Source organism: Prinia subflava, chromosome 1 (assembly GCF_021018805.1).
Source record: "Prinia subflava isolate CZ2003 ecotype Zambia chromosome 1, Cam_Psub_1.2, whole genome shotgun sequence".
Taxonomy (NCBI): domain Eukaryota; kingdom Metazoa; phylum Chordata; class Aves; order Passeriformes; family Cisticolidae; genus Prinia; species Prinia subflava.
This window is the reverse complement of record NC_086247.1, coordinates 23,470,500-23,529,445: the sequence shown is the minus strand read 5'-3', so window position 1 is coordinate 23,529,445 and position 58,946 is coordinate 23,470,500. Positions and strand designations below refer to the sequence as shown.

Sequence of the window (58,946 nt, the reverse complement as noted above, 5' to 3'; positions counted from 1 at the left end):
TCTCCACTGCCTCATGTTACGCTCTCCATGAGACAGAGCCCAGAAGCTTTCTCTCCCTGGAGTAGCTGTGTGCACCTGTGGTTTCCATGGCTGACTTTAATTCTGGGCAGTAAGACAAAATCACTGCAGCAGAAATGACTAAACCATTTGTGCAATTTTAGAAAGGTACGTTAAAATCAAGCCTGGTTTTAATTTCATCATTAAAACCTCTTTCTGAAACACATACAGTTCTGAAACACTGTCATTTTCATCTGTTTCAGCATTGTTAGCACATGGATAAATGCTTCTCCTTTCTTTTTTTCTTTCCTTTTTTTTCCTTTTTCTCTCCAAGTTGGCCCATTTTATGACAATCTGAGCTGTAGTCCGAAGTGCTGGCTGCATTCCAGGGGCTGTCCCAGCTGTGAGGAAAGGCTGGAGGAAGGCTGTTGGGCTTGCTGATGTTTTGGCCTCAGAATGGCAGTTCTTACATTCAGTGGTTGCAGTTCAGAGTCCTCACTTCACCAGATCAACTTTGCTTAAGAAAAACTAAATTTCACTATGATTCTTTGGCAATAGAGCTGACAGTGTCCTGAAGATATTTGTGTTGGTTTTGACATTATCTAAGGAGTTTATTTATTTGTATTTATTTCTTGTCTATGTTGTTTCCTATTGAAGCCAAGAGCCATCTCCACTATCTTTACTGAGATGTCCTCTTGGATTAACACTGGATCAGCCTCCGTGGATTCTGCTTCAGTTTTGCAGGAACAGACAAGTTCCTTTGGAAAACATCTACACTTAAGTGTGTTTGCATCTCTTTAAATGATAGGGTAGGATCTGTGGCCACAAGTATCTGTACTTTTTTCGTCACACAGGTTTTGTGTAATTGGATGTTGAAAATAACACAGTTGTGTTAGTGGGTATCCACAAGGCGAGCTTGGCTCTGTTTCTGCTCTGTAAGGAGCGTCCTAAGTTCTGGCAATGGGAGTGACATGAAGGAGAAGCCTGAATTTCCATCACCAAAATCCTGTCTTAATGTATTATAATTACAAGGGTTCATGGGGGGGGGAATACTGTGAATAAAATCTAGTTTATATCTTCACAGGCTGTAAGGGAAACTGCATGTTTTTAAGAGAGAGGAGAGGAGAGGAGAGGAGAGGAGAGGAGAGGAGAGGAGAGGAGAGGAGAGGAGAGGAGAGGAGAGGAGAGGAGAGGAGAGGAGAGGAGAGGAGAGGAGAGGAGAGGAGAGGAGAGGAGAGGAGAGGAGAGGAGAGGAGAGGAGAGGAGAGGAGAGGAGAGGAGAGGAGAGGAGAGGAGAGGAGAGGAGAGGAGAGGAGAGGAGAGGAGAGGAGAGGGATAGTGTGTAGTAAGTAGTATGTCCTGTAATGTAGGCTAAAAATGGGAACTTAATTTTGAGAGGATTTAATTTGCTTGTTGAAAGTTGTGTGAGGATGCGACACAGTTCGGAAGAGGAGATGCTGTGGCTCCATACAGAGCTAAGCTTGTCCTAAACTGAACAATTGCATGGTCTGGCTAGCTCACTAAGTGTTTAAAATTAATGAGCCTTCTAGTGCCTTTGTGGAGGAAGGAATTAGGGCACAAAGAGTAACCATAGCATACTCAGAGCTTGCTGCAGCAGATTAACCAGGCATGGATCTGGATGGAGACTTTCATTGTTGTTACTGGTAAACCATTCTGTAAAACTATTTAGTTTTGCTTTTTGCCTTCCCAGTCTGAAATCTTGCATTGTGCCACATTTTAAAAGCTATCGTCCCTTCACCTTGAGGGGGCAAAAAATAAAGGTTGACATCTTGTTATAATGGGATGTGATCTCCCAACAATTACCTCTCTTTAAAACTGGTGACTCCTCGGGTGGCACAGGTGCAGGTCTAGCAGTTGGTGGTCACCTTTGACTGTTGCCCGCAATATTTGAATAAAGACGAGTGAAATGAATTCTGACTTTCTTGAGCAGTGCTTCACTTCCAGCCTAGGTAAGTCATCACTGAAGTTACAACACAGCTGACAACAAACACCCCTGCCTTCCTAACAACCTTCTGGTAAAACTAGCAAGGCTGTTCGAAGCAGGAAGGGGGAGCATTTCTCATGGAACACCACCGAACACAGTTTGACCAGCTGGATGTGGAGACTCCACAAAAGGCTGTTCCTGAGCTGTTACCATCACTATGAAGGGAGATACTGTTGTTCTTGTTTATTAACAGGAAGATGCTGCTGGGAACTCATGCTTGGAGCAATCAGAAAACAAGTACTGTTTGATGAGTAGTGATTGACACTGGAGTGACCTGGCTCTTATTCCCACTTCCACTGATCACAGACTAACCAGAGCAATGAGTTCCATGCCCAGATGGTTTTATGCATGTTTAGTGGGACTGATGTGTCAGTACATTCAGAAGGAACATTTCAGTCTTGCTCTAAACAGCAGCACACACTGTTCTTGTCCCAAAAATATTGCATCTTTCCTGAAGGAGCAGCAACCTGAATGTGCACATCCGAGATGCTGTGCTTCCGAGACAAACCCAGCTTACAACAGAGAATCATGTCTGCTGGGTGACTACTCTTCTGATTCAAGTGTCCCAAGGTCCACTCTCCTTTAGGCAATAGGGTTTTATTCCTGATTCTTTTATGGTTGTTCTTGTAGCTTGGCTGGGTGGGTTTTTTCATACAGGCTCAGAAGAGCAGGAGATTGCCCACTTTCCCCCACATCACTCCCCCAGGAAGTGTAGTTTATCTTGTGTCTGCTCAGCTTGCAGAAGAGCCAGAGGGAGCAGCTGCGTGCATGTGGTGTTTTGACCCCGGCTGAATGTGGTGGTTTGACCCCGGCTGAATGCCAGGCACCCACCCAAGCTGCTCTATCACTCCTCTCTGCAACTGGACAGCGGAGAGAAAATACAATGAAAAGTTCACTAGCTGAAACAGCCAGGGAGAGATCACTCACAGATAATCCTCACGAGCAATGTGAAATAGGGGAAGATGAGGAATTTGCACCTCGGCGTTGGGCGCTTTGCCGCGGGCGGGCTCCCCTCTCGACCACGCGGGGCGGGCTCGCTCGGTCCCCGCCCACGGCCGTGCGTGGCCGCGGGCCGGGCCGGGGCTGCCCGAGCCGTGGTGCCCGCGGCGGGCGCGGCGCAGAGCCGGGCTGCGCTCCGCTCGGCGGGATGTGCCGGGCGCGGCGGGGCGGCTGCGGGCTGCTCCCGCTGCTGCTGCTGCTGCTGCCGCTGCTCGGCGGGGCGGCGGGGCCGGGCTGCGGTGGCTGCCCCCGCCTGCTGCGCTTCTCCGGGCAGGTGCCCGAGAACAGCCCGGCGGGGACGCCGGTGCGGGGCTTGCGGGTGCCGCTGCGGAGGCTGCTGGGCCCCGGGGAGCCGGCCGGGGAGTGGGCGCTGGAAGGCGACGGCGCCTCCCGCTTCTCCCTCCAGCGGCGGCCGGGCGGCGGCCGGGGGTTGCTGCTGCTCCGCACCGCCGAGCCCCTGGACCGGGAGACGCGGCCCGAGTACGGGCTCCGGCTGCGGCGGCGGGCGGCACGGTCCCCCAGGGAGGCGCTGCTGCGGGTGCGGGTCCTGGACCGCAACGACCACCGGCCGCGGCTGCCGCCGGCGCGGCCGCTGGAAGTGGACGAGCTGGTGCCGCTGGGCACGGAGGTGGCCCGCCTCCGCGCCTCGGACGGCGACGAGGGCGCCAACGCGCGCCTCACCTACCGGCCCTGGCCGCCGGGCGCCGGCAGCCGCCGGCTCTTCGTGGTGCCCCGCAGCGGGCAGGTGCTGACCGTGGGCTCGCTGCTGGGGCTGCGCCGGCTGCGCCTCTGCGTGGCGGCTCTGGACCACGGGCGGCCGCGGCCGCTGCGCAGCCCCGCGCGGTGCCTGCGCCTGGCCGTGCGCGGGCGGGGGGCGGCGGGCGGCGCGGGGCGGCCGCGGGAGCCGCGCTCGCTGCAGCCGGGGCCCGGCGCCCGGCGCTACACTGCCCGCCTGCCCTCCGGGGCGAGGGTGGGCGACACCGTCTTCACCGTCCCGAGGAGCCGAGACCGGGCGGCGGGCGGCTGGTTCGAGCTGGCCTCTCCCGGCGCCGTCCCCGTGGGGCTCGACAGGACGTCGGGGCGGCTCTACCTGCGGCGGGAGCTGCGAGCGGGCGGCCGGGCGGAGGTGCTGGTCAAGGTGCACCGCGGCGGCGGAGGAGGTACCGGGCCGGGACGGGCCGGGCAGGCGGGATGCGGTCGGTTCTCCCCGTAGCGCCGCCCCGGGTGGGTCGGGATGGCAGCGAAAGGGACGGCTGGGCATGAAGGGTTACCCCGAAGGAGGGGGATGCTGACCAGGCTCGGCCGTGCCGGGCTGTTGCCATTCGAGAAGATGCCTCCGCGGCGATGCTGCCCTCCGCGGGGTGCGATAGCTGCCCGCAGGCGGCTGCGGGAGCTGCCCCCTCGGCTGCGGGAGCTGCCCCCTCGGCTGTGGGAGCTCGGTGGGTGGCATGGGAATGTGCCGGCTCTTCCCCGGTACACCCTGCAGAGCTTCTGCCTCTTGCCTTTGAAGGAGCACTAGGGAATGGTGTTTTGGTTATGTTGTCTTGGAAGGAATTCTTGTCACAGTAGGTTCACTTTTGTAGGACCGGAGGTGTCTGCTCAGGGATTAACAAGCAATTAGAGCCCGGTAAAGAAGGGGCTGCGCCACAAGAAGTAGCGTGTCTCATAGTAGGGGCAGTTAGCAGGGAGCCTCTCCTGTCGCTCTGGTGCTGCTGGAAGGAGCTGGGAAGGAGGAGGTGACTCTGTCCTGGATGCGGGCACTCGCAGCCCCGCAGCTGCAGCCCCCTGTGCTGGGGATCCCTCTCCGCTCCCTGAACCGCGCCCAGCGATGCCGGGAGACAGCTACAGCTGGCACAGCAGCTCTGGAAGGGAAATGAGTCCTTACAAAATAGATGTCAACGAGCCTAGCACAAGAAAAAGGAAAAAAAAAACAAACTGAATCAGGGGTCCTAGGAGGTGCTGTAAAGAACTAAATGGAGATATTGTAGTTATATCCATATGTCAAGAGCTCATACAGTGCTGTGTATGCTTTTCCTAATAAGACAGCAAAGAGAATGGCTAGATTTGATAAACTTCTTAAACATTGTGGTGTGTTATGACTGCAAGAGCCATCCTTTCCATGTGTTACTTTCATCCATAAGTTTTAGAATGTGTTTGTAAGTGTAGCTCAGGTCGTTAGTAACACAACTGGTTATCATTTGCTTGGGTTTGTTTTGTATTGTTTACTTGCCTTTCTTATATGCAACTTTACTAAACAGGGAATATTTACCATTTTTATATCAATTAATTTTACAGCCTAGTGCTCAGGAAATGTGAAACCAACAGCTGTGAGAAAAAGAAACATGTTGAAGCATGCTGGGGGCTGGGATCTTTACCAGACTGCTGTGTGCAGTCTGTGAGTGCAGAGCTGCCTGCCTGAGAAACTTATTCGTGCAGGAGTGGGATGTGTGCAGGAGTGGGATGTGTTGTACAAGTGACAAACATTTAACATTAGAAAAACTCTGCACGGTATTTCCAGCTGCTGACTTTAAACAAAGCACCTGATGTTTAAAGTAGAAATTCTCATTTGAGCTAAAGATGGAGTTGGAAAGGGGACACACAGCTTAATTGTCTTGCTTATTTGTAATGAAAGCAAATAACCTTGTGAACATTGTTCAGCATATGATTGTGTTGTCCTCTCCAATCTGGTGGTGTTTTTACCACTGTCTGTGCACTAATAATGTATTGACAAGAGAGGAGCCTCAGGGAGAAAGGAATTCAATGATCAAGTGGGACAAGGTCATTTAGACACTCCTTTAAGCTACTTTAAAAATCAAAACTCTCTCATAACTTTGTACTGCAACAAACTTGGGATCTTTTTCTGTCCGCTTATTTTACAAAAATATGGTGAAATGGTGAGAGGATTCAAGCATCCTTTTTTTTTTACCTGAGGAGACTTGGTGAACTGTCAAAAGTCAAACGAATTAACTTTGGTCTGCTCCTCATTTCTCTTCACATCTCTTACTAAATGTAATTAACAATTGCTCACAAAGCAATCAATATTATGGAACATGTGCCAAACTTTTAATTGAAAAATAAAGCTATCAGACCTTTATTAATTGCCATCTTTTATGTAAATGTCATGAATGGACTTAGGCATTTTGCAGGTGCCACTTCTCCAGGGAAGCATATGTCTTGGGGGTTTGGATGCATTTGCCTTTTTTTTTTTCCAAGAAAATAAAAGCTTTTTAAAAAATAAGCTTTAAAAAATAAAACAGTAGGTCAGATAGTAACTTGGAGCACTGTTTCCTGCAATAGTAGTCCTAGGAAGACAAGGTATTTCTGTGCACAGTTGGAATACTGAAATAAACTGAGCACAGTGTACAGTAACCTTGTGAATCTTCCCAGTTGCTCATCAGCACACGCAGCAGTGATAGGGAGGGGGCTGCCATCTGTTTTGTGGGCATCTTGTAGCAGGCACCGTGAAAACACAGCTGTTCTCCCACTGAGTACACACTTGGTACATGGACTGTGTGTCACAAAGATGTTTGCACAGCTTCTGTGGCTGGTCTTATCTACCTACACCGAGCAGTTTACATCTTCTTTAGAAATCTGGCAGCCTCTGTCTGTCTGTCAAAGCCTTGTTGTTCTGGCCATGTATAGTTATGAAACAGACCTGGAGTTCAGATAAGACTCTCATACAAAGGTACGAACTGCAGACCCAACATTTGTCATCCAGGTTCTCTTTTGGGACATTTCACATCCTGGAAATACTGACTGCACCATCAGAACAGTGGGGCCTGAGCAGGAAAAGGCTGGGAGTAGTGAGGAAGAGTTGAAGCTCTCTTTCTCTTCCAAGTCTGCTTCTGTTTATGCACACCTACAAGTACCTACACAGGTTCTCATAGCTGTTATCTACCTACACCAGGTGGGATGTGCACTTGCAGTTTTCTCTTCTGTGCCCTCGTCTGCCCTCTCTGATGCTGGCAATAGGTACTGGTGCACACTCTGTAGTACTTTGAAATTTAGGACTTTGTCTATCATGCTTCAAAAAGCAATTTCTAGAAGCAAACTCTAGAATGCTTTTAGCTCTCTATTTGGTTTGGGGGCTTTTTTTGTTGTTGTTTTGGTTTGGGTTTTGTTTGTTTGGTTTGGTTTTTTGTTTCTTTAAACTTAAGAGCCTGTCACAAAGGGCTTACAGGGTGCACACTGCCTTGGCTTGGAACAGTGAGACCCAGTGGGAGATGTCCATGTTGCTGCACACACTCACACTGCAGATACACTCCACATGCTAACTGGAAACAACTGTAAGAAGTCCCTCCATGATCTACAAAGGGTAATTTTGTTTGGCAACAGTAGGAACTCAAAAAAAGTTTGACAAGACAAATCTTTCCCTCCCATGTGTCTTCAGTGCACTGAAGGGTTAGAGGGTTGATGATAGCAACCCTTTAACTCTGGGATGCCTCAAGACATCAAAGAGGGTAAACACTAGCAGGTAGTTTCAGACAGTGGCAAGGCTGTTCAGCATTTTCCTGGTTTTGGGGGTGAGATGGATATCTCATTCCCTGTTCTCTTTCAGGTGGGATAACAACTGTTAACTACTGTAAGTGAATTCCAAGGAGATAGATCTTAAATCTGACTGAGGAGGCTGTGGCATAAGGCAGTTCCTTCAGTGCAGTGTCTTATGGTACAATATGATCAGTGTTGAACTCTTACAACTCACTGGAAACAAACTGCATTTAAAAAAGACATCAGTCAGACCTTGACATGCCTGTAAATACAACCTAGACTGCACATGGAAAGAATATGTGGTTTGAGTCCCTTCTACTTTCTTAAGAAACTTCCATCAGGATGCCTACTGGGAAGGGAAACCTTTCAATCCATGCAATACAGCTTTTGTAAAAACTAACAAGTAATTCATATATGTTGGTGGCCCTGATTTCAAATCAAGACACATCTTAGGTTTGGAGGGTTTTTTTCCTTTTCTTTGTTAACAGAGCCATAAATGGGCCACTGCTTCCTGGAACCCCCTGACATTTTTAGAAAATAAATATCGCTCCAGAAACAGAAATTTAACCTGATCAGATATTGAGGTCATATTATATATTATATGCCTTTTTTTTTTTTTTTTTTTTTTTTTTTTTTTTTTTTTTTTTTGAGGGGGTGGGTGTTTCCTCCTGGTATCAGACTGATTAAAATCACCTGTGGATGCCATCAGTGTGCCTCCAAATTCGGGTACTGACAGAAAAAGCTTGCTTCACTTAACCTGTGAAACCACTTTAATGGCCAGGGATCATTGGATGAAAGAGCAAGCTCAGGGATGAAGGTTATTACATTACCCTGTCTGTACCTACCTTTGGAAAAAAAAATTAATGTGAACATATATAATGATCCAGAGGAAATCAATAAGTTTTGAGAATGTCTGATAAAGTCAGACATTCTGAGATGCCTACAAAAGGCTTAAAACTGAAGAGGTAAAGGTAAAGCTTATGTTACAAGTATTCTCGGTAAATTACATAATCTATTTAAACAATGAGAGAACCTCTATTCTAACAAAGGTGAGAGAAAAGCAGTGGGAGACCTTAAAAATAGAACATTCCGCCCTTTTTTCTTAAGATTAGCATCTTGATTCCTTTATACAGACTATGATTTACTCTTTCTGACTTTTCATTACATTTCAACAGCAGGAAGGCATTTAAAAGTCTGGTTTTAGACCCAGATCAAAGCTGCACCATGCCAGAAACATCCCTGCATGCCCCTGGTGTTGTCTCACGCTCCAGGAGCACTGTGCAGTGTGCAGCAGGGTTTGATTTTTGTTTACTGGCAGGAGCCAGCTGACCTGGGGCTGCCTTTACACACCTGCATTACACATGGGAGGCCCAAAATTTAATGTGCCATGTTTGCAGAGGCAGTCTATTCGTACTCACAGCAGACGTGCACAAAGCCTTCTCTTCTGGGACTATGACTGAAGCGGAATTGAACTTGTTCCCTGCTCCTGCATCTCCAGTGGGTTTGGAAAGCTGTGTCTTCCCCAGAGAGCAGTGGCTTCACAGCTGGTGTTTTGGGGCAGGCATTAGGGGTTCCCTGCTACAGCAGTCACACCTTGGGTAGTGCAGAACTCAACAGTACTGCACTTTGAGCACTGAGGTTGGCTGGCTAGTGGAAACTGCCCAAAAGTCAAGAAAAACTAAAGCAGAAAGTTTGAGAAATACCTTTAAAAACCTGACCCAAGGAAACAGCCTAAAGAAAAGGACCTAGAGTTCTGCTCCTGCCATGAATGTTGCTGATGGAATGGCCTAAAAGCAGAGCTTGATGACAACAAAGTAAGGAGCCATTAGTTCCTGTGGGTGGCTGAGCTTTTGCCTGACTAAGCAAACCCTATGTATGGCATAGATGCTGATTTGTGTGAGAGAAGTAGCAAAGTGTCAAGGGCCATGTCTGTGGAAGAGGATCTGTTTAGAAATTTAGTCTATAAGGAGAACTGGAAGGTGATCTAGGAATTTTACCTTTTCATCTCTTAGGAGACAGCAGAGTAGCCAGGACACGGCTCCTTTGGAGGCTGCTGCTCCAAACACACCTCTCAGTGCTGCTGGGTCTGAGCTGCTTCTCACTGCTGCATCCAGTGATGTTAAAGTGTTAAAGTTAACATTGCTACAAGGTTTTTTGGCATCTGTTTCCATACACATTTTCTGTTCTAAAGTGATTGTATTTTGCTGGTGACATTAACTCTTCAAGAATTTGGAAAGAAATTAATGCACTTTACATTATGCCTATGGTCCTGAAGATGACAAGGGGGTTTCAGTAAGGATTTCTCAGGTGTAGATTTCCTGGCTGTGGTTCAATTGCAGGGGGAAAACGGCATAGCTGAACCAATATGATTTCACCAGAAGCCGTTTATTGTTTATACTACATGCCAGTTATAGATTCGAGGTCTGTGGTCCACGTGGGCACACATCTCTGGGTTGGCTAAGTCCCTTGTTCATGGGACAGGAGCATCTCTTTCAAGACATCTAATTGGTCAGAGTCCATCATCATGTTGTGCCTCCTTTATCTAGGCTTAGCATTCTTGGTAGTCAGCTTCTCAGGCTCTTTTCTTATTTTTAGCCCTGTTTTTCTCAGTAACCTTGACGAATTCCTGAGGGCTCTAATAACAAGACTGCAGGTGGTTTGATAAGATTACTCAGAAACTGTTTGGCTGGTGCATCAGAACGGCCTGTTACACGGATGCATTGCTGCATTCAATAATGAGCCAAAGCTCCTCATGTCTCCCCCTACGGCTGAGGACTCGTGGTGGCCTGACAGCACAAGGAGAGGCTTTCTAGGCATCCCACCTTGGTGTCTTATTTCAGTCTGGCTACTTCAGAAACTTCACATACCACACCCTCTCTTTTCAATTCAAATTATTCTTTTTGCCTGAGGGGACAGAAACATAACATAAACTACCATTTTAATGCACTTTTTTTAGCTCTTAATTTCCAACATTAGTCCCCTCAAACCTGTATCAGTCAATGCAGCTCTAATCCTAATCTTAGGAAAAGAGATTCTGTTCTCTTATGTTTCTTCTTGTGGTAAGGGAGGAAACTAAATGATCAAAGGAGTGAAATTGATATAGGCTTGCAAGAATAGACACTTGTAGTTTCAAACCCCTTTTCAGATCTTTCTTTGCTTTCATATTATTGTCCAAGGAAGGTGTGGATGTATCTGCTCTGATCTGCTGAAGAGTGTTTAGCCCTCCAGGACACAAACTTAGTATCTCTTCGTTCCCCCCTGTCCTTGCATTTGCTACATCCTAACATTTTTACTTAGGATGCTCTCAACTGGTGATTGATTGACATCCCTTTGGTTTACATGGTTTTTTTTAGATGTAAGCAGGAGGTAAAGCTGGAGCCTTGGGGATACACCAGCATTTCCAGGAGAATCAGCACTCCTTAATAGCCTCTTCCAGACTGAACATACCAAGACTCTTTCCAGTGTGTGGTGCAGAGGCCAGAGCATCCTGTTGGCAGTCTGGTTTCACAGGGTGTAGAGCCTGGTTTCCTGATTATTTCCTTCCTCGCAGTGCATGATTCATATTGACAAAATGGGAAAACTGCAACAGCACTGGGTGTTGTTGCATTTTGATTTAATAGGATGCTGTGGTTGTGTCAGGAACAAAATAAAACACTATTGATTTCAGAGGCTTGATCTGTTAATGCCTTTGCAGCTATGACAGTCGAAAACCCAATGCATTCCTGGGGAACAACTCTACTTTGTCATGGCTGATTTTGTTTCTCTGTCTTGTTTCAAGACAGTGTGATAATTTTACACAGTATCTGATTGCCATGTGTCTGTAAAACCTTAAAATCCTTTAGTTTCTCATACCTGGTGTGTGTGCAAAGGGGAGCGACCAGAACAAAAGTGTCTGTACTCATAGTGCTGCTTCTGAACAGCTCTTTCTGTATGACAGGGGAAATCAGTGCTGTTTGACTGACCTCCTGTTAGTGTCCAGACCATGTTCAACACTGGTTTTTTAGGAGTTTGGACTTGAATTGATAAAATCTGCTCTTTGTAACTATGCGGTTTTTGTTTTGTTTTGGTTTTTTTTTTTTTTATGCCTTGCTAGAATTAGAGCTCTGATCCATATAGATATAATGTGGACTGTTTTGTCAGCATGCCTGCAAGTTGCTTCAATTTAAATTTTGTTTACTTACATGGAGAAAACAGCTTCAAGTCTGAAAATCTGAAATAAATGCTGAGGGTCTGAAGGAGTGAGCCAGGTCTTAGCTGCAGAAAGATATCCACCCTATAGCTGAAGTTTATTACCCCTGCTGCTGTACTACAGCCCTCCATGTCTGGCTTCCTCCCATGTTTTTCTTTTCATGCCATTCACTCCTTTTCTCACTTCTTACCCTTAAGCAAAGAGCAAAGATAAAACACAAAGTCCAAAGAATGTTTATGTTAGAAGTTCCTTCAAGCTGCAGGGAAATGAGTGACATGTGGGCATGCATGCCTCAAAAATCGATGAGATGCAAAAGCTGAAGGGCAGGGAGATTAATGTGTGATGGAAAGGATTTAATAGTCTTGCTGGTTCCAAGGCCCTGCCTAGAGGCAGGTTTTGTCACAACAAAGCAATTGCCTGCAGGTATTTGTCTAGTCAGGTCTTAAAGATCTCAGTGATGGAGGCTGTCTCACCTCTCTAGCCACCATCAAGGGCTCCATTGTCCTTATTATTAAAAAACATGCTGAGGGATCCCATACCCAACTTCTAATGCCAGTCTTTTCCTTCGGAATGAGAGCTAGTTATTTTTTGGTTTGCAGGTTATGGAACAGCTGACTGACTTCATACCTCATTCCTTGAGCCTCTTATATCACTGTTTGCATGTCTCTTGCAGTCTCCTGAAAATCTCCACGTCTTTTCACCTCTCTTGAAGGACATTCTTTATGGTTATGCTCTTGGCTTTTCTCTGGACACTTGCCAGGTGGTTCATGTCTTTCTTGACATCCAGCCCCTAGAACTTTAGTTCACTGGATTGCCCAGGGAGAGTTTTGAGTCTTCCTCCTTGGAGATATTCAAAAGCCTTGTGGACATTTTCCTGAACAGCCAGCTCTGGGTAGCCTGGCTTGAGCAGAGCAGTTGGACCAGATGATCTCCAGAGGTCCTGCCACCCTCACCCATCCCATAAGTCTGTGATCTGAGGCTTTGCTAAGTGTCACAATTTTACTAATGTTGAGTGAGGGCTGAGCATGAGCCAGTGTGTGCCCAGGTGGCCAAGAAGGCCAATGGCATCCTGGCCTGGATCAGCAATAGTGTGATCAGCAGGAGCAGGGCAGGGATTGTCCCCCTGTGCTGGGCACTGCTGAGGCCACACCTCGAGTGCTGTGTCCAGTTCTGGGCCCTCAGTTCAGGAAGGACATTGAGGAGCTGGAGCGTGTCCAGAGAAGGGCAATGGAGCTGCTGAAGGGTCTGGAGCACAAGTCCTGTGAGAAGCCGCTGAGGGAGCTGGGGGTGTTTAGCCTGGAGAAAAGGAGGCACAGGGGTGAGCTTATCACTCTCTACAACTGCCTGAAAGAAGGCTGTAGCCAGGAGTGGCTTGGTCTCCCCTCCCAAGTAACAAAAGGACAAGAGGGAATGGCCCCAAGTTGTGCCAGGGGCAGGTTAGATTTGATATTAGGGAAAAAATTCTTCACAGAAAGGGTTGCCAAGGATTAGAACAGGCTGTTCAGGGAAGTGCCTTAGTCACCATCCCTGGAGGTATCTAAAAGACATTTGGATGTGGCTGTAGGGACATGGTTTCTTGAAATTGTAGCATTCTTAACTCATTAAAAATTATCAAGTCCGACTGTCAACCTTACACCAGCACCATGTCCGCTATTAAATCATGTCCTCAAGTGCCATGTCCACATGCTTTTTCAACATTTCCAGGGATGCTGAATCCCAGGTTTAGTTGTGAAGTTGGCAGTACCAGGGTGATGGTTGGACTTGATGGTCTTGGAGTCTTTTCCAACCTAAATTCTTCTATGTTTCTATTTAAATAGACCTTTCATAGAGAGGGAAGGTGAGGTGTTTGTAAAAGTCCAGAAAATTATGGTTTATTTGAACAACACAAATGTTTTCCCTGACGTGCTGTCCTGAACTCAATGAAATTTGTTCCCTTGTCCGTTTTTTCAGAAACATAAATCTCTGTTTTACTGCTGACTTTTGGTGGGTTTTACAATACCTACAGCAGGATTAGGACCTCATTATTGATTGGTACTTAACAACTGGATCACCTACATGGAGCAATATTGAGAATAATCTGTATAATTATAATTTTTAAAATAATTCTCCAGGTTTCACTAAATGGGAAAAATACTTGACTAAATATTCAGTCTCTGCAGAAATTATAACTGCCTGAATTAGAGCAATAAATGAACAAAAATATCTTTAAATGTCCATGCCTACAAGTTTTCATCCCTTTACTAGCAAAATAACACTATCTGTGACTGGCTGAATTAGAACATGTATTTCTCAACCCTCCTTCTTGGCTATAGATAAAATAGTGACTGCTCCAGCTGCTTTTATGAGCTACTCGTGCTGTGGGTTGTGCCTTGTCTGACATAGCAATACAGAGGAAAAAAATGTGAACCAATGTTCTCCTGTATGCAGTGCTGGTACATGAGAAAACCAGAAACCATGTAATCTAAGAAGAACTAAGGAAACCATGTCTTAAATGATTTTAAATAATTTAAAACCCCACAAAACTTCAGTTTTTTCCTTCCTGGGAATAATCACCTCTGGGAATTTTGTCTAGCATGTATTTTTACTGCGGGGTAAGGATGCTTGTAAGTACAGGTTTGGTGTGTCAGGGAATGTCTGAGTGTGGGTAGCCTTTTATTTAGGATCACATCCTTGAGACATACACTTAAAATTGTTGGGAATTTCTGGCTTACTTCTTGCCTTTGGTGCTGGTTTTGTCCATGTGCTCCTGTCTTCTTCCATCCTGTGTGAAATGGCCTTCTTGAAAGAAGAGATGAAGGGTTTACTGTATGAGACACACATACACCTGGGTGGGCATTTCATTTTATTGTGGTGTAGCCCTTAACAGACCTCCAACCTCAGTGCAGTTTGTTGAAATATGTGATCATATTTTAACAGGCAGAAAACGTGCATTTCTCCAATTCACCTTTCTGCATACCCCTCTTTCTACATTTAGTTTCTCTTTTTATTCAGATTCATTCTCTACATTTAATAATACAGTCATTTTAATTTGAAGTCAAATCTTAAAGCCGCTTTTAGAACACAAATACGATTAGGAAAATTTCTTCAAGAGGCCTATATATATCTATGACAGAAAGTCATCTGTTAGTGACTTGCTGTGAATTAAAAAGGCTTGAATATAGGTGTCCCTAGAGGTAAAAATACTGTGATTAAATCTCTGCATGTCCTTTGCAATGGAAGCTTCCTTCTCAGCTTGTTTACGGATACTAAGGGATAAAATCTTAACATTCCTGGCTGAAGTTTGTGACCAAGCTAGAAATCCACGTGTCTTTTGCAGATGATGACTGGTACCTCTGCCATGTGACACTCCTTGCCCCAGAAGAGGAACTCCTGTCCTGGGGCATGTACCCGTACCCGTACCTGGCCCGCGTCGATCCCGACGCGCGCAAAGGCACTCTCATCTACCAGCTGGTCGCACGCTACAGCAGCCGTGGAAACACCACTGCTGGCATCACTTACACACTCATTGCAGGTAGGGATAGCCTGAAAAAAGTTCTGTTCAGCTGTAGATGTTTCTTGCCAAGTTCCCATTTTATAATTTCATTGGTAGATTTTTTCCTTGGGGAATCCTTAAAGATACAGCAAGTACAGTAAGTAGAAGCTGGAAGTGCTATAAGTAAGTTATGTGGATGGGAATTGTTATAAATGCCAAGCCAATTACAATTAATAAAATAAAATTTTATTAATTAAAGAATTACAGGACAAAAATTTGGGCAAACCAGCAATCAGAAGCACAGTGCCGATGGCCGGGATCGACACTGGGTGAACCTTGGCCTCTATCACACCGTAACTGCCCTTGTTCACAAATTGGCCCTTTTAGTGGTCCCCTTTCATACAGTTTATTTGGCTGGTGGCAGAGGATTTCCCCACAGTTCTTTTGTCTTTGGGTTGGTTTCTTCATATCCATCTCTGCTGTCCGGTCTGCTGAATAGGGCTCTCGAGGAAAGATAAATGTTAACTTCGTTCCTCCGGTGTATGAATGAGAGGTGAAATCCTGAATGGGAGGTGTTCTCCCGTATCTCCCGCGATGGCTGGGCACTTCACAGTTCCACCACCCCGGAGGACTGATTCCAGTCTTATTTACCCTTTATTCTGGTGTTAATAGTGTGCTTCCCAATTCCCGGCAGGGTATTGTCTTTCCCGGAATTGTGGCTTCTGGGTGTTGCCCATCTTGAAATTAGTCGGTTTCATGCCCGACCTGCTTGTGTATTTCATTTTACAACACATTTTTACATTTTATATATACCAAAACACGAATTAATACACAACATTTATTACAGAATCTTTCTTGTTGCCATTTTCTTTGCTTATTTTGAAATTGATGGCAGCTTTATTGTTGGCTTAAGGCTCCATTTCTTACTCATTTTTGTCTCTTTTTCACTGCACTGGTCAACAAAACAGTGTGAGTGAAAGAAAACGTGAACAACTAGAGAGGTAAAAAGAAGTTCATACAAGGACATAGGTGGATGAGTTGAGGATGGTTTACCTTGAAATGGTGAAGGTGTAAATGTTCTTGCTGTGGGGTACGTCTCAGACCGGCTTTGTGCGTGTCTCGGTAGGGGGTGAGGAACGATTCCGAGTGGATAAGGACACTGGCATTATCATGACTACTGGTTTGCCTCTGGATTGGAACAAGGAGTACGTGGTTACTGTGGAAGCCTCTGATGAGTTCGGCAACAAAAGCCCCTACGCCTCCGTTTCCATCCTGGCAGGCTCCCGGCCCCCACAGTTCACTAACATGTCCTACAGCGTGTTTGTCCCCGAAAATACTCCAGCAGGAGAAAAGTAAGTTGTACTTGCTTAGGTGACTCCCTCCCTGCAGTCTGAGAGGTGCTTCACAGAGCACAGCAGAGTGAAACTTTTGTGGTTTTGCTTTCCAGGGCTATGCAAATGCATTTGTCTATTACACTTTAAAAATAATGTGTTTTCTAAAAGAAACTGCACCTCTTCTGATGTTTCAGGGTCTCCAGTGTGACGTGAATCTCCATGTGTCAGACGTAGTCTGGGCCCTGGAATTTTTTAAATGATTTTGGGGTCTCTAGTGCATTGCATCATGAATTAAAACAGCCAAACTACTGGCTATACATCTCCTGGTGATTTAAACAAATGCTTGAAAAATAGTCTTTAAATTAACCAGATCTGGAGTTTTTGTGTCCCATTTGACTTGTATTTAAATTTCTAGAAAGAAAGACTCTTGAGATAACAGAACCGGTGTGAAGTACAGACAGATAAAGCTCAATCTCCAAGGGCTCTGCTGTTGCATGAGGAGTAGCTAAGCCAAGCCACAGTGGGGAGAAGCTTTCAAGCTGGCGCTGGGTTTATTGTCACTATTCAGCTACTTGAGATCAGAATGGGCTTTAGGGTCTCTAAGGAGCAGATGGAACAGTGCCATGAGGCCTCTAAGGAGCAGGAAACCTCAAAATAAACTGATGACCTAGGAAGAATTGCTGGAGATGTGCCACTAATCCTTAAGAGAGACTGAATGAGAAGGAGGAGGGAACTTTCTCTACTTCCCAGGAGCTTTCAGTGAGATGAGCTAAAAGTGTATTTTTCTGGTGAAAGACTGGTGTGAGAGGTGGAGCTTCAAAACATAAGTCACAATGGGGAGGCAAATATTCCTTTGATGTGCCGCCAAGGTGGACAGCAGGATCTGGAAAGCCCTGTGCTCCATAGGCTTCCCATCCATGTCTGAACCTGTTTCTTTTCTGAATATACAGAGAACTACAGAGAAACTCATAAGTATAGCAAGTCACTTATTTCTGAATAACTGAACAACTGGGGCTAAACCAGAACTGCTGTCAAGTATTTAAAAGGCTACAATAGGGAAGAAAAATATGTTTTAGTGTTAATGGGGGTTAAAATTGGTTGTTATTTGAGCACTATTATGTCACTGAGTAAGTTTGGTGAGAGAAGTTGGATGGGCTCCCTTTAGCAAAAGGAGTTTCCAGTCTGAATACAAAGCTGAGCCAAGCATTGACAGAGAGTGAGCAAGACTCCTCATCCTATCCTCCTCCTCTAGGTGCTGAGGAGACATCCTTAGTTATTGTTTCGAAGCAAAGAATTGTTCTCTCATTCTTTGCAGAGTAGCAGTTGTGGAGGCTGTTTCTTTCCAGAGCCAGCCTCTTTCCTACACTCTCCTGATGAACCCCTCTGGGCTCTTCCGGGTGAGGCAAGAGAGTGGAGAGCTCAGCCTGACCCACCCCGTGGACTACGAGAGCGAGCACCACCTCTACCACCTGCTACTGAAAGCCATGGAGGTTGAGAGCACTCTCAGCAGTGTGACTGAGGTACACGAATCTCTTCACGTCCCACCTACGGTCTGCAATCCCTTGCTCTGGCACCACTTACACAGATAGATAGCCCAGGACACTCATGAGGATGCTGGGCAGAGAGGAGGCCTTGTAGTACAGGCAGAAACTTGGGCTCTGTGTTCACATCTAGGCTCTATAAATACCCCTTGTTTTTACTTTTTGGCTTTGCCTCCCATCTTGGGAGCGGAGGAGAAAATACTTCTCTGTGATAAAGGAGTAGTGTGAGAAGAATAACATCAGAGGTGTAAGGATGGTCAAGCTGCAAAAGCACCGACTGCCACTGCAGTGTCCAGAAAGAGGTGCTCTTTCAGTAGTGTAGGAGCTAAAATCCATTCTCAATGTGTCCCTTTTCCTCAGGTCGTGGTCCATATCACTGATGAAAATGACTGTTCTCCCGAATTCCAGCGCTCCATTTACAGCAGAGACAACGTTCCCGAAACCATTCCTGTTGGCACGTCTCTTCTGCAAGGTGGGGACCATCCAGTCACCTTTCATTTCAGTCTTGCCACACACCTGCTAGTTTGTTACCTTTTAGTGTTCCAGCCATGAGGAAATGCTCTCTTCCACGGGCACTGCCTTTGTAGGATGTGGATGGCAGCTTTCCTGGCACTCTGTGGATGCCTTTTAGGTATCCTGGAAGTAGAGTTGTGAGTGTCCTCAGGTGAGGATCACTGTACTGTGCCCAAGGAGAGATCCTGTGGTATCCAAGGACAGTTAAAACAGCTGATAGGAAGTGGCTTCATTTCCTTTAAATGTTGTAGCTGTCTTTTCACTCATCTTGGTAATCTTTCTGTGTCCCAGAAGCAGCTGCAGTTAGTTTGTCTTTTCTTAATATGTTAAGAAAAAACAGAGCTTTTTTAAATGGGCAGCTAGTTTTGTCAAATAGGCACTAATGCTGTATAACTGACTTGCAAACTGTTAAAGGAAAAATATTTTGAAAGCCTGTGAACTTTTATTTATGATTGTGGCTTACCAGTCATCATCCCATGTTTGTTGTTTTTAACATGGCCGCTTGTCACTTGCATATAAACCCTGAGTCACAGATGACATTTTTAGAGGCTAAAATAGTTTCCTGATCAAAGACCTCAGGGGGTATGAACCCTGAGAAATGAGTGTGTGCCAAAGCAAGACTTAGCAAAAAGACAAAAATGGAAACTTCCCAAAGCTGGAGCTGAACTCTGCAGGTTGCAGAGGTGATAAGAAGCTTAGCTTCCCTTGTGTAAGGGTGCTACAGGGCCTGCTTTCTCTAAACACTTGCTAAGAGAGTTCAGAGCTTGTCATACTTAATTTTTAGATTTAATTGCTCTTGGGAAGAAAGAAATTGGTCAGAACAACCAAATCCTAAAATTCCTAAGCATGTGATTTTCCTTAAAGAGATGAATGTTCTTCTGTCCGGAGGACTTTTAAAGCTCATCAAAATTCCCCTTTTGGGGGAAAAAATGTATGCCTCATGTCAAAAGCAAGCAGAATGTCAAAGCTGTTCAGTTGCATCCCATGGTGTTGTCTTGCCACATAGAGTACATTTCAAGAGAAAGAGCCATTTAGAAAAGAAAATGTGAGGTGGAAGTACAGAGATAGTCAGTGGAAAAGGGTGTGTGAAGACTCACTTGCTGTGGAAGGGCTGAGCAGGGTTGTTGGTGGCTGCTAGGAAGCTGTACCTTGTGCAGAACAAGACCTGTGCCACTAACTCTGACTGCCAAAGCAAGTGTCTCAGGAAAAATTGGCAAAGCAAGTATCTCAGGAAAAAAAAGACAAACAGCTCTTACCCTTGTTGTTGTTCTTTGAGAGGTGGGATGTTGCAGCCTCAGAACGACCCACAGACAATAATAAATGCAAATATGAGACAGCTTTTACCGTTCTGGGCATGCCTGCAGCTGTTGATGGCAATGAAAAAGGTAGTGTGATATATGCTTCTGTTAAAACTGTGGAGATGTGAATGTAGGTTCAGCTATCAGCCGCTTCTATTTTAGCACACTCAAAGTCTGAAGCACGGAGGGTGCTCTCAGCAGGGCCCTCAGCCCTCACCTGCATCACTGTTCCAGCAGAGCAAGGCTTGGAGCTGTAGCTGGCAGCTCAGGCAGCTTCTGAGCCAGAGTTAGCTTGCACTGAACACGTGCAAAGTCAGCACAGAGCTGCTTGTGGCTGGCATGTGATCCTTAAGATATCCTTTGCAATGGACACCGGTTTCCAGGATGGAAGGAAAGGGAGGGGAATAGAATTCCCAGTTGCTATTGGGAGGTAAGGCATGTTTCTGTCATGTACGAGTAAGCGCCACAGTCCCTATTTGCCAGAAAACATCTGGGGGAAAAGAAGCATACAGTTAGCACATAGAATGTATTTTTGTGAATGGTTACAATGGCTCACTAATGACTGTAGATTAAATAAGAATTTTTCAAATCAAATAAGTTTTTCACGTTCTGCATGCCTTTCTAAAAACAATACTTAACCACTATATTTGACAGATTTAAATCACTGTCATTTTAGTCTTTGTTGAGTTTTTAATATATTTTGTCTGCCAGTGCAATAAGAGAGTGATTAACTCTAAAGCCCTTGATTTTGTAGTCCATAACACACACAAATATTTATTCACAGCAGGATCTGGAGAGATTTTAAACCAAATGTTACAACCACTCCAAATATCCTTGTAAACAAAGATGAGTAACTTTACACAGGCAGATGTAGTTGAAATTTTTTGCAACTAAGTAGAACAGCTCTTCAGTGTACTTTTGAAATAATTCTCTTCTCCTTTCCTATTTTGAGTTAATATTCTGATAGAGATGGGTTGTTTCTGCCCCCCCCTCTGTGGATGATGCTGCAGCTGTTTGCTGGGGTGTCCCCACACTACAATCACTGTTCTGCTTCCAGAAGGCTGTGTGCTACCACGGTGGCTGCATCTGGATCCTATTGGTAGAATAAGGGGTTTGTTTATTACCAGTGTGGGTATGATGTGAAGCCTCATTGTTAGGCTAGAAAAATTGCAAGGTAATTGGAGGGGTGAACTTCCACTCTTAAAAATCACTTTGGATGCTATGCTGTGAGTTCCAATCTTTGTTGTGCTGGTTTGCTGCTTCTGAGCAGATGGGACACTCAGCATACTGAATAAACACTTAATGGGGAGGAATGTTTAATCACTCTTTGTACCTTGAAGCACCAGGTAATTAAAAAGTTGGGCGCTAATTAAATTTGAACATGTCATTCCTGAAAAGAGTGAGGAACCAGTTTATGACTGATAATGTTCAACCCACATGCATACTGATTGTGTGCTAATTACCAGTGTTGACAGCTATGTGTACAAAGCATTTGTACAGTGCTGGATTCACACTCTTGCAAACTCAGCTGGCTTCGATCACTCAGGCTGGGTTGTAGCAGAGGGAAGGGTTGTTTGGATTTTTCACTCCCAGCCTCCTGCTAAGTTCCCAGACTCTAACCACAAGAAAACCCCACACAACAAAAAAACCCTAAACAAACAATAACAACAAACCCAACACTTTTATGGATGAAACAGATTCAGGTGATGCTTATTCTCAAAAACTAACAAAACTCAGAGCTGGCTTGTTGGGAAACCACATAACCAAATTTCCTTTGCAGTATGACTGTTCTGTTAAATGTGTTCTCCAATAGTGCTTGCAACAGACTGCGACTCTGGCTCCAACTCTGAGATCTCTTACTTCATCCAGAGCACTGATTTTTCCATCACGCGTCACGGGGTCATCAATTCTAACCAGAGGCTGAACTTTGAGCGAGCAAACCACATGTACGAGTTTGTGGTGATAGCTGTCGATAAAGGACACCCCCCTCGCACGGGGACGGCGTCGGTGCGCATCCGAATGGCCAACGTCAATGACGAGGCTCCCGTCTTCTCCCAGGCTGTGTAAGGCACCCTCAGCTCCTGCTTTGCTTTTAAACACGCTGTTCATACACGTAACCTGAATAGCACTTGGCTCAATGGTCACTTGTTGTCTTGTGCAACTGCGAGTACCAGTGAAATTGCAGGGTATTTTCTATATAGAAAGGCTTTAGGAGTTGGACTTTCATTTCTAGATCGTGTGTTAAAAAATACATAATTTTTGATACCAGTACATTGACTTTATAGGGAGAAAACAGAATGAATCAAAGACCTATCTATACAGAAAATGATTTTCACTGCGTTGACTCCTAGGTCTCAAAGCAAATGTCCAGGTGACAAATAAATATGGTAGTTAGCAAACATTAAAACTTAATTTTAGCATCAACAGATTGTATTGTAAGCTAATTTCATGAGCCTCTCCTTGTTTAAGATTCCTTTTTCTTTCCTGTCCATAATTAATACAATTTCTATTCTTTGCACAATTTTGAAGGATAAACACATTTAAAATACAAAACATACATATGTTTATTTGCCAAATTAAATATTTGTTTTACATTCATCTCTGTAGTATCTGGGGCTTTCCATTAATATATAGGGGCATAAGAAACACTGCATGGCAGACACTAGTCCTTTTTCTCAACTCTAAGAGATATATGATCCTGTTTTACAGTACGATGTAGAACGGTACATATTGTGCATATCCTCCAAAGGATCCTTCAAAATTATGTACACCAAAAGTACTAGGATTACAATCCTTAAATAAGTACCCTATGTTGAACAAAGAAAACCTAAGTCATATCTTAAACCAATTTAAGATTGCCTGGTTTCATGCCCAAAGCTTTAAAAAACCATTCATAATGAATTAATAATCTTGCTGGTGGTTAACATGGTGATGGTTGTTCTGATACTTCGCGTGCTGCCCCTGCTCCCTGATGTCGATCAGGTACAGGACTTTCCTTTCGGAAGATGCGGGTCCCGGCACCTTGGTGGCTGCTGTTCGGGCAGAGGACCCTGATGGAGATGGGCTACTTTATCTGATTACAGGAGGCAATGAGGAGGGCAACTTTGAGCTGGATAGCCAGAAAGGTAAGGAAAGAGCTTCAAGAACACTGTTATCTACTGACTAATCTCTACTGACTCTGCTCTGCCCATATGTCAAAAACCATAAGAAAGCACCGTATTTATATAATCCCCAAATGGGCATGCTTTGTATTGGGATTAGTTCTTTGATATGATGGTTGCTCTTCAACTGTCAGCCAAAACTTGGGATCCTGTTCCAAGGCTGTGCAGACTAAGATGACAGGTTCCTGTGCTTTGCAACCACAACATAAACTGAGCCAGCAATACCATGATGGAGGAATGTGATGCTCACTTGGTTTTGTGTGTTTAAACAGTAAATTAACATGACACTTTATGCTTCCAAATTCAGGTATCATTAAACTCCGCAGAAACCCACCACCCAGTCTGAAAGGGCCACAGTACACCCTGAATGTCACTGCAATAGATGACAATGCCTCAGGGGGACCCACTCCTCTCAGCAGTTTTGCTGAGGTTATTGTTGGAGTTAATGACATTAACAACAACAAGCCTGTCTTTAGAGAGGTAAGATGTCTTTCTGCAGATATTCTTTTCCCATCTCAGCTATGACTGGAGTAATAGAGTCTCCACAGCTACTGGTGATTGCTGGTGGGCTGAAGGGTCCATGTGTGCAGAGCAGGATGAACTTGTAAGTGAACAGCTGTCAGCTTTCTTCATAGAGGAAGTGTAAAGTCTTCATTCTCCTTTTTGCTTCCTCTCCCTTAGAGATTGATTTCTTTGTGTGTGTAAGTAATAGTAGTGATTTTATTCCAAGTTTTTCTCAGACCTGCTGGAAAAAATATTGACCCTGTGCAGCAAATTCATGTGACTGTGTGTAATATTTTGGGTCGGGTGTTTGGGTGTATTTTTAGTGCGCTTACTACAGTGACAGCACCTGGGTTCTGGAGAATCAGCCTCCGGGCACGCATGTGCTACGGGTAGAAGCCTATGATGCAGACCTCGGCATCAATGGAGAGGTGAAGTACGGGCTCATGCACCGAGACGGAGCTTCCCCAGGCTTCAGCATTGACCCAGACACAGGTCAGTGGCCTCAGGTTATGGAGAAAGAATGGAAATGATGATGTATTGTAACAAAAATGCCGCTGTATCAGTATGTCTGTGTGGGCTCATGCTTAACAATGTAACTGTTATGTCATGCTATGTCATGTTATGTTTATGTTATGTTTATGTTGTGTTTATGTTGTGTTTGTGTTGTGTTTGTGTTGTGTTTGTGTTATGTTTATGTTATGTTATGTTTATGTTGTGTTGTGTTGTGTTGTGTTACATTGTGTTATATGTTGTGTTATATGTTATGTTATATGTTATGTTACGGTTATGGTTGTGGTTATGGTTATGTTATGGTTATGTTATGGTTATGTTATGTGTTGCGTTGTGTTGCGTTGCGTTACATTATGTTATGGTTGTAGTGATTCAAATCATAGTAGCATAGAATGGTTTGGGTTGTAAGAGACCTGAAAGATCATTTATTTCCAACACCCCTGCTATGGGAAGGGACACCTTCCACTAAACCAGGTTTCCCAATGCCCCATCCAACTTGGCCTTGAGCACTTCCAGGGATGGGGCTTCCACAGCTTCCCTGGGCAACCTGTGTTGGGCAGTGTCTCACCACCTTCACAGTAAAGAATTTCTTCCTGATCTAAACCTGTTCTCCCTCAGTTTAAAGCCATTACCCCTCATCCTATCACTACATGCCCACAGACCCTCTCCTGCTCTTGTATAGGCCACCTTAAAGTACTGGAAGGTGCTGTAAGGCCACCCTGGAAATTTATCTTCTCCAGGCTGAAAAATCCCAACTCAGTCTGTCTTCAAAGGAGAAGTGTTCCAACCCTCTGATCATCTTCATGTCGCTCCTCTGGATTCCAACAGATCCACATCCTTCTTAAATCAAATAAGGAAACAAACTCCAGTTCAACAAGAAGATAAAAATGTGTTTTGTATCACCTTCCTATTTGGATCAATGGTAGCTATTATAATGCAGAGCAGAAAGCATGATTTTTACAGGTTCAGTTATTTCTTCCCTATGATGGGAACCACATAGGTGGAATCACTATGTGGCCACAGTTTATTTCTCATCTCATGCACAAATAGGAGATCCAGTGCACTGCAGGCAAACCCCTCATATCAGAATAGGACAACGATGTCTTAATATATGATTTATTTCAAATGAAGATGTTATGTAGTTGTTGATGTTTCTATAGTCCAGATAAGAAAATGGGATATTATTATGTCCAGGTCTATGCAGGAGACTGGAAGAGACTATTACAGAGCTGAAGAACTCTGAGCATGGTAGAGAAATAGGTCTAGAAGTGGCCTCAAGAAGGCCAGTTCAAAATCTGCTAACCAGAAGAAAATAGCTGAGGTATGGATAGACTTGATTAGTAGGGAGGAAAACCTGATGATTTGGAGAAAATGGTTTGATTTATCCACACTATGATTTTACCCAATTTTAATCTGTTCAATGAGGCAGCCTTCAACTCCTGTAGCAGAGGTCACTTTGGTCATATCACTTGTGTCTTCTGTGGTGTGACTCTTCCTCAAAGAGCTTCCTCAAAGAGCTGATTCAGTTACCTGGGCTACCACTGGAGTAAACCTAGAGGCCCTTCAATGAGAAGGAGAAAGTCCTTCTGTGCTCCATGAGCCGTGAAATAACAAGATACTCAGACTGAGCTTTTTATCAGGGCAGTAGAAAAAGGTGACATGTGAGGAGAGGAGAGACATGAGAGCTGGAGCTGGTCTAGTCCAAGACAGGCATTGAAGGGTCGGTGAGGATCAAGCTTCACGGTTGTGTTGCACGCGATCAGAGCTTCCTTCGGCGCAGGACACGTGCAGATTCCTCTCTCCAAATTCAGTCCCGAGGCTGTGGCAGGTAGAACAGGAGGTGTCTGTGTTTGCAGGAGTCATCACCACCACGCAGAGCTTCGACCGGGAGAAGCAGAGGGAGTACACTCTGTCTGTCACTGCCACTGACCAGGCGCAGGAGCCGCTGATCGGCGTGTGCCAGGTCACTGTCCTCATCGCCGACGTCAACGACAACGACCCCAAGTTTGAGAACAGCCGCTATCAGTGTGAGTGTTACTTAACTACCTGTCTCAGCACTGCCACACAAATTCTGCTAGAAGGTTGTTCCTTCTAACAGTGGCCAGTTTGTTAGGTGACCGACCTTGCTTTGTTGCCCACTTAAGCCAGCCACTGTTTAACCCATCATCAGTGGAAATCTGCAGAATTAACTAGCCCTCTTTAGTCATTGCAGTTCTCTTAAAAACATTGACATACTTCACTCTTACAGATGAAGCAGATCTGATCCCTTCTCTGCACCTTTTCTCTGCCCAGATTTTTCACACTGAATTTTTACTTGATGTCCCAAAACAAAGCATGACATCCTAGCTGGGAAATCATCAACCCTGACTGGAAGTACAATTGTCATCTGTGTTCCTGTAGCACAGCACCTCTGTTTGAATAGACTGAAGTGGCATTTATGTCTTGTCAAACAGCACAAAATCCGTGGTTTCTAGGCTGCCTTTGGCTGGAAGCCAATGCCTGCTGTATCTGTCCTGCTGAGCTAGCTTTTCACATTTGCCCTGGTGTCATTCCCTTTTTCATCCCCACATGATATGCTTTACATCAGTGTTTTATTTAATTTGACTTGATGCTTCTCCAGTAGAATTCTGCATTTCATTAGACTTGGACTGTCTACATGTAATGTCATCCACAAGTCATGTGCATAATCTCTAGTTGTTGGACTGGAACAGGTCCTTCCTTGCACAATTACATGAAAATGAAAAAAAAAGAAGTTCCTGATGCATCTGCCAACAACTTCATTTTGGAGTTTTTTGCCACTTGTGTGGAAATGTCATGGAGGGCAAAGCAGTAACCAATGCCTTATTAAAATGGAGATGGCTTATAAGAAAATCGTCTTTAACATCATAGATGCCAGCATTTTAGAAAGATTCAAAAATAAATTGGATATTTATATTTTAGGACTTTAATAAGAAATTATCTACTGGGAAATAAGCTAAATATGCATCCACACTTCAGAGTTATGTACAAGGACAGAAGGAAAATTGTGTTGCACCTTTTAAGGTATCTTGTTGGGACTAATTCTAAGTGCCAAATTCATTAAAATGTGTAGATTTGGAATAGCCATTTCTACATTCTTACCAGCGTCTTCTACAAACCTGGCCAAAGCAGCACTGAGAAGCTGAGTAGGAATGATCTTTCTGGAGAGAAATATTTTGAGCAGAGCAGAGTAGGTCCCTGAGGTAAAGGTAACGTTTGTGCAAAAATGAACCTTTCTATTCTACCATCACACATGTTCTTCAGGTGAAACTGCCCAGGATTTTTCTTTTTCAAGAGCTGTGAAGCTGAGAGGTTGCATTTGTAATTTTGGCAGCTTCTGAAGAACCAGCAAATTTTTTTCTTTTTTCATTAACAGAGGGTACCAGCAAAGGTTCTGAAGCACAAGCAGCTTTTTGAGATGGCAAAACTGCAGATAATGAGGTCCTGTTATGCCTAGCACTTTCCCAGCATCTCTACATAAGTAATCAATGCTTGAACGTCACAGAATTAAAAATAGCTTCTTCCCAAACCAGATCAAATGCCATTAGTCATAGGTTTCTATTCATCCTGGAAACTGCTGGTTCTTTACTCTCAGCACTAGCATGTTGGTCAAATTCCTGATTTAGCCATGCACTTATGATCCGTCTGCAAAACAGGCATTAAAGAAATGCTTAACTGTAGTAGGGATGGTACAGTAAACATTAAAGTTTTGTTAGCAGCAAGCAAAGCACATGAAATTTATAATTACCAAATTAAAGAGAGTACCACCCTTCCAAGTAACTTTGCCTTTTTTCTTACAATGCAATTTAACAGAATTTGACTGTTAAAGACATCATAAATACACAGACATGCACACACACATACATACACAAAAGCATAAACACAAAAAAGGAGTCCTTTATAGTGATTTACAGCAGTTAATTCAATTTTCATTAATCTATCTTAGTGCTGGTAAATCTCTTGTAAGACTGGCTTTGTCTCTTACTGACATACCAAAGACAAGAATCCCAGGATAATTAAAAGGCACAGGCATGAGTGAAACCAATCAAATCTCAAATTATTGTTCATGGAGCAAGTGGTTGCAGTTGTTTAAAGTTGTACTGTCCACTACTACAGACTGTAGACATTAAAGGAGAAGACCAAAACAGAGAACATGACTACTCCATAAATAGTGTGCAGTTCTGATTATCTCACCTCAAAAATGCTAAACGAGACACATAAAAGGGGGATCAAAGATATGAAATAGTTTCTGAACAAGACATGAATTAACAGACTGACTGGATTGCCTAAACCCATCTGCAACAACCTTCCCACTGCCAGTTTTAACACACTGAGCTGATGGAGTCTTAGTACAAGGAAACAGCTCAAAAACACTATCAGGCAAGCACACATAGCTACTTGAAGGAGGAATTAGGACTGGGTGGCTGAGGATAGAGGGAAGAGCTGGACCAAAAATCAGTGTAATGTAAGGACGAGTGTGGAAGAAAGACAGCTGGCAGGGATGTGAGAGCTTCATATAGAACTGTGCCTCATAGAGTGGAGGGGAGCAGGAAATGACTGCTCATGATTTCACATCATTTTGTTGGTGTCCCTTCCAGAAATCAGGCTTTAGGAAGACAAAATCAATTACTCTTCTGTGCAGTGGGCTCTTCAAATGCGTGACTTTGCCACCAGAATTTTAGATGACAATTATCTGAGCAAGTTTGAAGAAAGATTGGTCTCTCTAGAACTGTTGGCAGAAAAACGTGACCTCTGACAAAGGTGGATTTCTGGGAACAGGGAGTGAAACCTAAGGTGATCATTGCCCTTGCCCTGGGCAGCTTCTCCAAAACACTGAGGGGGTTGGAGGCATCTTTGCTGTGACCTGAGTCTTTATGCTTTGCAATTACCTAGTGCCTCTCATGGGCAGTGCTGCTGGCCCCACTCATTCAAGGTTAATTCAACTCACACAGAATTCCCTGTGATGCCAGCCTGCTTTTATCATCAGCTCAGCATCAGCTGTGATCCGAAGTGGGCATGCAAGCCATTGTGGGGTTTGCCAGCACCACTGTGGAGAGGCATAAGTGCTGGCAGCAGCAGTGTCGGTAAATCTGCATCACCAGCAGCTCACTTAACAACCCAGCGTGGCAGGGGAGAGGGAAGGAGAAGCCAAAAGAGGACTACAGACACATTTGGGGACAATATTTTATAACCTGCCTCAGTACAGAAGTGTTTGACCTCCCACGAAGGGAACAATGATGTCGTACAGGGGTATTTCTTTACCAATACAGCCTGCTAAACCAGAGCAGACCTGCTGATAATACTTTTGTCTTTCCAAAGACTTCCTTAGGGAAGACACTCCGGTGGGGACGAGTTTCCTCCGAGTTGCAGCTCATGACAGTGACCAGGGTGTGAATGCTGCTGTCACATACTCAGTGTTAGAGCATCAGCTGGAATACTTCCAGATCAACCCCAGCACAGGCTGGGTGTATGTGAATTGCCCGCTACCCAAGGTAATGTGAGACTCCAACCCCTTAAATCCACTGCAGAGGGTTAATTGCCATCTCTTGGTTTGTACAGAATGGTTTTCAAGTATCCTGTGTCTGTGTCTGGCAGGCAGCGCGCGTTAGCCGCTATATTGTGGCGACCGACGGCGGGAACAGAAGCAGCACCGTGGAGCTGACGGTGACGGTCACCAGTGCCCTGAGCCAGCCCCCCCGGTGGGAGCAGAGCATGTACTGGGTAACCATCCCCGAAAACACCACTCGTGACACCAGGATCGTGGTATGTTAAAAGCATGGTTACTTCCCTCCCTCTTCATTTCCAGTTTTTCCTCTGTTATGCTCCAAGTCAGAAGTACATGGATTCCTGTTCTGCAGCCTTACTGCATTGCACTATTCCCTTATAGTGCCTTCACTGCTGTGCACCCATTAAAGTTTGTAAAGAGTACCTGTCTCAGAATAGGCTGGCATTTCTTCTGGCAGTTTTCTCAGAGAATTCTTACACTAATGGCCCTTAAGGTGTGCTTCGACAGGAGCAAGACCTGTGTGCTGCCAGAGAAGGAAATCCTTGAGTGTTCCCTCCAAGAGCCAAGTCCTCACTCCTCCATCCTCAGTGGCCTGTGTTATCTGCTTGTGTCTTTCTTAAAGCTTTTCTCAGTTGAGCACGAGAGCATGGAGTGACACAGTTTGCTTCAGACTCTTCTAACTCAAACTACTTTTTAACCCATAGACACTTAGTCTTTAAGGACAGTGCCTTCTATATATTGTCACACAATTCCTGCCTTCCTCCTCCTGCTTGTAATATTCAAGCACTTGGAAACAATTTAGGGTTTGGGGTTTTTTTCTGTAACTTGCTGGGTAAAATGTACAACTCAATGGAGAAATGGTCTCCTTATGGATCGGTTTTGCTTTGAAAGGACGAGAGAGGAGAGATTCCCTTTAGCTTTGCAGCAGTTCTGGCTTGGCACATTGATAAGCAGATAAATTTCCTGTTGATTAAACACTTGCATCAAACCTAGATATTGTAAAATAAAACTCAGCTCTGTAAATGTTTCTATTTTGTCTGTTACCCAAGTCATACAGGCATGTATGTTTTTGGAGAACTTACACGTATGTATGTTTCTGCCATCAAACTCAACACGTAGCACTTGCAAGCCCGTGCTTCATGAATGTATGTGGTGGCTCTTTTCTTCTCCAGACCATCAAAGCCACATCCCCTCTCGGTGATCCCAGGGTTACGTATAATCTGGAGGAGGGTCAAGTTCCAGAGACTAACATGCCAGTTCGTTTCTATCTGAAGCCAAACAGAGCTGATGGATCTGCTTCTCTTCTAGTCGCTGAACCACTTGACTTTGAGACAACTAAGTTTTTCACCCTGACAGTCCGGGCACAAAACGTAGCAATGACTCCTTTAGCTTCCTTTGCCACTGTTTGTGTGAATGTAACAGGTAAGCTTTGCTGCTGTGCAGAACAATATTCTTGTTATTTTTAGTATAATGCCACAAATTAAGGTAACATCCATGAAAGGCGAAGCCATGCTTTGTACATTTATATACTGTAAAAATTCTGCAGTCATTAAAAAGGCGTGTTTGGGACAATTCCTAAATACAACTATCAAATGTGGAGATGTGATAGTGCAAAAACTGTCTGTCTGAATGTTTAGGCAGCACTAGTTCCTGGTTCTGTAAAAGCAATTAGAAAGATTTTCTTTTGAAAGGAGGAGAAATCTAGTACTTGTTCCCAAGCTATTGAAAGGAGATGAATATTACTGGAAATAGTCTGTGCTATAGAAAGAGAAGAAGCCCAGATAGCCTGGGTTTGGATATATGTTAAGGGGTTTTTGTTACATTCAGAATTTTCCATTGCACACTGAGTTTAAAACTACAGAAATGAAATTGCAAGGGTCCTTATGATAGGTGCAATTTTCAAAAATTTGATCCAGACCTCTTTATAGTAGAATCTTTTCACAAGACTCTGCTCCTGTAGATCCACATAAAACTATAAATATGATATTAATCCCTGCTTTTTGCAGGATTAGTGGAGTTACTTTTGTTAGGCAGACATTCAGATGAAAATATGAGTAAGTGAAGTCTCCAGCAAAAATATTTTTCTTGCCCACCACCATGGAAATGAGAATGGGGTACTAATTTGAATTGGAATCAAACTTTTCTGCTTCACTTTATCATGGCATTGTCCTGTCTTTCATAATCCACCAATGCAAAACCCCTTCAGGCTGTAGAGCAGGGTCTGAGACTCCTTGTAAATTATGGACCCTGTCCCAAAAGGCTTTTCCTGTAGTGCAGTTATTGGCACCAGAATTTGGCAGAAACATCATTCTGCTCACAAGAAAAAATCCTTTTTCAGTAACTTAGCTATGGATGAAAGCTCTCCTGGTCCTTGTGTCTTGGTTTGGAAAGACAGGTATCTGTCAGGGAGAACTGGAGTTTCCCTTGGAATGGAGAATGTAAAAACCCATCCCTCCAAATTATTATAATTTTGCAATTAGGAGCTTTCAGACAAAAATATGGGAATAGGAGTAACAGTTCTTACTAGGAATATTAAAAATGCAAATGCAGTAATTAAAAACAAAACAAAACAAAACAAACAAACAAAAAAAAGCCAAAAAAACCAAAAAAACAAGCAAGCAAACAAACAAAAAGTCCTAGAAAATCCTGACAGAGTCAGGAATACGACCTGACACCCTGTTGGCCAGGGTGTTGGAAGCAGCCCAAATAAATCCTCCTGGAGTGACAGATGTGGTTGTGATGGAGTAGAGATGGTTGGGTAGACAGGTTCAGTGGCAGTGAGATGAGTCTGGTCTTCCTGTAAGAATCCAGTGGAAAAGAGGATGCCTGGTGTCCCTGTGTCCCCTTTTTTATGTGGGTAGGGAATAGTTGGCTCCTCCCCACTGGGTGGTGCATCTCACAATGGCATGATGTAATGTGTTGTGTCATTGGTGAGCCTTAATGGACCATTAACAGAAGATATCCCCTAGAGGGTGGACAAGGTTGATTAAAGAGATAAGAAACACTGCCCCACCTGGTTTAACAGCTGGTCTATTATCAGAAGTCATCCACCCTTCTCCCCCTGGAGTTACAAGAGATAAAGAAAAAAAATCCATCTCCCAACTGCTTTCTACAGATGAAATAGAATACACTTTTTTTTTGTTACATAACCCAATACACCTGGCATTCATGGACTTAGTATACCTCTAGTGAAATCATAAGCCAGTATCTCAGCTGGGATTAGGCCACTGTCTCCCAGAAACTGCCCAGTGTCTATAAAATGCCTCCTGACTGCTACCCCTAGAATGGGAAAACCCAAAGCAGGATTGCTTATTACTATAAACAATGTAAGTTCTTCCTCCAAGCAAAATACAACTGTGGGGGAAAAAAACAAAACCACAGTAAACAAAAAAGTCTTCAAATATCTTCTTACCATGATCCTCACCACCTCCTTTTTCAGATGTCAATGATAATGTTCCATTCTTCATGTCTTCTAACTACGAGGTGTCTGTGCCAGAAGGAGCTGATGTTGGCACGTCCGTGGTTCAGGTGTTAGCTATGGACTTGGATTCTGGCCTGCATGGAGAGGTTTGACCTTAATCCAGTTCTTTTCCTCACAATACTCAGGTTGTAGCTTTGTAATTAGTGAGAATGTGCAGTCAGCAGATGGCAGAGTAATGAGACACCAGCACTTCCTACAGCACTTGTCAAGCATTTCTCTACCTTAAGCCTGATGTGCTTCACATGGGATGCAGGCAGAGAAGGTGCTGTTCATGATCTCAGGGTCCTGCAGGGTGGCAGCTCATCCTGATCCAGCAACAATGACAAAGCACTGCTGCATGATTCTCAGGGTTGTTCCCATGACAAGACAAGTGGATGTGGCTGCAGGACATGTTTCCAAACTCTTGCCTGTTTAGCCTCATTTTTTAATTGACCATCAGTGATTATTGTCAGTTCAAATTAACAACCATTTAAATATGGCCAATTAAATACCATCATTGGCCAAACCAACATTTGACCATCGTAGTAATAATTACCCAAACCTAGGAAAAAACAGAATTCTGAAGGGAATTGCTCATTTCCTTTGCATTTTTCTGAGCCATTTCTAAAAATCCTACGTGCTCTTCTGTGAAGAAACTCTAGCTAGTGGAGATCTGCTGCTCTGAAAGTGTCATTTTGCAGCTTCTGAAGAGTAACCTGTGTGGTAGAACAGTGTTGCTGCTCTGGGCATGACTTGGAGGTGGGGATGGAAATGATGTTTTTTCAGAGAACCACCTTTATTAAAGGGAAAAATGTGAATAGCTTGGTGGAGGTTTTCATTTATGCAGTCTTGTTGAACAGGACCCAAATTATTAGCTTTTTTTTGTGGTGGTTTTTGTTTTGTTTTGTTTTGTTTTTTGGTTTGGTTTTTTTGTTTGTTTGTTTTTTGTTTGGTTGGTTTTTTGTTTGTTTTTTGTTTTGTTTTGTTTTGTTTTGTTTTTCCAATCAGAAGCACAGTGGATTACTAGAAGCTGAGGAGAAACCAGGGAAAATTCCAGTCCATACACTCTCTCTTTCTGTTATTCATGATCTTTCTTAAATGCTTCTACTGGCCACTGTTGGAGATTATGTACTGCGCTTGATGGGCCTTGGTATCACTGGTACAAATATTCCTCTGTTTGAGAATTGTGAACTTTTTTATATCAAAATGAACAAAAGAAAAATTAGAAAAATTATGTTCAGATGATCTGTCTTTCCTTAGAATGTTGCTACTTTGCAGAACCAGGAGGCTTTTGAGGAAGAGGGAGGTCACAGCACTTGGACGTACAAATGAAAATTGAAAATGTAACTTCTTTCAACTATTTCCTTTTTAGGTTCGTTACGTAATATTAAAAGATGCTAATGAGGATTATCAGTTCTTCAGCATTGAACCTGAGACAGGAATCATTTCCACCCAGGCATCTTTTGACAGAGAGAAAAGAGCCTCTTACTTGATTGAAGTGCAGTCTCAGGACCTATCAGAATCTGCTAGACCTGGTGTTCATGGGCAACCCAACACAGGTAAAACTAAGAAGGAATTCTATACTGGGCTTTTTAACTTTCACAGGCTTGGCAGCTGTGTGAGCTGTTTGCAATAATACAAGGTATTCCACCTCTGCCATTTCTACTCTGCATGTTCCTCTTGCATCTCCTTCTCAGACACAGCCTACGTGAGGGTTTTTGTCAGCGATGTGAACGACAACGCTCCGGCATTTCCTCGGTCAGTGTATGAGGTCAGCATAGAGGAGGACAGGGATGTGGGAACTCCTGTTGTGACAGCAACAGCAGATGATGAAGATGAGGGTGAGTGGACTCTGCATGTCTTTTTAAGTCCTTTTAGTGTTAATGTGCCTTTATGTGTAGAGCTACTCTCTTCATGGACAAACAGTTCTCTGCATTCAGGAGACAATTCCACACTTCAAATGAATTCCACATTTATGAATGTGGAGAGAGAAGTTCTTGGTGCATGTGAGCATTTTCTGTAATTAGGTGCTCAGGTTTATAGGGCAAAGGTTGAGTTAGCTGGCAATGTCTTTGCGGTAGAATAAAATCAGCTGGAATTACAGCATTGCTCTAACTTTACACTTACTTTTTCTGGAGCACATGCTTTTTGCTGACTCCTGTGCTTTCAAGATCTTCCTAGGAATCAGTTCTATTTACCACTATAAATAGAAAGAAAGTAAGAAAATCAAATGTGTGCTTTTTGGTGAGTTAGTGGGTTAAATATGCTTGTGGAAGACTCTGACAGACAGTGGAAAATGTAGGATGACATGGCCAGAAATGAAGTCAGAAGGAAAGGGAAAGTAAGACCTTCCATTTGGGCTCACACTTACACCAGCTCTGATGGTGTGAAGCTGCCCCTACAGCATGGTGAGATCAGATGGGCAGAGCCAGTCCAACAGCATGTATCACTAGTCAGTCCCTGTCTTTGCATTTTGGTTACATTTGTGAGCTAGTCCAGCTCAACTTGCTCAAGAAAAACAAATCTATTGGTTAAAAGAAGGCAAGCTGGTGACAGAGCCCAAATGAGAACCAGAGGGATGTATTGCTGGGAGCAGGTGAGAGCTGGCTTTTCCTTTTTGTGGCAGTGCTGCAATGCCTGTGCCTCCGAGTGCCCATGAGGAAGGTGTAAAGAGGCCACTTGAAACCAACTGCTGCACTTGGGGGAATTTGACCAAAGGTGCTAGCAAGTGATGCTCAAACTCCTGCTGCAAAGGCAGCCAAGTCCTTCCAAGCACTAATGCTGAGCTCAGCCTTTTCACTTTCTAGCCATCCATATTGTTCTAGTCTTCTCATCCACAACTGACTCACAACTTAAAAAGCTGAATCTTCTTTTTGCTCCTAGCAGTTCACCTATTTAATTTAGGAAATTACTTTGTGTACTGCATTGCAATGTATTTTTTACCTTTCCAAATAAGTAAACAGGAAGTACTAAACTATTTGTTGTTGTTCCTAAAAGTTTTGCAGCAAACAACTGCTGTTGCACAGGTGAAATGTTCTAAGATGAATTTTTGCTTAAAATAGAGGACTTCTGTTATATTTTAGCACCACCCAGTGGTTTAAAAAAAGTTAAGGGATACTGACATTTGAAATGAGAAGCTTAGGAAACATCGTGTGAAAATAGCTTCTTGTATTTTCATAGTATGTTACTTTTTTATTATTGGCAAATGAATGCACAATAATTTAGAGGCACATGATTTCTCCATTATCAATCAACAAGTGTTGTCTGTGTCTGTAAAATTATACTTGTAAATATAAATGCAAAACCTAGCCTCCCATCTACCACACACAAAACCTTCAAATTACGTGCACAGATCATTCTGTGTATGTGTTTATGTTTTATTTCACACATGCACCACAGCAGTCTGGGCAAATGAAGTTTCTCTTGGGTATATGTCCACTGAGCATAGCTGGATTGAGCATTCATAGGGTGAACAAAGGGACAATTGTTTCTTTCTCTTACAGGTGCAAATGCCAAACTAAGGTATCAGATCACTTCAGGAAATGTGAAAGGGGTTTTTGATGTGGAACCTGAGATTGGAACTGTCTTCATTGCTCAGCCTCTGGATTATGAACAAGAACAACATTATGAGCTCCGGCTTGTAGCTTCTGATGGAAAATGGGAAAACCACACCCTTATCATCATCAATGTTGTCAATAAAAATGATGAAGCACCAGTCTTCACTCAGAATGAATACCAGGCCAGTGTCTCGGAGGAGCTCACAGATCTGCCCGTACTTGTCCTAAAGGTAAAGCAGTTTCCACAAGGCAGGACAAAACCTGGCTTTGTGTTTTGCTCAATCCCATTCATTCACACAAATCCAGAAATTCCATTTACTTAGGGTGGGGGTGAGGCCTGATTTTAGGGCTTAGCTAGCTACTTTCTCTAAAGAACAGAATAAAGTAAGCCTGGTAATTTTGCGTGGTGGTCTTGCTCTCTCAATGAACATAAGTAATGGTTCGTTTTGATCTTAAGGGTCTTTTCCAAACTGACTCTAAAATGATGTGATTCTAAGTATTGAAAAATGTGTTAACTTTCCTTTACAAAGAAGATTTGGCACATTTTGAGTAACCGTATAAATACAGAATGATTGGCATGTCTACCCAATGCTTGTAATGGTTAAATTTATGCTACCAAATAAACATTACTAGGGACTGTTCGTTGACTCCAGCTCAATCATCTTCATTGTTTTGTTGTTAGAGCAGTTCTTGGTAGGCCCAACTAGCAATTTCCCAAACAATCCCTGGATGCACATTAAGAGCTGGGAGTTCTCCCTGGCCCATGCTGATCATGAGCTTGGATGTACAGCCTGTTTTCACAGCAGGCTGTTCATTCAGACAGAATCAGCCTCTGCTTGCCTTTGTACTCCAGCTCCAAAGAATTTCACAAGAAATATTTACTCAGCAGAACTGTTATGATTTTCACTTGATTCTTCCTACAGTTTTTTCTCTTTCCAAAATATACTGGGAGCAGAGTTTATAAGCCTGTTGAAATGTCTTCTTTTTGTTTCTGTAGGCTGTTCATGATGTTTATTAAAAGAGTACTTGGATGACTCAAATCTGTAGATGCTTGCTGTTAAAATGCACACTATTCATTTAGCCTGCACTGTTGCAGCTGCCATCAATAAGAGAACTGTGATTTCCCTTTTTTTTTTTTGTAACATAAACATTTGCCTGCCATGGCTCGTTCCAGGTTTCTGCAACGGACCCTGACCAAGCGGCAGATCAAAATGCCATTAGCTATTCCCTGCACGGACAGGGAGCCGGCAGCGAATTCAGCATCAACGAGAACACGGGTGAGATCAGCGCACACAAAAGGTTAGACCGAGAGAAGCGATCGACGTGGCGCTTTCTCGTTCTCGCAACGGATGAGGGCGGAGAGGGACTGACGGGCTTTGCAGATGTGATCATAGAAGTGAGGGACGTGAACGACAACTCGCCCCTTTTCCTCTGTGTGTCGGATGGCTGCTTCACGGGCCACATCCCTGAGGACTCTCCGGCTGACACTCCTATCATGGAAATGACAGCAGTGGACCTCGATGACCCCAAGGCTGGTATAAATGCTGTCCTTACATACAGTATCATTCAGAATGTCAAAAACGAAATTAATTTGAACTTGTTCTCAATTGATTCAGTTAGTGGCACCATCTCTACGGTGCTGGGGTCCCTGGACCGTGAGAAGGAAGACAAATATCTAGTGGTGGTTGAGGCCAGAGATGGAGGAGGGCTCACTGGGACAGGCACCGCCACTATTTTGGTGACTGATGTAAACGATCATGCTCCAGTCTTCCTGCAGAGGATTTACACAGCATTTGTCTCTGAGAATGCAAGTATTGACTCTGAGGTGGTGGTGGTGTCTGCTGTGGACAGAGATGAGGGAGAAAATGCCATGGTGACGTTCAGCATCGTTGATGGGGACAATGACCGCAAGTTCTCCATAGAGACAGATGAAGTCAACAACCGTGGGTTTATCCGGCTGCGCAAACGGATTGACTTCGAGAAGCCTCATGAGAGGGTATTCAATTTAACTGTGAAAGCAGAGGACATGGATTTCTTCAGCATCGCTCACTGTGTGATCTATGTGGAGGACTCAAATGATCATGCTCCTGTCTTCTATCCCCAGTTCTATGAAGTGGCTGCACTTGGGGAAGATGTACCAGTTGGCACTAAAGTTATTCAGGTTTCTGCTGTTGACTTGGATTCTGGCCTGAACGGGAGGTTTTCTTTCCACCTGCAAAACAAGTCTGATCCAGGTGGCCAGTTCTCTTTGGCTAATGATGGGTGGTTGGTGGTTGCAGGATTGCTGGATCATGAGACAGTGGCTCAGTACAAACTCATTGTGATTGCCACTGATATGGGACAGCCCCCTCTGACTGGCAGTGCCACTGTTTTAGTGACTCTGCAGGATGTAAATGACAACGGGCCAGAGTTTGAGGCACATTATAACCCAGTGGTCTGGGAAAACACAGCTTCTCCACAGGTTGTCCAAATGAACGAGACCTCCACACTGCTGTACGCCAAGGACCGAGACACTGCTGCCAATGGAGCGCCTTTCTCCTTTCGCCTTCTCAGTGATTTCGACAGCCTGACCAGCTTCAGCTTGCAGGACTTCCACAACGGGAGTGCCATGCTCACCGCACTGCACACCTTTGACAGGGAGGTGCACAAGGTCTTCTACCTGCCCATCCTGATCACAGACAGCGGGATCCCCCCCATGAGCTCCACCAACACACTGACCGTAAATGTCGGGGACCAAAATGACCACCCGCATTCTGCTGGCTACATGGAATGTCTCATTTACAGCTATGATGGTAAATCCCTCCCTGATGTTTGCTTCCAAGGGTATCATACAAAGGTCAAAACAGGCATCTTTAAGTTTTACAGGAGGACTCTGTCCTGTTCCACATAAGCTGTCAGTAGAGGTGCTACTGAAGTCTGCTTAAACCCCAACAGAGAGCAGTAGGTATGTGGGGCACAGGACTCTGGGCCACTTGATTTGTGGAAGAAAGTGAGCCAGCCTTGAAGAAGCAGCATAACTGGCTGCTTTTCTTGGCACCTTTCTGTCAAACTTGAGTAATGATCTCTTGGTTTCAAATACAGTTTTTCAGCAACATTAACGTATCAGGGAAAGAAAAATTACCAAAGTTCATAATGTTGCTGAGAAAGAGAAATGGTGAGAGACATGATGAATGCTGAGAAACCCTTTCTCCTCCTTAAACGTTTTTCCTTCTCCAGGCTGAATTGAATGTTAGTGAATACACTTAAACTGAACGCATATGTAAACTGCTGAAACATTCATCTAAGTCTTCAGCTGAAAAATGCTCTTATGGAGGAATTTTCTGTGAATGCTGGCTGCATGCAGTGTGAGAGAAGCCATCTTTCCCTTCTTGCTTTGGCAATTAGGCAGCAGTATTCGTGTGATTTGGTGCCCCAAATAATAAGCCCATCAGGAAAATAAATCACACAGGTCACAATATTTTGGGATGCTTGCATCCATGTTGGCTCAGGGCATTCCTTGCTCTTCTACTCTGCTCTGTGTTCTATGGTTTGCTAACACCTTAAATAGATTGTTGTGGCACACTAGGAACTACTTGCAAACAGATGCTGTTCACGTTTACTTGCACTGAAACTTTGTACTGCCTGTTGCATGATTATTGAAATTCAGCTTATTGTTAAATTGAAACCAAGTCTATTTCTATTTGCTGAGAAACTCCGCCTGTAGCTTAAATAGCAAACATTTTCATTAAGCCTGAATTCCATTTTAGTTGTTTCTTTAAAATCATTGGTACAACAGTTAATTTCTGAGAGGGACTATTCAAGACCTCAGATCTTTGATTAATTAAAATATAAAGGAGAGAGAATCAAAGGGCTACTGTCACATTGTGTGCTACATTCATATCCTGTGGGAATCAAACACCACGGCATCATGTGTACTGTCTCCTGCCCAATATCCAGTGAATGTCACCACGGTTGCCAGAGAGGTACAGTTTTCTCTCCTTGCAATCAGTTCCTTGGTTGTTGGGGTTTGTGCTGTTCCTTGTCACACGGTGAAGTCCTGTATTTATCCTCTTTGTGTATCCTTGATTCTTTACTCAGTAGGTTTATGAATTCAGATCACTATGGATCTTTCCTTCAAAAGTAAGTTTTGTAAATTCAGAAAATACTAATTTGTCAGTTTTGCTGAGAGGATGCAAAAACAGCAGCACAAATGCTGCTTTCCATCTCACCCCAAGTCTCTCCTTTTACTCAAAATAAGCCTGGCCACTGTATTTTGGACATCCTCTCTATCTTGATGTAATTTCTATCTTTCTGTAATTGCTATTGTTTTTCGCCCTTTATAACCCAGTCTGCATTTTGGTTGTTCATCCTGTCAAACACCAATTCCTGTTTAAACCACTTCGGTGAGTTGGTTGGACAATGCAGATAAAATAGTGAAAATTCTCAGAGGTGGCTTTTCTTTTTTCCTTCCCGTTGGTTTTTATTGTAGTCACCTGTAGAATAAAATCTATGTAGTCATACAGCAAACATGTGATATGCAGGGCACCATGTGGCATTTGCAAACTGCTGCACATCTCTCGAGAGCTACCACAACTATTTTTGTAGAGGTCTTAGGCTTATGACACACGTGCTTAGACCAGTACATGTCTGTGTACATGTGAGAGGTCTGACTGTGCCACTTGTGTGCTATGTTGTTCTAGGTATTCTCCCCACGACAGTACTGGGCCAGGTCAGTGCCCCTGATGCTGATGACTGGGATCGCAAAATCTACCAATTTGAAGGGAAAACATCAAGGTATTTGGAGAGAAAAATGGGAGTTGCGTAAATTTTATGGGAGAATTGAGCACACGTAAAATCATAACAAGCATTTGCACTGACTTTTTTTTGAGAACAAAAGCACTTTGTTCGTTAGACACTTCTTTGTGTAGATCTCCAAAAGCCCTTCTGAGTGTGAGGCTGCAGTAAATAACACTGCATGCTGAACCAGTCTGCTGTCCATTGCCTCATGGGCCAGAACTCTAAATTCCTGTTCACAGTCATACCCACAATCTGCATCAGTGAGCTGCTGCAGGAAACATACCTACTAACTTCTAAATTCCTCATCCAAGCTCCTGGTGTTTCCAAGTCACCACTGCTTTTAAGACCTTATTTGTACTAGATGTACAGACTTGAGAGTGTCTGGGTTGTGACTGGGGCTGAGATGTACATGTGCCACTCAGAGGTTTTGACAGAGGTGTCACTTTCAGTGAATGTATCTACACTAGGAGTTTGCACTGTTTCCAAAGTTATGGGTAATGCAGCTTTAGTCTTCCTACATGCTTAATACAGCACAGGAGCAGGAAGAAACCTTCATGATACACTGGTGAAGAGTCATTAGGAGCCAACAGGAGACAATGTACAAAAGTCCTGTTCTGCTCTGTCCCTTCATGAGGGAACACATCTGCTTTCTTTGATAAATAGAAAGTGGTTCAGAAAAACCATCAGCGAGGATAATTAGTACTTAGCTTTTGAACTTCTCATAGCTTGTTCCTTGGCTTAACTCTTATTACAGGTACTTTATCCTTAATGATAACTCAGGTCTGCTGACTATTAAAGAAGGAACCCCACCAGGAACATACAACATAAGAGTTAGAGTAATTGATGGAGTCTGGCCAGATGTTGTCTCGACTGTAAAGGTTATAGTGAAGGAAATCAAAGATGATGCCCTCCGCAATGCTGGTTCTGTACGAATAAAAGGTAAGCAATGTGCTCAGGTACCCTCTATGTCTTTAATGTTACTGCTGATATACTTAGAATTCTGCTTAGAATGCTCTTAGACATAGGATGAGAATTCATAGTTTTCTAGGTAAGGGTTTGAAAATGCATCTTTGCATGGTCCTCTGATGTTGCATGTGAAGGAACATCTATGGAGAAAAAAGACAGCAAGGAAAAGTTGTCTGATTTCTACACCAACTTTTAAAAACCCCAGCAGCTTACATTTCAGAAGAAAAACGGTATTTGAAAATGTGTCTGCCTGAAATTCACCAAATTCTTTCAACCATTGTGGAAAAGTAAAATCTTCATAAACATGTTTCTGATTAAAAAAAAAAAAAGGAAATTAATAAAAGTCAAAAAAGTTTCAGAACACACAGGTTTAGCAGAAGCAAGCACAGGAAATTTCAGAGCCTAAAAATGAAAATACTGCTGAACTTGCAGTTGAGTCCATTTTCTGCAACCTTATGATTTATTCTGTGATGCTCCTTTCTACTATTGCTACAACAGTTGCAAGAAATGCGTGTCAAGTTTTCAACTTCTGTTACAGGTATCACACCAGAGGAGTTCATATCCCAGTCCCCTGAAAAAGAAAGTAAATACTACCAGATGAAGAAGCTCCTTTCAGAAATTATCTCAGTTCCACTGGAAAATGTTCACATTTTCAGTGTACTGAATAGCCCAAGTCCAATCCAAGGGGTTGATGTTTGGTTTGCAGTTTATGGTCCCCCTTATTATAAAGCAGAAAAGCTTAATGGCAATGTGGCAGCTTCCAGAGCCTCGGTGAGTATCCATGCTGTGTATGAAAGCACAGCCTCTTCTCATTGTGTCTATTCAGGTAATGCCTATTGCCTAGTGAATGTGAACAATTAGAATGATTGAGGGAGTAACGGCTGACAAAAAGATATAGTTTTAATCAGTAAAATCAAACAAGCTTTTTGCACTTATACTAAAGGTTTCAAATATGAATGTTTTAAAAGTCAGACTCTAAATACGTATTAAGTCACCTAAACACAATATGCTTTTAGGACTGTAAACATGTTTTTCCTATTGAAAAGACTGTAAAACACTGTATAAGGATGTGTTTCACAGTTGTCTATGTACATGATGCCTTAATGTTTCAATTTTTAGTTCTCTAGTTGAAACTCCCAAAGCAGTCAAATGTTTCTAGAGTTAAGAGAGCAGTAAAAGAGCCACTCTCCAGTACAAAACCAAGTTGGAAATATGAGTTTAAAATTTAGTGAAGTTCCTTTCCCTCTAGCAAAAAAAAAAAAAATTTGAAAAGAGTTAGATTATTTGCTCTGTTGGAAGCCTGTTGGTACAGAGCTGTGCCAACTCATTCTTGCCAGAAAAGAATTTTATTCACTATTCCAGTGCCAATTCCCACTAGTTTTAAACCAGATGTTCAGATTAAAAATACAGTACAGATGCCATGTAAATAATGAATCAGAACCATTAGTGATAAAAATTTATCCACTCAGTCTCTAATGAATATTGACAGTATTTTTGACCTCAAAATGTTTATTCATGCTGTAATTGACTTACACCAAGGCTTTGGCCTTAACAGATCTAAGACTGAGCTGCCTTTGGCTGTATAGGGTGAGGTAGACATTGGAAGGAATTGGCACAGCAACCAGTTTTGAAAAGAAACTTGGATTTTCATTGCTGTCATTGGCGAACTCAGTGGGAAAGTCAGATGAATACAACTAATTCTTCTTCTTCTTCAGCTGGAAAGCATTCTAGACATAAATATCACCCAGACTGGCATTGATGAATGTGTGACTGCAGACTGCACTCACAGCAGCGGATGCCTCAGTAAGCATGAACAGAACCATGTACCAACCATAACCACAGCGGGAAGCATTTCGCTGGTGTCTGTGACGGTGCTGAGTCGTGCTGTGTGCGGCTGTGCTGCTCGGGAGAATCCTCATCTTTCCTGCTCCTCATACCAGACAAACCCTTGTCTCAATGGTGGCACATGTGTGGATACTGATTTGGGCTACAGGTTGGTAAAGCTTCATAGGGTGTGCAAACAAAATGCATGTGGTGCAGACTGTAAGGAGGATGAGTCGAAGCTTCAGGAACCATCATTGCACATCTTCCCACTGTGGCAGATTTAAGTTTTGTTATACTTCAAACACAGGTCTGGCAAAAGAACTTCTGTGTTCAGGCACATACATTTTATGTTCAACATAGTCTCCAGGAAAATCTTGGGAATATTCCAGGCTGCACCAGTTCCATTAATGCCACCCTGCAAAATGCTCTTACTTTGCGCAGCCTGCTTTAAGCATTTTAATGCTGTTAAACATTTTAATCACATCTCTTATGTCACTTAATAACCTCTTCACCACATTTCTTACCTCATTTGTTTCTCCAAAAATGAGATCTTGTAGATAATATAGTATAAAGATGAAAAAAATGATAGGACTGTACTACTCAGAATTAGCCTGACCCCTTCCAGAATGTGGCTTCCAGAATGTTTGCTTAAAGATAATCAGACCAATATAGGAAAGCAGAAACACTGGCCAGTGTCTTCGTAGCACCCTTGGTAGGGGTCACAGGACTATGGCTGAAGCTGCAGAAGCTCTTGTCATGCTGAAGTTCTCATTGCTGCTCAAATATAATCAGACAGGGAAATTTTGCTGCCCAGAAACTCCAGGTAGGCTCTGTCATCTATCATTTGTTCAGCTCTGAGGTTTCCTTGCTTCTGCTCCCTGTTCAGCAGTTTTGTGTGTCATCTTTTCCTGCATCCTGCCCCCATCATTCTGCTCTCAAAGGTACTAGGAATCTATGGGAAACAGAAACTAAGAAATAGGAGCCCAGCTGCTCTCCCTTCCTGTCCTTCTGCCCACTTCTGTTGTTCCTTTGGTTTCCCACTTACAGGTTCTGTTACTGTCATACTGTGTCTGCTTTTTTCTACATATTAAGGAAAGAACTCCAAGCGTCTCTTGTTTGATACTGTAAAAGAAATAAACTTGCAAGTATCTTGCAATAAGAGTGAAGACATCAAGATCTATGACTGCCACATCCCACTTTTTCTGGGTGATATTATCTTCCCACACCCTTCCTGCAGAGACTGCGACTGGACACAAGCAGAACTTTTTTCCCAATGAGAATAATCAACCATTGTATAAATCTCCCCAGGGAGGTGGCGATTTACCCAGCAGTGGACACTTCTGAGATTCAACTACCAGGATGCTAGGCCATCTTGTCTAGATCATTCTTTTGCCAAGAAAAGTTGGGCCAAATTACACTTGAGGGCCTTTCAACCTGGCATTCTATGATTCTGTAATTCCTTTACTTTTCCTGTCAGCATTATAAAGTCTTCAGACAAGCTGATAACTAAGCCTAGTGACAAGCATGTTTTTCTTTTCTTATGCTGAAGAGGTAAGAGGTTTTCATGGGCTTTATATATTACAACAGGTTCATCATTTACTCACAGAATATCCTTACATAGACATATTATAATTTAGACTAAACTTATATTGTGTTTGTACAAACAAGTCAAAACATTTATTCACAGAAGTTTTGCTAATGCTTTACCTGTACTATGGCCTAGGGGACATGGGGTCCTGCAGTCAGAAGAGACCTTTGCGTCTTCTGTTTGCATGGTGGATATTTTCTTTTTTTATTATTAAATAGATGCAAATGTGCTGCAAATTTTCATGGACCAGACTGCCAGCAGACAAAACACAGCTTCAGAGGCCACGGTTATGCCTGGTTCCCTCCTCTTCAGCCTTGCTTTGAGAGCCGCATCTCCTTAGAGTTTATCACGGAGGTTGCTGATGGACTTCTGTTGTACCATGGACAAGCGGCACAAGGGCAGCCTGGAGAACAGGAAAATTTCATTGCTTTAGGTTAGTACCTTATAAAGTATTTGTGTTTATGTGAAGGTGAGATTCTACTTAGTTCATAGGTTTTGGGGTTTTCATTTTGAAAAGGCTCAGAAAGTTACTTTTGGAGAAAAAGGAGAATGCACAATAGTTTGCCTAATTCATATCTTTGTGTCACTGTTAGAAGCTGGACATTTTTTAAGCTGTCTAAAGATCTTCTCCAACTAAGATCTGACTGCAACAGTCATTTCAACTTCATATGAATGGGAACGTGGTTACTGCATATCCAATAAGACTCTTTCCTTTGCAGAACTCTCTGGTGGTGTCCCATCACTGACCATGAGCCACAGCTCTGGTGAGCTTTTCCTGCAGCTATCACAAAAAGTTAATGTTGCAGACCGCCGCTGGCACAACATTAAAATTATAAATGAAGGAAAGGCAAGTGTAAATACGGGCAGTCCTGTGTAAGCATTAATTCATGTACCCAGTTATTCCTTCTGAATCCTTCCTCCCTTCTGTAGAACTCTTATCAATCAATCAATTTTCCATAATCTCTGAAACAGCAGGGTTAGAATTTTGTCAGTTCAGACATCTTAGTCTTGAAGCAGTGAAGCAGAACAAGGCCTGGAGAAGTCTGATCCAGTTATGAAACTGGCCATGATATTTCATTTAATTAGTCATCCTGCCTGCTGCTTAGAGTTGTGATAATTCAGTGGCTAAATGCTTCCTGATGTGACTGAGTGAAATATTTGTACTTTATCAGAGTGAGAAGCCCTGCCCCACTAAGAGACTGCCCCATCTAAAGAGACTTTAGATGTGTAGCACAAACGAGGTAGATGCACTTTTGTGTACAGGTAATATATTGCTGATAAAACACTGCTAAAGGCATCTGCTAGGCTCCCCCTTTTCTCCCACATAAGACAAGCTGAAGGGCATGTCAGAATCTGGGATGCAGCCTAACAGACCTTCTCCTTTGCTAGATTATCTCTCTGTGTTCTCATCTTGCAGAAAACTCCAAGAATGTCCCATGCTTCCTCTACTATGTCAATGACTTGATCAGAGTCATATCATTCTTTTGTGTGGCTCTTTAGTTTATGCCATCTGCAATAACTTTCCAGATTAGTATGTGAAGTATTTTATTATTTTAACAAAGCTTCCTGCATTGGAACTGCTAGTTGCTATTCTACCTTCTGCTAAGTGAAAGAAAATATGTAATTAAAATATATGCCTCTGGATATAATTGTTTTAAATAATGCCTTTTTCTAGGAAGTGAAGCTGATTCTTGACAACTGTGTGAATGTCTCAGTTGGAGACAATGGCAGTGTCACTAAGAAGATTTCCCAAATGTATCTGTCTGCCTGTGAAGCCTCTGGAGAGATTGTGGGATCTCAAAGGTAAAAGGAAAAGAAGGAAAAAAACCAACAAAAACAACCAAAACAAACAAACAAACAAATAAAAAAAAATCCCCCCCAATAAAATTTGAAACACAACTACTGAAAGAGCTACAGAAAAAGCACGGGTGGGGTGATGAAATCAGCCAAGCTAATGTATTTTGCATGCCACTAAATCTTCCTTTCCCTGCCTCCTCTTCAGCCTGGGTAAACTCTTCAGTGGCCACCAGCCCCTGCAGCTGGGTGGAGTTAAGAAGACTTTGCCTTACCACAACTCACAAAGGCACTTCAGAGGGTTTGTGGGCTGCATACGCAATGTCATCGTTGATAGTAAGGTAGGGCCACAAAGACCAGGTTTGGGTTTGCTGCTAATGATTGTAGGCACCTGCTGTGATGGTTTTCTTTGATCTTTTCCAGGTCTATGATTTAGAGCACCCTGCAGAGTCCCTGAACAGTGCTCCTGGCTGTGTCCTTACGGATGAAATGTGTCAGAGTGGTGGGATGGCCTCCTGTGGCACCCATGGCAAGTGTGTTGGTGGCTGGGATTTCTTCCACTGTGACTGTTCCCCAGGATATGCTGGATTAGCATGTGAAACAGGTACTGCAAGTTCTAGGGAGAAATTCGTGGTGAGGATCTGTGGGAACTGCATCAGACACACTGTTCCAATGTTCAAAGTCAAACTGCCATGACTTCGAACTGAATAGAATAATAACATAATATTATTGAATATAATAATCTATAATAGAATAATAACACCATGCTGTACTCTGGGAATGATTAGATCTTCAAAGATGTAAAGATCTGTTAAATAAAGATAATGTCACAGAGGAGGGTAATGTTAAGAGCTGATTTATTTTGCAGGGTAGGGAAGTGGTCAGATGTTTTGTCCTTTTTATCACCAACTTATTTCTCAGTGGTGAAAGGGGAAATATTCTGCATTGTGCCTTTTTCCTCTGCTCATGCTGATCACAAAATGAAGTTTAATGAACATGTGAAACCTGTGGGCATAACCCTCTTGTTATCTGCAGGCCCCGTTTATAAAATGGGGAAAGTTACATTTTCATCTGTCATTAGAATGAATTGCAAGTTAAGTAATGCCCCCTAGACCACAGTGGTGGGTGTACATGGGAGCATAATATCAGGCTGGCTGCAACAAATGTGTTATCCTGTACAAAGTCAGCATGAAATATGTATCAGAGAACAAAAGCTTCCCATGGTGCATAATGAAAACTTCAGAGATGTTGTATCAAAGTGGAAAATTTTAGCACAATTCAAAAACTTAGGAAATAAATTACTTAACTCCTAGTAGCCCACACACATGTTCAGGGTACAGGGGATATACATTTGAAGTTGGCTCTGTCCCCTCTGTCTTAAAACCTTCATTCAGCCAAGCAGGAATCAGATGTGAGTGGCAGGTGTTTATTGGGACTTTACCTGCCTCTGGGTACAAGGTACAAACAATGTGGTTGATCATAACAGTCTGTAAGGAGCATCAGTGCCCCTAAACTCTGGGGGGTTTTGTTGGAAGAGAATTATCCCACTTAGTCCTGTAGTTTGAGTGAGCTACAGGTGAGGATGAGCAGCAGTGAGCAGCTGGAAAGTAGTGCCTGCAAGCTAGTATTGGATCAATATGTTAGAATTAATGAACAGGACAATGGTGCATTACACATATCCTTTCAGCTGAATGCACTTAATTTTCCATCTTGTATGCAGAACAATAATACCCTATGCAGGCAGCCAGACCCTCTCTTCTTTCTCCATCAGCCCCACAAGACTTAAAAAGTGTGACAGTAAGTTACTCAGTGGAAGCCCTGTCTGTCCAGTGAGGAGGATGACTGGAATTGTAACTGGCATGGTCTAGGCCTGGAGCATGCACTTTTTAAGGTGTTCATAAAGACCACAAAATTGGTTAATATATTTAAGCTATTTGTATTACAGACAGATGATACTGGTTTATAAACATCTGCCTGGATTTAAATCCTGCTCTGTTTTGCATTATTTTGAAATACTGCTTTACAAGCCCAGCTGCTGTATTGGTTCTACTCCTCATTACTGTGGGACAAACCAAGGGCTCAGAAAGTAATTGTTCAAAATCTGTAAGTCATATCCTCATGTAACAGAAAAACGTTGATTTGCACCAGCTTCTTCTAATATACTGGACTGCAAAATGCTGGTGTGCAGCTGGTGCTTTATGAAGGAGTGTGACACACTCACAGCAGGGAGCAGACAGCTGAGGACAGGAGTGTCTGGAGCATCCCAGGGAAACCCATGCCTGCTCATCAGTTAGAACCTATAGCTGCAGACACTGAAAAAGAGAGAACTGGGTTAGGAACAATAATGTGGGGGGAAAAAGCTAGAGGAGAAAAGTAAACATGCTTCAAAAAAGGAAAGAGAGGAGACAAACAGTGAAAGGAAAAGAGAGTGCAGAAATTCAGTCTCCTGATCATTTGATATTTTATGTCCTGGGAACCAAACTAAATGCCCCAGGATGAGCTGGGTACTCTTAGGATTTCTACTGCATGACACTGATGTCTGATGAGCCCGTTGGTGACCCAGTGTCTGTCCTGTATATTAATGAACTTGAACTATCTCTTTACTTGGTGAAATTTCTTTTTTTCAACTAAGCTTGGCCCAAAACAGATCTAGAATTGCTGCCAGCTAATAAGACTGAAATAGGTGCCTTTTCTGCAAGAAGGGCCTGGGTAGTGGTCTTTGATTTCCACAGAAGTGTGCAGTGCAACTTCATCAAACTCTGTGCTGGACCCTGGGTGCCTCAGAGGGATAGGGAAACAAATAATTTCAGTGCTTTTTCCCTAGTTAAAATAGTAAACACTAACTTAATCTCTCTTTGTAATTAAAAAAACCCTGTGCCCTCCCTGAGACTTTCTCCTGTGCCAATTGAAATGGGAAGTAAAAGGCATATTTTCTAACAATGGGGGTTTTACCATGGCACTAAACTACTGAAAGAAACATTTGATTCTTTTCTTTGGTTGTTTTTTTGGGGGGGTTGTTTGGTTTTTCTATTTTTCAGATCAACATGAGCGACTTTATTGGAAAATATGCTTCAGATTTTAAAAAAAAGTTATTTGGGCACAGTGTAGGAGTGATTGGGTAGAACATATAGCTTGTAACAGGCAGACTGCAATAGACAGTATCGAATTGTCTCTTTCCTGCCTAAATTCTGAATCCTTCATTTGTTGGTTTTCTCTTAATTCCCGTTGAAGTGTGACAGAGGTTGCTTTCCATGATGCTTCATTGTATTGCCAAAATCCTTTAAAAACTAAAGCTCTGACATTCAGAGCTAGTAAATTCTCAAAGAGCAGAAATCTGAGGGAGTAGCCATTTCTGATGTTTTCACTTTGACTTTGTGTGCTGTGCTCAGTTCTTCCAGAATGGGCTTTCGGAAGGGACAGCTGGATCCATTTCGAGCCGAGGAGCACCCTGAGCGCTCGGAGCACTCGGATCCAGCTGATGGTGCGCACCCGGCTCTCCCGCAGCACCCTGCTCAGCCTGGCCTCTGCGGATGGCAGCGGCCACATCCGACTGGAGGTGAGCCCAGCTGCTCTGCGTGAGCGCCCTGAATTGGTCACAGAGTACCACAGTCAGAGAAAAAGATGCAGTTTCTGATTAAAGACACTTATTCTGTAATGTAATAAAGAGCAAGAATTTCCCATATGAAGGGAATTACTCTCATTTGTGTACTCTCATCAAACACAAATTCATTTTATGAATTTATGAAATTCAATTTATGAATTTCATGGCATAAATTCTAGTTTGCACTCCCTGTAAAAGGTCCATGTGATGTATGTGAATGAAGAAGATTGTTCTGCTTGTCCTGCTTGCTTTTTCCCTTGGCTTCTATCTCTCTCTGTCTGTATAACTTGCTTCTACATTTTTGTTGCTGTTGAAAAAAGCTGTCTGGACTGTACTAGCTAGAGAGAGGCTAATTAGTCTAATTGAAACAGGAGGGTTAGCTGGGAAGACTTAGATGTGGATTTCAGTAGGGAGAAGACTGATTAAAGAGTTCATGTGAGTAAGAAGAGTGGCCTGTTAAAAAAAAAAAGAGTTGATAATTCCTGCACCTGTAGTTTTCTTGTGGTAACTTTTGTCTGGGAATAAAGCACTTAAAAACAAGAGTGCCATTTCCATTTTAAAAACTCACATCCATTCCTTGAGGCAGGACTATGTAATAACATTTAGAAGTGCATTTCTGTTATTAAAGGTTTTTATCATCTTCTTCTAGGTGGTTGAGGGTTTCTTTAGTGTTAACTTCAGTTTGGGGGACAAAAATCACTCTTTGAGAATGAGAACATTACGTATAAACAATGGCCAGTGGGTTCTTCTGACTATGGAGCGCTACAACAACGAGTTTACCCTGCGTGTTAACAGTGGTGGAGGTGATCAAGAAGTCACCTCTGTCTTGGGTAAGAATAGATGGTTTGAAATGGATTGGGCAAGCATCGTGCTAGGAAACCGCCTTCCCAGTCATTCAGAGAGTGATTTCCAAGGTAAGTGATATGATGGATTCCTAATAGGGGGGAATTAAAGCCTGAAAGTGCATATTTGAGTATATTGGATAGTCTAAATGTCAGGGAACAATTCCCATATGGATTGCTATGCCCTTAATCTACTGGGGAATCCAATGTGCAACCCTATGTGCCATTGTATCTGGTTCTAGTGAAGATGTGAGATTTCCTGTAAATATTAAAAAAATAGCACTTCAGATTTTTGTTTCATGGAATGGGTTGGAAGAGGTCTTTAAGATCATCTTGTTCCAAACCCTCTGTCAGGGGCAGGGGCACTTCCACTAGACCAGTGTTTCCCATGCCTCAAGCAGTGTATTCATGGTGTGAACTTCACTCTTGTTTTTGCCTCGGAAGGATTTAAGGAACAGGCAAAACAACTTTTGGCAGGAGGAGAAAGAATTGCAAGGCAATTTATGGTGCTCTCTCCATTTCCTAGGGTTGAGTGCTGAGACTTAGAGATTGTGGTTCAACAAGAAGACAGCTTTTTCCATTCTGTTGCTTTTTATTCAGGCCCACTTTTAAGATTATATCTTAAATCTAGATTAATTTGCTGGAGCTGTTCTGATTCATAGCACAGTTCTGCTGAACTGTGGTATTGGTACAGTGCAGCTCTCCTGGAGAAGTATTGTCAACCTGTAGATTGACCAGAGCACAATAGACACATGTTCTGTAGCTCTCCTAAAATACAACTGAGGAGCATATGGATGTTTTTAAACATTTTAAGTTTTCTGCAATGCTCTACATTCTCCTGCTTACGTGCTGGGGGCAAGGCTTGAGGTGGGGAAGGAGCTAACTCAGTGTACTTCTGTGCATACTCGTCTGCTTTGTTGCAGGCTGCATGCGTGATGTCCAGCTGGATGGTCGGCCGCTCCTCATGGAAGGCAGAAGCACAGAGTTCGGATTAATTCTGAGGAGGCAAGGGGTCACCATGGGATGCCATTCCAGTGCCTGCAGCAGCCAGCCCTGTTACAGCCCCTTCCTTTGTGTAGATCTTTGGAGAAAATATGAATGCCGGTACATGAAGCTTTTGTTTTCATCCAGGGATGGCTGGGAAGTTCTTTCTCTCCACATTTGACCAGGCAACTTGCTTCTAACAGTGTGGCTGCTGGCCAGAGAGAGCCATTCCAAGGATAAATCCTTCTCTCTATCTCATCTTCTATCATGGACTAGACTTGCCTTTTTCTGCAAGTCTGGTATGGAACCTTATTACTCCACCTTTTTTTCCATGGTGAGAAGATCACCAGAAGGCCAGTGAGAAAACGAAATGTCCTTTGATAAAAGGTGGATTGCAAAAGCTTTGGTCTGTCCTCTGTATGAAATTACTAATATAGCGTATACATACATTTACAGTGTATATAGACAGTGTGTGCATGTGAATAGACACATAGATAAATACAGATATGTATATAAAAGATATATTTTTATAAATACATGTATTTATATTGCAAATACAATACATATTTACATGTATTTCCTGTAAAGTACTTGAAATTAATCCTAATTTGTCTGAAACAATGAGACTTTCAAAATTAGACGGTCACAAAGCTGGATTCTAAAATTGGCTTCCTAGGGCCAGAGCCAAAGCCCAACAGCTCTTATCCTACACAGTTAGTTTTTTGGAGAAGACCCACTATTTAAAGAAAAATTTCAAAATATTTATTAAAATAAGCAAATCATAATACAGGTATTTCTGTTTTAAAAACCCAAACATAAATACACTCAGGACTGAGAGGAGGAATCACTTGAATTCTTGGAATTCAGACAAAATTTGGCACTTCTGAAGTCTGGTGATTTTTTGCTAGAAGAAGCTGTGAGGTGGTTTTAAGTGTGCCTGGAGATACTCTGTTCTTTATTGTTCTTCTGAAAGAACAATATTACGTCTCTGCCATTTTTTCAGTAGAATTTCTTCTTTGGATTGCAGACAGAAAGTCTGTGACCTCACACTATACCTCCAGGGCCTCTCCAATTACACGCAAGAAGAAATTAATCCTGAAAGACAAGACGAGTCATTCTGAGGAGGTCAATGACATTTCTCCCCAGGGTGCAAAGGAACATTACTAAACTCGTACCGTGTGCTTGCTAGCTCTTTTCCTATTGATATAAGCTGTCCATTTTCTTTTAGGGGCTTTGATTAGAACATGGATGTAGAAAAAGGGTTAGTCAGAAAGTGATGGCTCCCTCTTTTAAGGGAAGAGTGAAGCTCTTCTGCATATCTTCTGGATCAGGAAACCAGAACATGTGTTCATGTTTTCATAAGTCTACTGGCTCTCCAAGTTAGACTTTTCATGTATTTCAAACCTTCAATGTGGATTTGTGGTTTGCTTGAAAATAATTAAACTTTAAAGAAACAGTAACAAGCTTTGCACAGAACAACAAAGAGCTCCAGATGCCTTGCTTGCCTATAAGATATCATCTGCTTTGGTTGTCCAGGTGCCCAGCTGGGAAAGTAGAAGTGACTGACACCCTTACAGGGCTCAGACACTGTATCTCATCCCCCTGTGGACACTGGACCTGTAGGAATGGGGGTACCTGTGTGGCTCAATCCCAAGACAAGACTATCTGCCAGTGCCCTGAAGGTTACAAGGGAAGATGGTGTGAAATTAGCCAGGTGAAGGCTGGAAGACCTGTTGGACTAAGCTCTGGCTCTATTCTGGCAATCAGCATGTGCCTCCTTGTCTTCCTAGGTAGGAAATCATGTACCCTTTTTCCTTATTTTTAATCTTGTACCTTGTTCTACGGAATTAAGTCTGCTTTACCTTTGAGTGTTGTGATCTGTGTTTCACCTTTTCTGGAGATCACTGTTTGAGGATGCTGAGAGGCAGACAACAGCACATTGTTACAGTTTACTTGCTTTGAAGACAGTTCAAGCAAAGTTAGGACTTTTCTCTTCCAGAGTCACTTACTTTCAATCCTTAAGAAAGAGCTTTCCAGCCTTGTGTGCAACTCTGTGTGCAACCACATCCATTTGAAACTCCCACCTGTCCTGAGCCCTTACACTTGCAGTAGGCAGGAACTACAGCTACATATGCTCTTCACATATTAGGAAGGAAGAGGTCTTCTAGAAAGTTCATGGTCTTAAAAGGCAAGCCTCATTTAAAGTGTGGGCAGAGAGAGATGTTCACAGTATGTCCTTTTTTCAGCTGAACTTTGGCTGAAAAGTTAATAACACCATAAAACTGTGTTCATGTTGATAAACTGCATACACATCTCATAATAGCAAAGACTCCATGATTATATTACACTTGTAACCTTCATTAAAACAGTGGTTTACTTACTTTGGGTATCTTATTTACTCAGGATTGGTGAAAGGCCAGAGATTGGCCAAAATGCCTTCTATTTAAATGGATTCCTTTAGGTAAGTAAAATACCCTTTTAATGAAGTTTATGATGTAATATACATAGATTATTCTTTACGTTCATGAATTTACGTTGTTTATGTATTAATAATACTCATTTCTTACCTGCAAATTTAGTTGTCAAATTAAGCGTTGATTTAATATGTCAGGAATCATATTACTACTTATTTATCATGCAACAAATATTGCCATATGTCATGTAACAAATGTGTCTTTATTTCTTCCAGCACTCTTGGTTTCCTACACAGTGTGGAGTCAGTGGGGAAGTTCAGGGTTTCGGAAAGGAGGAATTTACCACATTCCTGAAGAGCGTGAAAGCTGGGAGGATGTTAGAGAAAATGTCTTCAATTATAATGAAGAAGGAGGTGGAGAACGTGACCAGGTATGATGCAGCTTCAATCCAACTTTGCAAATCCAACCTCTCCTCACTTTCCTTTCCCAGACCTTTTAGCTAACTTCTTATCAGATTGGCTTTTTTCTTCTTTTTCTTTCTTTCTTTTTTTTTTTTTTTTTTTTTTAACCTGAAGTCCTCTTAAGTGGGAGGCTTCTATTTCAACCCAATCTGTACTTTTAATGATGCTGGTCATGTGCGCCCACTTTCAAGGGAGCTGCTCTGTACACATCATTGTTGCTTTAGCTAAAACTATCATTACACTGAGGGATTTGGTATGATCTGAACTTAGTCCTCTGAACTAGGCACTCTCTTCTTCAGCTTGTAGAAAACTCATAGAATTTAGTCTTGTGTTGCCTTGTTTTGTAAAATATTTTTTGAATCAGTTTTCTTTTGAGTTGTTTCTCTCTGACAATTGCATTCTCTTTGTTTCCAGAATGCTTATGATATAGATGAACTGAAGAAACCTCTCCATAAAACCCCTCGCTCCTCTTTGCGAGCAGCTGCTCCACACTCCAGGACACCAACTGGCCCCAAAAGAGACTCACTCCCAAAGCATGCACATCAAAAACAATCAATATCAGCTGTTACCAGCATCCCAGACTTCAAGGAATATGTTTCTCAAATCATACGGGATGCAGACAATGATCTAAAGATTCTTCCAGCTGACACTCTTCATTTCTACTGCTTGGAAGGGCAGTGCTCTCTAGCAGGGAGCCTTAGCTCATTAGATTCCATCAGTGGGGATGAAGATCTAAATTACGATTGCCTCCAAGAGTGGGGGTCAAAGTTTGAGAAGCTTAAAGAACTCTATGTGGTCTCAAATGAAAATCTGTAACTGGAGTTAAAGGAACTGGACACATTGTCATGACATGTGGACACTACTTTTAAAAATGCCCTTTTTTATATATAAGTTACATCAAGTAACTTATGTGATACAAGTTTTTAGTTACAATAGCATGATATACTCACTTTTCCCAGGAGTGATTATCAGAATGATCTTTTTATATGCACTGTACAAAGTTATTTCATTATATAAGTGCAAAGACTTTTAAAGCGTGAATTTTCTTGAAAACATCAGAACGTAGGTTATCTATAGAGTAGTATTATAATATCCTTTTTTATTTATGTAGACCACAGTGGCTTACTAGAATTATCCTGGATGCAAGAACTTGAATTATTTTCACCCTAGTATTAATATGAAACCTGTCAGGTGGGTAACAATGAATAGGGCATTCTTTTTTTAAATTGAATTAATTTTAGACTGTGAAATAATTATTACTGATGTTAAATATAAAACATTTACAATTTCTGTTTTCTTGTCAGCTTTTGTTTTATCCTCCTAAACTCTGCTCTTCTGTGACACGACACACACCACTCACTGTTACAGGCTGCTCAACTCTGTGGGACTTTTTCTGTCTGTTCCTTTTTTCTAATTACCAAGGGGAAAGAGTAGCAAGATCCCATCTGTGACCATGACTTTGTGAAAATTTTACACTCTTAAAGGCAGTCTTGAGACCTGGAAGACATTTCTGTTCAGTAAACTTTTATGTCCAACTTTGCTTTTCACATGGAACCCTTCTTCACAGTATGCAGCTGGAAAACAGAAGAGCTGATAGCAGGTGTGAGGACAAGCTAGAAGGGCATCCAAGCAAAAACTGGAATTGAATTCTTTCAATCAGGACAGTCTTGTGAAAACTGGAATCCTCAAAACAGAAAGCATGGGACACCTAGCCTCTACTCCTTTGCCTCCTGCTGCTCTCCAAAACATGACTGGCTTTAAAACCAGTCTGGTTTTAAAAACATGACTGGTTTTAAAACCAGTATGGAAAAAAGGGAATCAGAGGCTTCTGAAATCTGTCATGGACTTGAACGCTTATCTCTGTGACCTTGGGTTAATCACCTGGTTCTTTCCCTTTCTCTCTTAACTCCTCTGAAATGGGGCAGCTCCCAATGCATGGGGTGATGTATGATGGTTAATAGGTGCTTACAGTGTGCTTGTAGGCTCTGAAGCACCAAGGGTTTTTAAATAGTTTTCAACTCAGTGAGATTTTTTTAATGACCATGATACTCAACATTTCTTTTTTATCAAAGTCTTGACACTTGTTTTGATTTATAATTAATGTTTTAAAATAAGATTTTTCATCACTCTTCATCATTTTACTTGGCATAAAGAATGCAAATGTAAATTAGTTTGTACCTAGAAGGAAGATTTTAATACTATTAGAATAAATAGTTTACATCAAAAATTGATTGAACAAAAGTACCATGTGAACTGAATAAAACATTTTGCATTCATTTAATAAAATCATTTGTATCAATGATACTATATTAGTAATATTTATTAGAAAGATTTGGAGAACGTATCACCATGAGCCACTCCTTCATGCAAAAACCTTGCATGCCTGGGCACTGATCGTTCTTACAAAGTCATAAAAAATAAATATGGTGGATATATTAACATATTGCCACATCTTGTTTAATGTAAATTTTTCTTCCTTTCTAAAGATATATGTGTAGTGTGGTAAGAAACTACAACAATTCTTTCACCAAGGGATATTACATGTGTTGTTGCTGCAAATGAAAACTGCTGAGCCACAGAACTTCAGTAAGGTGACTCTTCCAAGTGTTGAATTCTCACAACATTTTCATAAAGTGGACATACATTTTGATTGCCCTTTATTAAGTTACCTCTTCTGAACTTGGTAGCAAGTAAAGTTGAGTGTAATTATTGGTAAACTATCTCTTCCAAAAGAGACTAATTTGAATAATGTGCTACAAATCATGCTAACAGACTATGATCTCCCTAAGGGTTATTTTGTAATTCATATTCTGAAACTGGACATTTTACATATGGATGCATTAAACAATAACTCAGAAAAGCTGAAGCAGTAGTTAATTTTTTTCCTCAAATAACTAAACACATAAAGTAACATGCACAACAGACAATAAATTACATTGAACTCAGGATATGTAATGGACTTCTGTCCTCATGGAAGATGAGAAAGAACTATCCTCTATCTCCTTGGGTCACTTATAGCAAAATGCAGAATGCTTAGAGCTGAGACATGTGACAGCCCCAAGAGTCATACCATTTGCTTGAAAGCATGGTCCAAACACTTCTTGAACTGTCAGGCTTGGTGCTGCAACTACTTCCCTAGGTAGC

General features: G+C 42.7%; 1 protein-coding gene across 1 annotated transcript; it reads left to right on the top strand.

Moving 5' to 3' along the window:
• The first annotated feature begins 3,040 nt into the window (after positions 1-3,040).
• On the top strand, positions 3,041-58,642 carry LOC134547228 (neural-cadherin-like). The gene is made up of 33 exons (XM_063390941.1): positions 3,041-4,161; positions 14,995-15,189; positions 16,277-16,502; positions 17,800-18,004; positions 18,386-18,497; positions 21,650-21,899; positions 22,819-22,961; positions 23,305-23,477; positions 23,825-23,993; positions 25,868-26,038; positions 29,349-29,521; positions 29,625-29,792; positions 30,708-30,957; positions 32,975-33,102; positions 34,368-34,554; positions 34,693-34,836; positions 36,499-36,782; positions 37,727-39,344; positions 41,232-41,325; positions 42,083-42,267; positions 42,833-43,065; positions 44,010-44,287; positions 45,925-46,139; positions 46,426-46,553; positions 47,382-47,509; positions 47,709-47,841; positions 47,924-48,104; positions 50,890-51,056; positions 51,751-52,015; positions 52,867-53,047; positions 54,464-54,717; positions 55,617-55,771; positions 56,217-58,642. Exons 1-33 carry the CDS (start codon positions 3,150-3,152, stop codon positions 56,616-56,618), a joined length of 8,607 nt encoding a protein of 2,868 aa, XP_063247011.1. The 5' UTR covers positions 3,041-3,149; the 3' UTR covers positions 56,619-58,642.
• The last annotated feature ends 304 nt before the right edge of the window (positions 58,643-58,946 follow it).

What these genes read in the sequence shown, in the direction of transcription:
- LOC134547228 (XM_063390941.1), top strand. Translation starts at nt 3,150, where the DNA reads ATGTGCCGGGCGCGGCGGGGCGGCTGCGGGCTGCTCCCGCTGCTGCTG. An exon ending in TCTCATTTACAGCTATGATG is followed by an intron (nt 39,345 to 41,231) that starts GTAAATCCCTCC and finishes ATGTTGTTCTAG; the next exon opens with GTATTCTCCCCACGACAGTA. An exon ending in TGGCAGCTTCCAGAGCCTCG is followed by an intron (nt 43,066 to 44,009) that starts GTGAGTATCCAT and finishes CTTCTTCTTCAG; the next exon opens with CTGGAAAGCATTCTAGACAT.